Here is a 60,948-nt window from a genome sequence, read left to right as displayed (position 1 = left end):
AGCCATTAAAATAATTACTTCATGCTCTGAAGACACAAGGCTCGTGTCAGTCGTGATATCTCAAACACACCCTTTAATGTTGCTGTGTGTTTGACTGATGGTGAATCACAACACACATACAGGGAGTGGCTTGGAAATCACTTTAAAGGAAACAAAAGGAACCAAAACCATGATTTAATGAACACTGGTGTGGAGTGGATAAACATGGATGCACAAATGTTTACTGATGTCTTACAGTTTCTCAATATATTATATATTATATTAATGTTTAATGATCTGCATTCCACACATTAAATCATTTAGCAAAAAAAAAGTCTGCCCACTATATCAATATTAAATAGGTTTGTATAAAGCGTAAGTTGTCTGCAGATACTTTCTGTTGATAATAGCGATACATACTCAAATCTTTCTTAGTTGTTTGCTTGCAGTCACACAGGAAACACGACAACTGTGTTTCCAACAACAAACAAACAAACTCTGGGGTTTTCTATAGTCTGAGGTGGATTTAAAGGGAAAGTTCAGGAATTTTGAAGAGCAGTTGTATTAAGATATCAACACTAAGCAGAGCTGACTATGTGTGTTGTGTGTTTGAGACGTTTTCACTCTGTCTTGTTAAACAACCTTTTGGTTTTCAGTCAACAAAAGTGCAGGAGAGTGCACTCCTGCACCAAAGTCCATGGAGGAAATTGGTGTTTCTAGCTCATGGGAATAATATTTAGGAATAGTATATGGGACTAAATACATTATATATTATAATTAGAAATAAATGGATACATTCGGGGAAATTATTTGGTAAGTTTGTGTCCCTAAGTTAAATCAGAAAAAAAAGGGAACATGGACATCATAAATGAACACATTTGAATTTACATGATGTAAAATCACTGATTTTCTCTGTGGACTTTGGTGCATTGTTGATGCATCTTCACATGTAATGTTAGTGAGAGTTTGTCTGTTATTTTATTGACTCATTATTATTACTGCCACCTATTGTTTGGGTGTAGAATTGTATTCGTCTTTCGTCTCTGATGTCGTTTAATAAGCAACTACTGACAGACACTAACAGGACAGAGGCAACCTTTATTTTGTTGTGTACAATTTAATGTAGAAATATAGTTTTGTAAACTAAAAAAAAGGACAAGGGCACTTCAGGGGCCAACCAGACTTCAGCTAGGGCCCCCCTGGACCCGACTCTAGATCCGCCAATGGGACTCGACCTTTAAAATAATATGCTGTGCTAACACACTGGAATCGTCCAGTTTCACTTACAGGGACATTGGCCTGACTTTGTTGCACTGTGTGGTTTTTCTGGGACAAAGTGGGGTGCGGGTGGGGTGCGAGTCTGTGTGACGTCCGCCGTGAACATCCGTCTCTCCTCCTGGACCACAGTGCGACCAACCCACCTGCGTGCTTTTGAAGCAAAATGGCGGCACTGAAGCAGACGGAAGCGCACGAGATGAGACGCGAGGCGGAGTGACGACAAAGTTGTGTGGACACGAGTGGACGTGACTCTGAGGTGAGCGTGTTATCGGTCTGCGGTGCCGTTTGATGTGCGCAGGGATAGAGTGTAGCCAGGCGCGGTCCCGCTTTGAAAACACTGCAGTGACCGTGAACGCACCACAGCACCTGCTTTGTGTTTATTCGCCAAGTTAAACTGTCGTCAGAGACATTTGTGGCGCATTTCATGTGACTGTCGCTCAATGTGTCCAATATGAAGTAACAGTGAACAGCTGGAGCTCTGCGGTGTCCTGATAAATGTTTTATATTTGGACTGGGAGACACAAAGACAACTGCAATTCAATTTGAATGTGATGTTTTAATGTAGAGCGACTTGAATGCACATTCTCTTTCTTGTTCTTACACAGTGTTGCAGTGTTGGTAGTGTAGGTTGTGTTAATATGATTTAGTTCACTTTGTGGCTAAAGCAAACCCTGAAAGTCAGCATACATGTTTAGCATAATCAAAACTTGAATGTTTGTAAGTGTTGTGGTTGGTACTGTTTATTTGTTGTTGTTGCTCCTCTTGTATATTACTTGTTAAAGGGAAAGTTTGCCTTCTAAGAAAACATGGCTGACAGTGGAAACAGAGTAGCCACTTCACAAAAGACTCAATGAGTTAAACTTCTGTTCAGCACAAGTCTATAATAGCTTATGAATGCATTGACTGCTTTAGATTGCCATTTGCCTGCCTTTTGTGTCTCGAAACTGAGGTTTGTAAACCACTCACTCTCCCACACCAAAGTCCATAGATAAAATCAGTGGTTTTCGTGCATGTGGACACAGGAGCTGCTGCTGCATCAAGTTTCTGTCACTGACATAATCTGAGTGAAGGATTCAAACACAGAAGTCACAAAATAACACATTGAACTTAGTGATGGCAGGCAGCAGTAGATCAACAGCTCCTGTGTGCTGTCATGTCAAATGTCAGATAGATTTTCTCAACGGACATTGGTGTGGGGAGCAAACAGTTGAGTTTCTGTTTGGAAAAGGCTGTCCAATGACATTATAGATTTTATCAGGTGAACCTTTTGTTAAATGGTCAAATGTGGCAGTGCTTAGTATGTCTCAGTGCCTCATATAACAACAATTCAGCTATTACTTTTATTGTTACGATGTCTTAATTATTACTCTTATTTGAAACAATTAGTATCAAAATAGTTGATAGTCGATTCATTAAGTAATCGATTAATAATAAATAAATCGATTACTAAATGAATCGACTGTCAACTATTTTGATCATCGATTAATCGGTTTGAAGCTTTTTATCATGATTAAAACAAGATTTTCTGATTGTTTAAGCTTCTTAAATGTGAGTATTTTATAACAAAGAAATCATTAAAAGTGAATCATTTTGGTTTGTGGACAAAACAAAACATCATCATTTCCAGGTTTGACGAACACCATCAACAATCAAGGTTTTCTGATATTTTATGGACCAAACGATCGATTAATCTAAAACATAATCGACAGATTAATCTATTATGAAAATAATCGTTAGTTGCAGCTCTACTCTTATTTGAATGTAGAATTGAATGAAGTAATATTATAATTCCTGACAGAAACTGCAGAAAGTGACATTTCTTTACTCAGACATTGTGTCCTTGATGCACGCAGAAATGTATGTATCATTGATTTTTGACAAAAACAATCCAATTGAAATATATACAAAAACAATCCAGCATTATTTTATAGTTGAAAACAAATGTATGTTCAACTGTGTCTTTGCCTCACGACCATTATTCTTTATAAGCCGTATCATCTCGTTCTTTACAAACTGAATCAACTAACAATTATTTTTTTTATCAAATTAAATCAATGTGAATTTCAATAATTTTCTAGAATAATCACTTAGTTGTTTGGTCTATAAAATGTCCAAAAATGCAGCCCCCCCGATCCATTACATGTGGCCGCCACATCATTGATGTTATTATAAAAAACATGGCCCACAATGTCCGTGTGGTGATAGAATATAATACTAAATATTACACTATTAAATGTGTTACATTTAATAAATTAAGTGTTTTACAGTTGTTATTATTTACCAAATTTAAAATTGTTCTGTCTGTTTTTGATATGAATGGATTTATTTTGCTTCATAATTCCATATCAAAACTAAACACTTTTACTTTGAAATTCTCTGATATGTCATTATGAATGTCTTTATTTTATTATCATGATGGAAACTCATGTTGCCCACCGCCTAACTTTTGACCAGACAAGTTTCAGCCCTGCTCTAAATGATGATGTTTTAAATATTAAAAAAAACTAAAAATACTTTGCAATTCATTTAGTTGTTCATTAACAATCGATTAATTGTTGCAGCCCTATAAATTATACTAAACTGAGTCAACTGGCCAGGGGCAGGATGAATATAATATCAACCACTGAAACAAAACAAGGCTGTTCCCTTTTATTATTTTTTAAACATGTTAATTAGAGTAGATAACGGTAGATAACAAGCAAATGTGGAGACGCTGCTGTGTTTCTGCAGCAGAGCAGCAATTGTGTGTGTGCTGTTGTTATTATTATTACTGAGATATTCTAGAATTAAAGTGTGGACCTTCATAATTGAGTCCGTCGGTCCTTGCAGGGCTTTAAGCATGATCTCACACAGCTACAGGGAGGAGTTAGTGACAGATTATCCGCCTCACACCTTCTACTGCATCACTATACCATCCAGCATAAAGGAGTCAACCGCTCGGCTAAATAAATTGCATGTCTGAGCCATGTTATCCACAAATTGATTATATGTCACTTGACAAGGTCAAACATTTTAACCGAGAAGCGCGAAATCCCTGAACACTCAGCATAGCAAACAGTTGTGTGCTGTGTTTTGGCCTGGCCGGCTGCTTACGCAGCTATAACTGGAGACACCTGGGACTCCTTAAACAGGAGGACTGGCCTGAATTAGAAACTCAGCCGCGGAGCATCTGCAGAGTTGAGATATTTTAGTAATCAGGTGGATCTACCCAAGAACACCGAGGTCTGCAGTTATGCTGCAGAGGTGAGGAAATCAGGGCGGCATGTTTTCATACAATCGCATCACACGTCGTTCCTCCTGGTGATACCAAGCTTTTCACGTTTTAACATTTAAAAGCAAATTACGGTTCCCATTAGAGCAACCCAGCCACAGATTCTTTTCATTATTGTGTTAAACTGTCAGAATATTTCCCAGAGGCCAGGAAGAAGATGATTGTGTAAGAATAAACAAAAGGTAACTGTTACCTGAGATGGAGAAAAGCAGCAAATCCCAAAGCAATTTAAATTGTATAACACATTCTATGCACTGAGGCTAATCCAGCGTGCTTTATATAAGAGCAGCGAAAACGCAGCAGGAAACATGGACATGACAAAAGCACATTGCAACTAACACAATTTAGTTTAAACAGTTTTAGGAATTTAATAAATCTAAAAAAACATGATGTGTCTGCTAGGGCTGGGTATCAATCAAAACATTTCGATACCGGTACCAATACCGATACCTTCACTTCGATACCGGTTCCTAAACAATACTTTTTTTCAATGCCAGTTTTATAAGTTATCAGTTCTAAAAAAGAAAATTACAGTTTACATTATTGTACAAATCCTGAGTTTTTATTTTTCAGCTTTGGCATTTTTACACTCAATGCATTTTTACATGTCAATTGTTAACAAGTGACAGGTCATTTTCACTAAGGATCTCACATAAACTTACAGAGATTTTTTAGAAGTTCTTAAGAAAAATCAACATGTCTTATCATCTCCCTAGTTGACATTAGAACACAAAACATAACAATTATTATAACTCAAAACCATAATCTGGGCTGAGATGACTTAGGCTTAACTGATCAGCAACAGTTTACTCACCTCCACTGTAGAAAAGGGCTGCAAACCTTTAATAAAAAAGTTGTGAGTGTTTCTTCTTCTGCCAGTGTGAACAGATTCACACGGAATGGCGTAGTCCTGCTCCTCACATCAGGGTCAGAGCTTAACATAGCTTTTCATTTAGTTAGGTATATAGCCATAACATAAAGATACACACTAATATCTTAAGTTAGCGTGACATGGATCCCAGTTTAAGCACATATTACGTTGCAGTGACGTTAATTTAAGTTAACAAACATACAACACGTAAACTTACCTGTTGAAATCCCCGACATGAAGCGGAGTCTGGTGGTGATTTTAAGTCGGGTCGCTCTGGCTGTGTAACATCCACAGTAGAGCTGTGGTTGAGAGGAGGTGGATGGCTGCGCTCCGCTCTTCTTACATTCAAATACTGAGCAACTTGTTGAAATGGAGCGACACTTTCAACCTCGGTGGCATTTTTAGCCCCTTCATCCCAACACACAACACAGACACATGAACACGGTCTGTGGGCGTTACAGTGTTGTATTCCACGTGTAACGTTACAGCCACTAACCGGCAGCATCATCAGATCTGGATCATGTGATTAACTCTGTAGGAATCGAAACTTGGGATCAAAACAAGACATGTTTCGATACCGCGTAGTATCGAAGCATTTTGGTCGCTACCGTAAAAGAGCCGAAGTTCACGACCCAGCCCCAGTGTCCGCGCAAGAGCATAAAATAGCAATGATAGAATGTGCCCTATAGACTAGAGCTGAAACGATTCATTGATTATTAATCGATTACTAAATTAATCGACAACTATTTTGATAATCGATTAATCGGTTTGAAGCTTTTTTTCATGATTAAAACAAGATTTCCAATTGTTTAAGCTTCTTAAATGTGAACATTTTCTTAATTTCTTTGCTCTTGATAACAAAGAAATCATTAAAAGTGAATCATTTTGGTTTGTGGACAAAACAAGGCATTTGAGAACATCATCATTTCCATCAACACGAGCACCGATCATCATTTTTTAAGGTTTTCTGATATTTTATGGACCAAACGATTAATCGAGAAAATAATCGACAGATTAATTGATTATGAAAATAATCGTTAGTTGCAGCTCTACTATAGACAATACTACAATGTCTCTGCCTTGGTAGAACATGTTCTAGTCTTTTACGATCTAATATCGTCACATATCCCACCACCCCTACTTCTTCTACTATTGACTCGCTAATTGAGTGGATGAGTATTGTTTCAGCTCGACTACTTTGCACTCAGACGGTGCAAACCTCTGCAGACACTGCACAGTTTCCCAATATGCTTCTCAATATGCTCTCCTTAGGTTAACAGTTGTTTTACAGCTACAGTGCAGAACTTCTATCGCCCCCTGTGGATTTCTGAGTAATTACCAAAACAGTCTGCAGTCTCTAAGACCCTGCGGTGTATAACCTAGTTTCTCTACCCCCACTCTCACACATAAATACACACACACACACACACGCAGAATGAGAGGGACAGAAGAGAAAGACGTGATTCTGTCTCATGTGTGTGTTCTATGGTACTTTGGTACTTTTTCTGTTTTGTAAATCGAGTGTTACTTGTCCAGACTGCATCCAATTGGAGCTGCATGTCAAAGGAAACAGCAGCAACAGGTGTGATTGGCACATGACAGCATGTAGTCAGGCAGCTGTTTAGGGATCCCTGGATTAGTCTTGGTGGAGTATACATACATTAGTGATTGTGATTGTGATTGAAATACAAACTTTTCATCGGTTTTTCAGCCATAGTGCTGCTGCACAAATCCGTCTCACTTTACTTGCGCCGAGTGATTTTTCTGCCTCGCCTGCTCAGGTCAAAAGGGCTGGGGTACCCCTGAGCAAGGTACCCAACCCCCATTGCTCCCCGGGCGCTACTCCGTGTGGCAGCCCACTGCTCCTAATCCTAGGATGGGTCAAATGCAGAGAAATAATTTCCCTAAGGGGATTAATAAAGTTTAAGATTTAGATTTAGGAACACAAAGGGAGCAATGTGGAAATGATAGACTTAGGCCCCGCCCACACAGAAATGGAATGCAATGTAAATCTTTTCCCTCGCTGTTTTATTTGTGGCTTTATTCAAAAAGTATACATAACAATGTATACAATCACAGAAGGTGAGACAAAATGAAGAAAGCCAGGGCAACTAAGTGAACAGACCAAACACAAGAGGAGGAAGACGAGGTCAGCAAAGATAAACAACCTTTTCCCAAAGTAGGCTTTTTGAGATTTTGCCACTCTGTTTCCATGTGGAATAATTGCTGATGCCATTAAATAAACCCCACTAAAATCTAATAATTTCTTCTTTGGACCATAATTTACAACCTAAATCAAAATCCATCCTTAACATATGAAGTTCTGCTGTTGACACACACAAATCTAACCTCATTGATTGAGGTAATACAGTTATTTTTCATACATTTTTAAACTTTATTATGTTTATCTTGTTATTTGCTTCGTAGATTTGGGGCTAGGACGATGGATTTGGTTACAGTAATGATCTTGCATTGTTAACCAGATCCAGAAAATGTCCAGAGCAACATTTGCAGACATTTTTCTTTCTGACTTTCAGCTCCTTTTGTATAATTGAGTGATTTTATCCAAAATTCAGTGCACATCTGAAAGCAGCTCCACATAGAATAACATAAAACATTTTTTTGCAAACACTTGCAATGCTCATGCATAGCATATGATGTATAGCTTTAAAAATAATAAGAAAACTAAAGGTAATCATCACTTTATCAACTGGATTTTCATAAACACAGAAAAAAAAACATGTAACACATGTTTTTGCTGTTGTTAACATCATTATTATTGTTGGAGTTATTTTTTACACATGCAGCAGTGGTGAAGGAAGTGACGATACAGTCATTGTCAATCATTCCAACACTTAATTTGATCCCGCTCATCCGACATGTCCTTGAGTCTGTGTTTGGATGTTTTGTGCAAATAATAATGTCAGTGGATCTCAGTGATGACTCAAAAGCACAGAGATTTGCACAGAGAGTTGTTCCTCATGTGATCAGTGATGTTCTGCTCGTCTGCTTTATTAACAGCATTCAATTACAACATGAACTATTTGTTTTTGTTACAGCTGAGTTTTCCTTTAAGATCAATGATGTGGAGTCAGAGCTTCAACGGGTGAGTTCTCACTGAGCGGTGGATTGAGGTGGAACATTTGTCTGTCCAAATTCTGTAAACGTATAAGAATAATGATAATAATACCTTTAATTTAAGGGTGCCCTTCAAAGCACTCAAGGTCACCTTAGAGTACATGGTTAAAGATCAGAAAAAGACAATACAAATAAATAAAATACTGGCAGTAAAAATACAACATTGAAAACTAAAATCTTAAGAATCAGTGAGATAACAGAGAATATGTCCAGTTAAAAAAACGCAAACCAGAAACCAAATTACAACATGAATTACCAATTACTAAACACATAATCCCTGCTGACCTTTTTTTTCCCAGGCTTTACACACAAAGCACACAAGCTTATCAGGTTTAAACTTGAACAACCTTTCCATTCTGTCATCATCCATGCACCAAAACATTTCCAAATTTTGAACAGACAATGTCATTTGGTGTCATCATAATAAGGCCATGTAGAACCTGATACTGTAATTCTCAATAATGTACTGTGATAATAATAATAATCATAATAATAATAATAATAATAATAATCTCCTCATAAATCCATGAAACATGCATGAAAACCTGATGATGTAAGCACTTCCCAATATTGGAACAATCATCAGCACAGTGATGATCACATTATTGGGAAATGATTAGATTATCAGGTTCTACAGGGCAATACAGAAGAAAGTGTCACCAACACTTACAGTCTGAAGGTCTCTAACTTGTTAGGATGATGACGTCTCACCCGCAGACGGTAAATAAAAACAATGGATGTAGTCCTCCAGTTTCCCTCTTGTCGTCAAGCAGAATATAACAATATCTTGAAGAGCCACAAGGGGGCAACACTGCTGGTTGCAAAAAGAGCTTCTCCTTCTCATTTGATTTTTATAATGTCTTAAAAAACGTCACCATGAGGTGTGCGTGTTGGGAAACAGTGGGTGGAGGCTATATTTTACATCCATAAATCATTTGTAAACCATCATAAAAACACAACTTTGGGTCATAAATGTTTGGGACTTAAAACTAAAGTATCTTCCTAGCGACATTAATCAGGTTTCTGAGAACAAAAGACCAATGCACACATATTCAAATATCTATTACTTATCAAATGAGTTGACACAGTGTTGACGGAGTCTATCAGCTCCATGTGACTGTGTGTTTAGATCTCGTGTTTCCCCGAGGATTGACTTTCTTGTCCCCGCCCACCCTGCGTTTAACAGGATGTCTTGGAAAGATGCAGGCTACATGTTGACGAGCTTATCGGCATTTTTGCTCACAATTTCCCACACTTATGATTGTGACAATAATTTTCAGTCAGTGCTTTTTATTGAGATGCATGATTCATTTAGTCACCGTATCATCCCTACCAATAACTATTCTGGATTAATAACATTTTTCAGTCAACAGTTGTAGCTTCACCTTGACATTGAAAATGTGGAAACACACTTTCCTGGTGTTTTATATCCATAATTCCAGTAGACATACAGAGGACTACAAAGCTTAGCAATGTCTAAGTAAATTAAATTATATTGACGTTTCACCGACGCTCAAAGAATGACTGAATGATGAGTCCTTGGTCTTTTAGGATGTCGTTGTAGGATGTAGGATAACTACATTATCAGCTTATGATTCTGAAAATGGTGCCATGCAGCGTCGCGGTGTTTACGCACAGATGAAACTGAGCTCAAACTGAGCATTGGATGTTTTTTAATTGAAAATGAAGCAGACGCGTGTAAAGAATCTGCGAGTATTACCATGATTACAATCATAATGGTGGAGAATCAACCTACAATATGAGCGTCTCTGGTAAGGTGTTACCGCTCGGAGGCACAGTTGTACGTCTTCTTACTGACTTTAACACCTGAAACTGTAGCTCAGATGTGTGAAACGCTCTGACACTCTAGCTGGGTGTGATTACCAGTCAAATTAAATCTGAGATGTCAGTTACATGTGTCAGTGCCTCTGCTCCTACACTTGGCAGGTTGCAGGGAGTGACAGGATGGCTGATGATTATTTTTCACTGTGAAACAGAATCACTGATACGCAACTAGTGTTTGCAGTCTTTGTTTGACTTTCCATTCACATCCAAGAGCTTTTTTTAATGTTGAAACTGGAAATAAATGAGAAGCTCAAGTGATGTCCAGAGGTGTCTTTCCCAAAGACTTTTCCCCATGTTTTTTATTTGTTTTTTTCAATTTGTTTACATTTCAAAATAATAGGTGTTACAGAAATGGCTGTAAATTAGTAGATACATTGTGCACCAAATTTGCTTGTGTCACCATTTATCTTGTGATTTGTGTAACAATAAGTTGCAATAAAAAAGCATGTCCTTATACAGTATAGAAAGTGTGGTGAACACTGCTGTGAAATATCTTAGAAACAGTCATTCTGCTGAATAATCTGTAAATATTTGCTGGTGTCTGTGCTTTCCCTCTTAAAGCTCAATCATTTAATGGATTATTGTTGTAACCTCAAAATCACATCATTTTCACCAGATTTGTTCTGCAGTTTAGTTTGATAAAAGAATGAGATAGCAACAGAGATCTTCATTTAAGGGCATATATACAGTCTATTGTGTATGTAAAGACCATCAGGTTATACATTATAAAGCAGGGACAGGTGGGATTACAAGAAATACTGTTGCTTTTTGAGTCTCCTATTGTCTGTTTGCACACCTCACTTCACTAACCAGAAACTGAATAAAGAAGAGAGTCGGACAATAATTGTAATAAAACTTTACTCACAGATGGAACCTAATGTAACATGCAATTTACAGAGCTGTTTAATGCAATGGTATGTTGTGTCCACGTCAAATAACCCAACATATGAACAGAATACATAAATAAAGCTTATGTTGCATCTGTCCGCGTTCATTCAGCGAGGTGTTTCGAGCATTGACTCAAACCTCTACTGTTTTTCACCGCCTACTCCTGCTTTAATTAACTTTAACAGCATTTACGTGCGTAAGAGGCTGTAAACTCAATGTTGCTGCCGCTAGTCACTGCCTTTGTTTTGATAATCATCAAATTTTCATCAAACTTGTTTGCACAGCATCTATTAAAAAATAGTACTATTTTAAGGTAACACAAACTTGTTAAATGATTAATAAAATGTTAGATCCATTTATTTAACCAGAAAAAGTCCCATTGAGATCTCATTTCCAGGTGAGCAACACGCGTCATAATAAATATAAGTTCAAAAGCCAGATTACAGACACTACATTGAAATAGACAATCATTTAATGGCAATTACAAAGTGCATTCCTTGAGATCACAGTAACAATTAAAAACACAGGATTCAATGGATTCTTCAATCGGATCCGATCCAATCCAACTTTATTTATAAAGCATTTTAAAAACAACAACAAAGTGCTGTACATCAGCGATAAATAACTGAATGCTCATTTCCCCAATTCAATCCAAACTCTGTCAACAATCAAGTGAAGATCGTAATGTTTAACGGCTGCTAGTTCTTTGTAGCAGAGAGCATAAATAAGATGGAACCAACCCAGTGTCATCCAGTGAGAATACATCGTCGTACTCAAAGAAGGACACTCAGGTTTGGCATACAAATCACAGTGATGAGTGAGGTGACTGCAACCTGAAGAAAACCTTAACCTTTAACACCTAAGCCTCAAAATGTCCGTCTGGACTTTCCTTTGCTTATTTTAACCATAAAAGGGCCAGAACATGTCCTAAGAGTGAGTGCTTTTGCCCATTTTTCAAGAATAACTTTCAATATCTGTTATTAACAATTTGCTGCATGTTAAAATAGTGTATTAACAATTTAAAATGAAGAAAAAGTTATATTTTAAACAAAACCAAACACTGCAGTTGTACATAAACACCAGATTTTGTGAGTTAAATTTGAGATATTAACAGTATAATAATAGTATATGTTTGTCTCAATGTCCAGAAACGGGCCAAAAAATGGAAACTATTCTAAAACAGGTGTTTTTCCAACTCTTTCCTCTCTGGTGACAAAGACACTGATTTACCGGCTTCCTGCAACAGTGTGAGTATAATTACCGTAATCACCACAGGTTGGTTTTGACGTTCAACTTCTCAGCTCTCAGAAACCAAATTTGGAATTTTTCCATCAGCACAAACCGTTGCATATTTACGGTAATGCAAAGTGCCCTTGCACATAAGTGTCGTCTGTGATGCGCTGCTTGTTAAAGGGTTAAAGAACAGCGATAAACAGTATTTAGAGACTGAAGACATTCACATACAGAATGTCAGTGTAGAGTACCGTGTCATCGGCCTAAAAATGGTACATGGTGTTTGACAGGTTGTCACAAAGATTATTAATATAAATAGAGAATAAAATGGGTGCTCAGACTGAGCCCTGCGGCACTCCTTTTATGGCATGTTTCCACCGACTCGGCTTGGCACGGCACGGCACAGTTAAGTTGTGTTTCCACTACAATAGTACCTGCTACGGCGAGGTTCCAAGCGAGCTGAGTATGTTCTATGCATGACGTCACCAGACTGCCGGCCACTGATTGGTCAGAGTGCCGTCAAAGGAAGAGACGTCCGACACAAGAATCAAGCCGAACAATGCCGAGCTATAGATCAGTTAAAAAGACTTAACAATCATAAAAATGTGGGTTAATCTGTACTGTACTGTACTGGGTTAACTGTACTTCAGTCCAGTGACTGTGTCAGACGGAGTCTGTGCTCCAGTCATGGAGGAAGTACTGAACAAACATTTTAAGTCACTGATTCTAATGATTCAGTTACACGGAAAACAACTTCTTTACAAGTCACTGGTCACTCGTTTGTATCACGTGTAAAACAAAGTCACGGCAGTTTCATGCAGCCGTGCAGCGATGACTCCGCCCACTTTGAGTAGGTACTATTTTCTAGTGGAAAACCAACCTTAACCGTGCTGTGCCGAGGTGAGCTGGGATCATAAGTAGAAAAGGGGCTTTAGAGACCTTAAGAAAAGAGGAGGTGGACAGACTGAGATGATGACAATCTGGAGTAGTGTTTTAATCATGTATGTGTATAATTGACAGTAACAGCACTGTGTTGCTTTTCAAAAACCAGAAATCTGTTAAAATACCGTTTGAATTTAAAAACAGCTTCAGTTGGTCACTGACTATCAAAATTAAATAAACAAAACTTGTTGCCAGGACACATAGTTGAAATTAAATATGCCTATAGTTGTTAACTTCCAAAGGTTCACCTCCATTTAGCAGAGGAAGTACAAAAGCCGACTTTTATTTTATTTTATTTTATTACAATTAAGGCTTAGGTTAAAGGACAGCGGCTTGGCTATCTAGTCTGCAGCCAATTTCACAAAGAAGGGGTCCAGTGATCGCAGTGATTCAATAATCAATATTAAAAGACAAGTTTCATATCATAAAAATGATAGGAAACAATATCTAGAGGATATAAATGATGATGTAATGATAACATAACTTGTTACCTTGCTTTCACGATTATCTCCATGTCGGCTAACTTTGTGTTTACCCTCATTCATGTGATGAGTGCCACCATGAGAATTCATAAAGTGAGTGAAATGAATCTGTTTAAATATATTTGGCACCACCTTATTGATGATTGACACTATGTAGCTGTATCAACAATTGTCCGCCATTCATTTCTTTAAAAAGAAATAAACAATCCCTTTTTGTATTTCTGTAAATGATCTGATTCTTTATCAGTTTAGAATTTAACGGTCATTATTGCATTAGTCACATAAGTTAAGGCGTTTAGACAAAACTGACACAGTTCTCACTTCCATGCCAATGACCAGTAACCGCTGATACACTCAGTTTCACAGGGACTCAGTCATTGAATAAATCTTTCAAAAAGATTTCAATCGTTTTCAGAAAATTCTTACATTTCGTCATTGTTAAGGGGCAATAAAGTTCGGGACCCAGTGTACAGAAACACAGACAAGACCGACCAAGTTTAGAGTGTTTATCTGACAAAAACAACAAAGAGTAACTCCCCAGCCAGCATGTCAGTGTCAGACACCTTAAGTGTTATATTGGGGCTGACAATATGGGTCTCAAGCGGGTTTGTCCGTGGTTTCCATGGTGGCCCCTCCCGTGTTTGTCCACATGGGCTTCCCATCTGGGGACGATATTACTGAAACCACATGGGACCTGCATAATTTGCTCACTTCGAGCTCATGCCCACTCAGTACACTCACTTAGTATCCACGTAGCCTCAAAAGGGCACGAAGTGGGCGCAAGCTTAAAGTGAGCAAACACAGGTCGGGCCACCATGGAAACCAGGGACAAACACACTTGGGACCCACACTGTCAGATCGAATCTAACCCTCATGGGACCCACAGTGACACATAAACGGAGGAGAACCCTAACCATGACAGTCATCCATCCACACGAGGGTTGTGGGGAGCGCTGTGCCAATCTCAGCTGACATAGGGCGATAGGCGGGGTACCATCGCAGGGCCACATATAGAGACAAACAACCATTCACACCTATGGTCAATTAAGAGTGTCCAGTTGACCTAATCCCCATATTGCATGTTTTTGGATGGGAGGAAGCCAGAGAACATGCAAACTCCATGCAGAAAGGCCCTTGTTCCAACCCTGGCTCAAACCTGGGTCTTCTTGCTGCAAAGGCAAGATTGATAAACACTACACCACCGTGTGACCCTATGACAGTCATATCACAATAAATATCACAACTACATTGTAGAAATGCATATCATGGTCATGTCAGGTTTTCCCAATATTTGACGCCCTTAAGGCCTTTGTGCGTCAACAGTGATGAAATGAAATAGCACAAAATTGCTAATTACTTTTCATGTATCCTCACTGTTCTCACCAAGCACGATGCAGTTAAGCCAATTGACATCACCTATAATCTTGACTGCTGACTGATGCTGTATCAAGTAAACTGTAGAAGCAAAATTTCCCATAGAATTCAACAAAAGTTTCTCTTGCAACCAGTGGGGTTGCCACCTAGAGGCTATTCATTATATTTTTACTTCCTTTTTGGCATCAATAAGAACCCAGAAGACTCTGTTAATTTTTGTATGGTCTCTGGATTGTTTGAAATCAGCGTGCATCTATGCTTTCTGATTGGTTAGATACTGTATGTACCTGTCAGGTGCAGAACTTTGTAAAAATCAACCTTCTAAAAGCAAAAGTCGAGTATCGAAGATTAACGTGCAAATAAAACGTGAGAAAATGTGTGGTGAGCAAAGGCCATTACAGCTTGGTAACACGGACCACTTGGATGTACTGTATATAATAATGTTATGTGTACAATAATAATAATAATAACAATAACAATAATAATAATAATAATAATAATAATAATAATAATAAAAATAATGAAGGAAAAAAAACCGGGCAAAATGTAAGTAAAACAATGAAACACAAGATTAAAGGACATTAAGTCTATGAAGGTGGATCATGAGTAGTGATTTCAGAGAATCTGTAAGCATATAGATGTGAATTTCGTGTGGTGAAGGGATTACACGTGAATTAAATGACAGCTTGGTTAATCCCTGTTGAGGAAACTGTTTCAGTGCTGGACTGAAACAGGCTTTGGTCCATCAAAGGCTGGATAAAGACAGAAGCTGCAGATGTTCTTCACACTCCTGCTCCTGCTGCTCCTCCCTCTGTGAACATGCAGCCTCGTGCTCTCCCTGTTTCTCTCAGGCTATGGATCACTTCCTCCACTAAGGGGCAGAATATCATCACTGATGTAGCAGCTCCTCACTCTGAGAGGCAGCTTCACTTTACGCGGCCGTGTAATCACATCACATCACACTGAAGAGGTGATAAAAGAAGAGATGAATCAGAGACACAAAGAACAGCTCTGCATTTATTGTTCATGCGAAACCTAGAGCTTATAAAGTGTGACACGTGATATCTGCTGCCCATTTTGGAGTTGAATTAATATAATTCTAATAATTAAAAGAGATTAAAATGTAACCCAGTATAGCACAACTTAACTTCTAAATACTTATAACAAATAATAATAATAATGATAATAATAACAATAATGTATGTAATTTATACAAAAAAATGATATGTATGTTAACAGATGCAGGTATCTGTAAACCTAATTATTTAAATCATTTTTGTGTTATTTATTATTATTTTATTGATTATGGATTATACAGTAGTTTTGTATGTGTGTGTATGCAGGTTTATGACTGAATATAGGTGTGCCGGTGTATGTTGAATGTCAAATATGAATGTTGTGGCTGAGTATGTGTAATATGTCTGTGTGTGTGTGTGGATAATGGAGCAACGTCTAAAACAAAAAATGATGTACTGTCAAACAGTAAAGTGGCTAAAAATGTCTTTATTTATATCATTCAGGTTTGATCCTCCCGAACATTCCAGCAGTCACATTTGAGGTTTTTTTACGAACCCGGGGAAATCAGCGAAACCTGCCTAATGTCGAGCTCAGCACTTTCCTCATCAAGTTCCTGTTTTATGTGATATTTTACAGATTTAAGCATGGCGGGGCACAGGTTAGGCACAATTATGCTGACAGAGGGTGTTTTTTTACAGATGCTCAGTGAGATCTGGAGTACGGGATTATTCATGTAAAAAGCTCTGTGGTGATTAACCTTCATTTCAGTCTCCTTGGTGATCTCCAGGAGGCAAATTCTCCTGCAGTCAGCCACTGTCTGTCAAGTATATTTCTAATTATTGACCTTTTTCTTCTGCTTTTTTTTTTACTTTTGAAACAAATGAAGGAGAAACGTTTGAACTAAGTTGCCAGGAAGTTAAAATGCTTAACTAAATGATACGTACGGATTTCAAGGTAACTTAGTGGACGCTGTGGAGATTTGGACCAGTAGTGGTGCTGTGGAGCATCTTTTGTTTGTAGCAAAACTCAACAAGACACACTTTAAAGTACAGTTGTGTAATGTTTTACCACATTTAAAAGCTCATCGTTGTCACCACATGGCGCTATCATAAAAAATGTTGTTGCATGTTCAAATTTATTAAAGTTAAGTTTTTTAGTTGGTTTCATGTATGTAAATGCCACAGATTAGTTTCTATTTGTATTTTCAAAACATGCAATATGGGTATTAGTTAAATTGGACACTCATTTTTACCTAAATCATTTTTAGGTAATTATGCAAATACGAGTTTGAAATGACATCATTTCATGACATGATGTAAAGGTCCAAGATGGCGGCGCGCACGGACGCAGCGGCTCACGGCTCTCCCTTTTTGTGCTATTTTCTGTGTTTTTCGTTCGTGTTTTTCGTAAGTACGTGTTCAAATCGCTGCTATAGCCGTCAGGACTTACTCGACGTTGGTTTTAGGCATAAGTTACCCACCACAAGTGACTTTCAACGAACTCACAATATACCCGACGACGTCGCGAGGCAACCGGGCTCTCCGTGGATTGTTATCGGGTCCGGCAGGCGTCGGAGACGGCGGAGGGAGAGAAAGCAGAAGCGAGGACGCCGGTCAGGCCTGTTGGTGAAACTCAGGACACAGCCACACAAGCCTCCCCTACCCAGCTTGTTCCTCACAAACGCGAGATCTATGGTTCACAAGATGGACGAGCTGGAACTACAGTTGGCTGGGAATCGCTATGTTAAGAACTGCTGTGTTATGATTATAACCGAAACCTGGCTTCACCCGCGGATCCCCGACGCCGCAGTAGAGCTAGCTAGCCGCTCTCTCCACCGCTGGGACAGAAACCAAGACTCCGGTAAGAGCAGAGGAGGAGGTCTTTGCATTTACGTACATAATGACTGGTCAAACAATAGCAAAATCATAGATAAACACTGTTCCCCGGACATAGAATACATGTCAGTTAAATGCAGACCACATTATTTACCCAGAGAGCTAACAGTAGTGATAGTTACAGCTGTATACATACCTCCGGATGCTAACGTTAGCATAGCTCTCGCTAGCCTGCTAAAAACAATAAACACACAGCTGCGCGCGCACCCACACGGAGTTCACATTATAGCTGGGGATTTTAATCAGGCGAACCTTAAGACGGTTCTTCCGAAATTTTTTCAGCACGTTAAGTGTCCAACCAGGGGTGCAACACACTGGATCATGTCTATTCTAACATCAAGCATGCATACAGAGCCATACCACAACCTCATCTAGGCCAGTCAGATCACCTCTCTCTGCTCCTTACCCCGGCATACACCCCTCTCAGGAGGAGAACTACACCTCTCAAAAAGACTGTTACAACCTGGCCGGACGATGCACTCTCTCAGCTACAGGACTGTTATGCGAACACTCAGTGGGAGGTATTTGAACACCAGGACCTGGCAGAGCACACAGAAGCAGTACTGTCATACATCAGGTACTGCATTGGGAACGTCACTGTGGAAAAGAGCATCAGGGTTTTTCCCAACCAGAAACCCTGGATGACCAGCCAGGTCCGAATGCTGCTCAGGAAGCGTGACGCTGCCTTCAAGTCAGGTGACAGGGAACTGTACAGTGCCTCCAGAGCAGACCTGAAGAGAGGAATCAAGGATGCTAAGTCGGCCTACAAGAAGAGGATAGAGGACCACCTCTCTGATAACAACCCGCGACAGGTGTGGCAAGGCATACAGCATATCACAAACTTCAGGGGCTGTAACATCACACCTGGGAACCCAGACGCCTCGCTGGCAGAGGAGCTGAACTGCTTCTTCGCAAGATTTGAGAAAACTGAGCCCCATACAGCCCCACCGGCTCCGCAGCCACCAGCACCCAGCACCGTCACACTGACTGTACAGGATTCTGAAGTGAGACGGGTGCTAAGAGCAGTAAACCCAAGGAAGGCAGCTGGCCCGGACGGGATACCAGGGAAGGTGCTCAAAGCCTGTGCAGACCAGCTCTCACAAGTTTTCACCTGCATCTTCAACCGTTCCCTGTCTCAAGCCACCATCCCATCCTGCCTGAAGACAGCTACAATCATCCCCGTGCCCAAGAAATCATCCACAGACAGCCTCAACGACTACCGCCCAGTCGCCCTAACACCGGTCATCATGAAGTGCTTTGAGAGGCTGGTTCTTCACCACATCAAAGACAGCCTTCCTCAGACCTTCGATCCACATCAGTTTGCTTATAGAGCAAACAGATCCACGGAGGATGCCATAGCCATAGCTCTCCACACTGCGCTGAGCCACCTGGAACACCAGGGGAGCTATGTGAGGCTACTCTTCATCGATTACAGCTCAGCCTTCAACACAATCATCCCGGACATTCTGGTCAGTAAACTTGTGGATTTAGGCCTCCACCCACACACCTGTTCATGGATAAAAGACTTCCTCACGAACCGTCCACAGACTGTTAAACTTGGTAACCACATCTCCTCCACCCGCACACTCAGCACCGGCTCTCCACAGGGGTGTGTGCTGAGCCCACTACTGTACTCCCTCTACACCCATGACTGTAGCCCAACCCACCTTGGTAACACCATCGTCAAGTTTGCAGACGACACCACTGTGGTTGGACTAATCTCAGGGGGAGATGAGTCTGCTTACAGGGATGAGATCCTAAAGTTGACAACGTGGTGTTCAGCGAACAACCTGGCACTGAATGCCACAAAGACAAAGGAAATCGTCATCGACTTCAGGAGGCACCGCGCAGACCCAGCTCCCCTCTACATCAACGGTGTCTGTGTAGAGAGGGTCCAGACCTTCAAGTTCCTGGGCACTGTCATCTCGGCTGACCTCTCCTGGACCCCGAACATCACGGAGATCACCAAGAAGGCCCAACAACGCCTGCACTTCCTGAGAGTGCTCAGGAAAAACAACCTGGATGAGAAGCTGCTGGTGAACTTCTACCGCTCTTCCATAGAGAGCCTGCTGCTGTACTGCATCACAGTGTGGTACGCCAGCTGCACTGAAGCAGACAGGAAGGGTCTTCAGAGAGTCATCAACGCAGCACAGAGGATCATCGGCTGCACTCTCCCCTCCCTAAAGGACATTTACCACTCTCGCTGCCTGAACAGAGCGAGGAACATTGTTAAGGACAGTTCCCACCCCGGCTTTCATCTGTTCGACATGCTGCCCTCTGGCAGACGCTACAGGTGTGTCCGAGCTCGGACAAATAGACTTAAGGACAGCTTCTTCCCCAGAGCCATAACCACACTGAACATGGACATGCACTGACCATACTACCTCTACCACATACTCTCACACATTCTGGCATGTGCAATACTCTACATTTCATGCTGAAATGCTTATTTATTTAATAATTTACTCCACACTATGCAATACTTATATACTGTGCACTACTTATATTGTATATACAGATTTTTATCCTGCTTAAATTACATTCCAACTGTGCAATATCTGTATTTTTAAATGGTACCCTGCTAAAATCACTTTCATATTGTGTAAATGTTTATATTTCTATTTTTATATACTGCAAAATTACATTTCACTCTGTGATATTTATATTCTATATGCTGCTAAAATCATATCTCACACTGTGATATTTATATTTCTATATTTCATATACTGTTAAAAAAAAAAAAAAAAAATACACTTCATACTGTGGAAATAGTCTTATTTATTATTTTTTATACCCTGCTATGGGTCACGTCTCATAGAAATGCACTTTTTATATTTAAACCCTGCTACAGACCTGCTATTTCATATTGTGCAATAAGAATTTGATGGCTGTATATCCTTTTAATGTAGTACGCTGCAACTGAAAACCCACCTCACGTTAACTAGGGTCACTTTTTCTTTTTAATGTCCTTGACCCATACACTGGTTGTTGTTGTTGTTGTTGTTATTGTTCTTCGTTGTTAGCTGTATGCACTTTCAAGGTGAAGTCAAGTAAATCTCGTTGTACAACTTGTATAATGACAATAAAGGCATTCTATTCTCTATTCTATTCTATTGTGGAGCATCTTTTGTTTGTAGCAAAACTCAACAAGACACACTTTAAAGTACAGTTGTGTAATGTTTTACCACATTTAAAAGCTCATCGTTGTCACCACATGGCGCTATCATAAAAAATGTTGTTGCATGTTCAAATTTATTAAAGTTAAGTTTTTTAGTTGGTTTCATGTATGTAAATGCCACAGATTAGTTTCTATTTGTATTTTCAAAACATGCAATATGGGTATTAGTTAAATTGGACACTCATTTTTACCTAAATCATTTTTAGGTAATTATGCAAATACGAGTTTGAAATGACATCATTTCATGACACAGCAGTAGAATCTTCACTAATCCTCTTTCCACAAATGCATCTCGATGTCATGACTGAGCCACTTCTATCCACTCCTGCCTTTTCTTCTCCGTGTCTCTGCACGCTGCTGCTGCCGCTGTGCTGAGGCTCTTGCACCACTGGCAGTTTCCTCCGTCGTCCCCTTTAAAGAAAAGGACACGTTTGAGCCCCTTTGATTTGGCCCAATTTGTTTTGATGTGTGGAGTGAGTGGTTTTTAAAATCTCCTTAACTCCGGGGCCTGGCTCAGCCTCCCACAGGCCTAATGACCGCAGCCTGGCCCTCGTTGAATAATACAGATGCTTTGGGAGGATGAAACAGGGGGAGGAGGGCAAAAGGGCTTAGACGCGGGGCCCTCCTTCTCCAGATACACCTCCATTGATAAGATTGTATTAATTGGTATGAATAGAGAGGCTTTTCCTCCCTCTCCTTGTATACATTTACCATTATACTCATTAGCTTCCAGTTGCCTCCCAGCGAGTTTCTACTTCACGTTCCCTGGGCTCTCCTGGGAGGCAATTTGCATCTCTCCATGGTGTCTCTCTGGGGTTATTGAGGAAATATTAGCCCCTTTTCTTCTGTGGCCGACCCTTTGATTTATTTGGAGCTGGAGCTGATAGAGTGGCACTCACATGTTAATGACGGGCACTGATACAGGCTCCTGGTGCAACATGACGCATTGATCCAGGTTGAAAAGGCACAATTGACAAGCAGTCCTGAATAATCATCTTACATGTGTGTGTGCGTGTGTGTGTGTAGACCTCGGGGAGGGACAAGAGATTCCCACTGCTGTCAAGGCTTCTGTCCTTTTTTTCACCCATATACCAGGGATTTGAACTCCACTATGACGTCACAGGCACATTGTAAACAATAAGAATCATAGGACGAAGGAAACAACAACAACACCATGACTGTTGGACAATCAGAAATAGTACAAATTTCAACATTAACGTACCCAGATAATGTGGTTGGGAGTCTGACCCAATCTGGCCTAGAAGCTCTGTTCATGCTCCCCCAGTTTGCTGCCCCCAGGCTTTGCCTCAGAAATAGTTTTTCTTTTTTTTTAAATGGTGAAATCCAGACCTGTGCATTTGTGGAATGATGAGAAGTCTGAATTTAGGAAGACATGGGATAACCCTAAAATACTACAAACTAGCCATGCAACTAATGATGTTTTGGTCACTGACATCATCGGCTCACTGGAAAATGCTAAGAAGCTGAAAGAGAACATATCGCCACCTCGTGTACTGCAGCAGAGTCAGACACACTTAAATCAAGTCATGCTTGTGTACTGGCACAAGGAGAGGATTTAATGACGGAGCTAAGATCATAGCTACAACTCGACTCAGCTCAACTAATCCACTCTTTTAGTCCCTCTTTTAATCAATCATTGATGAAATTAAAACATACTGAGCTGTGCTATGCTAACTTGGAAATGATGCAGGAATCTACACTGCTGCCACAAATTTAACAGGCAAAGAAGAAATTAGGTCTTGCCTTCACACCAATGCTGATATTTGAGCCAGAAGTGAATTTATTTTCGACCACTTTTCTTTAGCAGTTAGCTGTAGGCGACTGGACCTGCTTGAATAGCAGACTCTGTCTCTCAGGTGACCCGAGCGGCCCTCTTTCACACCTCGGCTCAGGTGAAACTAACAACCTGAAACTGGGTCAGAGGGGTGAACCATCTGCATTGTTCAACTTAACAACTCTCGAGACAGGTTTCCAGCCTTCAAAGGCTAAATACCTGAATTTTTCCTCCAGTTAGTCAGAAGTGAAGGAGCCTCTTGGATGAGAGGTGAAGCAACTTCAAACAAGTCCAGTCGCCTACAGCTAACCACTGAAGATGACTATGACCTGGATGACTGAGAACCTTCACAGACTTTTGGACCAGTGGGAATGGAGTACAAGATAAATCCCCTTTTTTTGGCCTTACAATTCCACGTGACTTTTTCACCACCATGGCTTTTGCATTTTTCTTCTCCTTGTTTGCTACAGACTCTGTAATTTATGCCATCTCTTTAAAATGCAGGATTTGGAGGAGTTACACCAAAGTCTGCCATTACCACCACGAGGAGTTGATTCAAAATTCAAAAAGATAGTCTTGATTGTCTTTTGTTGACCTTTCACCACAGTTGAGGGTCATGAGGTGTCCCTGACCCCGTGGGCGATCACAATTTTAGCCACACCCCCGTCTCCTAAACCAATCAGAGAGAGGCAGAGGCCAACAAACTAGATCCACTTTCTGCACAGGCTTTTCTGTCCCGCTCTAATAATAGAATTCAAGGTGAGTACTGAGGACCCACTTTGGTTGCCATTAGTGACTGAGAGGGCCCCTCTACACCCCCCCCCCCCCCCCATGCTCCTGTCGTATCGCACTGGCGTTACGTTCTAAAGAAAGATAATGAGAGATTTCATCCTAATATCTGCGATGCTTGACATGCCTCTGTATCTGCGCTCACTGATGTCTTCTCAGCAGTGTTTGAGCCCGTCCTCAATTTGGAGAGCAGTTTGACACCGACTCCTTTCATCTGAATGGTCACATGTCTGCGGCAAAGACGCAGCAACAAAGTTTCTTACACATATTTTAATATATTTCATCCCCCCCCCCCCCCCCCACGTCTCAGCTGCAGTAGAAAGTCTAGGCACAGCAACAACTTCTGTCTTGCTTCATATTTTTATATACCTTTGCTTATATGGTAATTATAACATTTAATAAAAAGTCAACATCCTAACTGCCGGAACACAAAAATACCCACCGCCGCAATCACTGCATCTCCTCTGCATACTTATAACAGATTAGAGGTTATGTATATCAATTGCGCTGCTCATGCATATTGTTATGAAGGGGGGTGAAATGCAGGAAATGGAAATGTGCCATTTCGACGTGTCAAAACGCAGCTTGCCAAAAGCGAGCAAGTGGGTACTGCTTGTGGTTTGTTTTCCTCTCCGTGTTTGGGGGGATATGAGCGGAGAAGATGTGTGTCTAAACAGAGGAGATATGATGTTTATGAGAGCCATCTGCTTTGGCAGCCCTCTTGTGTCGACTGCCCTCTGCCTCATTAAAATGGTCACAAGCCTGAGAAATTTCTGCCCCCCCCCCATCTCCTCTCCTCTTCGCCTCTTTAAAAGGAGTAGAGTTTAAAACTAACAAAGCCTCGGGAAATCCCCATCAGACATCCCTCCCTTAATCCGTTTAATTTTGAAAGGTATTGTTTAAAGCTTTAAAGTTTATATCGTTTAATCCCCCTCCAACAGTATGGGCAGCAAATGAGGCCGTGTCAGCAGCCCCAACAGATATAATCTACTCCACACAACAGAAAATCCTCCTTGAAGACAAGGTTGCGTGGGTTTCCTGTGAACTGGCTGTTTGATGTTTCTACCTGCTATTGAACATGACTTCTGTCTTAACCCGACTGTCACGCGCTCCCTGTCCCCTTTTATCACCCCGAATGTTCTCGCTTCACCCTTTTTCATCAGTAAATCTACCTTCACACACATTTCACTCAATCTCCCCTTTTCCAGCACAGGAGGTGCGGCGAAGTTTGTTGTGGGCAGATTGTGTTGCACTTTGACTGAAGAACAAGATTTCCTGGTGCATTATTTGACGAGTTAAAGCAACGGCTTGACATTTTTGAAAATACTGTATGCTAATTGATACCACTGCATATAAACTACCTAAAACCGTCTTTGGAAACATTTGTTTGACATGCACGTCGACTTTTACTATTCTCATCTCACCTGCTAACTTTGACCTATACTGCAGCCAACCACCAGGGGGTGATGGTGAGGATTTATTTTCTATCTAGTTGTGTTTTTGCACTGATTTTGTCTGAATTTGCATCACGTGCGGTGTCAACACACCAGTGCTTACTTTACAATATGAAACCATTCACATAAACAGTCAATATTCCCATTTGTGCAATTTTATTTATAATTCAGGTCTTTACAATTCCATTGTAAAAAAACAAAAAAAAACAAACAACAAAACAAATTCCGGGGCAGAGCATGTACAGGGTAAAATCCCATAACCTTTTGGTACAGAGTAAATGTGCAGATCCAGGTCTTTATTTATTAATTATTATTATTTTTTAGCTTTCCTGCAAGGTCTGGCTCAGATCTTACAGACAAGTGCATTATGGGTCTTTTTAACCTTAATTTAAAAAAACAAACAAAAAAAACAGATTGAATCTAAATCTCTGTTCTTTTCTGTTCCACACTGTATATATAATGTCTATTAAAGGCGACTAATATCAAATAAAAAAGCAAAAATCATATTGTGAATCACAACATACAAGTTGAATGGAGTCACAAATCTCCTTAACCTTAAATCCTGTCCCATTGTTTTTATGTGTGTGACTTTTCCAACACTTCCTAATTAGTTCTGTAATAAGTCAACACTTTGATGGGGAGTTTTATTGATCTTCACATCTGAGTTTAAATGTCAAACCAATGCTTTAAGTGAACACTTCAAAGAGTTCCCTGCCTGTGAATCTTGTCTTTATATCACTTGAACGCATCACTGATATAAACATGCATTAGCGTTTCATTTGCTCTGTGCAGGACACCAATGATTGCACTCGTATATGTTTCCTTTTGTGAATAATTTGAGTCGCCTTAACTCCCAGTGTATATTTCCACTCAAGCATAAAATGACATTGTTTAGTTATCAAAGGCTTTGTGTAATTACATTTGTGTGATTCAGGATGACAAGGCTGATAGTGTCTGCACAATACGCCTGCATATATAATCACAGACAAAATCCCATTTGGGAGAATGGAGACCATTATTATGGAAATGACCTTTGGGTGACAGGAATTCAGAGGGATACAAGCGTGTGTAATACAGAGAGAGGCCATGTGTGAGTGGCTGAATCCATTTTATATAAAATCAAAACAAATTTTTATATATTTTTTTAAAGTTTTGTTTATTTATATTATTCAAATTAAAATTAAGATGTTTCTCCATTTTATATTTAAAGATTGAAAGAAATTAGTAGTTAATTGGAATGCTGAGTCAGCATTTACTAACAACAGTGTTCTTTCTCTTTCATTTGAAAATGTTATATAATTTGGCTGGATACCAGTTATATCAGTACACTGTTTCAAAAACATAAAGCTGGAACAAATATTCTACTCGCAGCATGACTCAGTTAAAATGTCAGCTGCTGCTTTTTGTTTCCATCTTTGCAGTTTGTGCTTAGTGAAGCATTTTTGTCATATTCAGGGTTTTTGGAGTTTACTTTTTCTTTACCCTATATCCGAACCCGTGATCTGGCTGATACTGATTCTGAGCACAGCGCTAATGTATAGTGCAATACAATGGGATACTATGAGCAAGGCAGTATAATGTGATTTTCTTCCCCCCTCCAAATACTATAAATTCTTAATTTTGTATGCATAAACAATATAGAGTTTTTCTAGTGAATATCAGGGCTGCACAATGGCAAACATTGGGTAAGATGTTACATATTGCAATACTGGGTTGACAATAAGTTACATTATATTACAATATATTTGGATTCTTGGGATTTTTACCACTAGAAAAAAATTGTGTCTTTAAAAACTGTAGTCTATTTACATTTAGCTAAGCAAGACCTTTCTTCAGTTTTTTTTTAAATTAAATAAATGAGTGATATTTTCTCTAGCTTTGTGACTGGGGTCAACCGAGTAGCTAAGTTAGCACGAGAAGAAGAAGTAAAGAGAAAAATGAGAATTCCATTGTAAAGATTTAAATAAATGTGTAATGTTTTCTTTTTTCCATCTCTCGCTCTTTTTGATTCTGGCAACCCTCTGGTTACAAACCCAATTACTTTCCTCTGTCCAACAAAGCAATATCATTTATTCTAGCAGAACCAGGAATTGAACCCACAACCTTCCATTTGAAAGAGATGACTCACCCCTACCACTGAGCCACCGTCACTGGAAGACATTAGCTGTATGTTTACTTCAGCTGAAACTTCATTTCTTTTTTCCTTTTCTAAGTAAAAATTGTAATAAAAAGTGTTAGTGTTTTGATTCTGCGTGTAACTGCGGGGTTAAGACAGCTCCGGGGTAACCTGAGAGTATGTGGGGCTTTTATTTTGCTGTGGCACCTTTGCTAAGAAAACACACTCACCCTGGGATTACTGGAGTGTCAAACTGGATCTGTTTGTTTTGAGCCAAGCTTTGATTCCCTGACACTAAAGCGGCAGCTTCATAAATTCACATTGTGTCAAATGAATCAATAGATCCCATTAACTGGGGAAGTTGTGTAGCGCTGTACTTGAGGGAATGGCACTCCAGCCCCCCACCCCCACCAACACCACCACCACCACCACCACCATTTTTAGACATTTCTCTAGTAAAGGCGATGGCAGAGGAATATGAGTCTGGCTGTTGATCTGTACCGACAGATCCAGCAGTTGAAATGGTTTGGCTGACTGGTCCCAGTTGGACTTCAACAGCGCTTCCGCTGTGCTGCCAGCTTGGGTCTCCAGTCCAACAGGAGGAAGGAACTCGCTGAGACGTTCACAAGCCTACAGCACCAAAGCTCCTCCTGCTCCTGCTGCTAAATCAGTTTAATCTTCTGCCAAACTTAAAAGTTTGTGTTTGCAGTTTGTGACATTAAATAACAAAAAAAAAAAATATCTGCAGTCAAAAATAATTTCCCAAATGTTCTTTGAATCGTTATATTTGGGGTCCAGGAAACTGTTATATGACTGTTTATGTGTTACAGGAGTGTTTTCCCATTTATTTTGTATGGCTCTAACTTTTGATGGTGAAGTTAGGAGTTGGTAGAAGAAACAAAATCATTTCATTTGTACTTAATGCGGGAGATGTCATGAGGTCTAGAGCCAATAAGCCAATATTTATGAAAGATGCCAAACTATCGTGACACAAATCATGATGAATAATAAGTCATGACAACAGCAAATATTCCCATGATGTAACAACTAATTCTCAGGCGGCGATGTTTGGACAATTGATCACAGCTTCATTTTATGCATGTTCATTAAAACATATACACATCATTTCTAACTGCAAGGTTGGGGAAATTCTGCAAATTTGGAACCAAAAAAAACATGTCCCGCGACCCATCTGTGGGTACCGACCCAGGCTTTGGAAATCACTGGTCTAATTAATGTTGTCTCCTAAAAATGACATAACCATGCAAGTAAAGTGTCTTGCACTTACGTCAGGACTTTGCCTCAATACTAACAATCACTAAAAAAACAAGATCTTTCCCAACAAAATGAAATGAAAGGGCAGCGCTGACACAAATACATGGCACAGAATTATTGATGCACCCTCACATCAGGTTGGATCAAGTAAAGAACTCATTAGAACCAGAAATAATCTCTTGTGAATATGAGCTGCTGGTTCATTCATTTTAATTGGGGGTCAACCAGTTAAAACAAAAATTTGTTTTATATATATATATATATATATATATATATATATATATATTGTGTATATAACCAATTTTTGTTGTATCAGTGATTGTATTTATAGAAACATCTTTTTACTCTATTATCACATTTAGTCAGTGGACCGCATGTGTGTTTGCAGAAGTGATGAAATTTGAGAGGTTTCTTGAATGCATCTTGAAGCTGCTCCTCTTTGCTCAACCGACTGTCGATGCTGCAGAAGTGATTATCTTTACCAGTTAGCTCAATTAGCTGTGAAACCTGCTTTACCTTCACTAGCTCTCATGCACTGGAGAGTAGATCGCTGACATTTTTAAGTAATTACAAGTAATTATGTTATTACGCAGGTTGGCCTGTGGTTAAGCTTTAATTTCATCTTTCTTGTGGGACTGCCCCTCTTCTTTTTCCTTTGTGGAAATGATTAAAACAATTGGAGAGTGGTTAGCGGCAACATTGCCAGATTCTCCCCAGTTGTGTCTGCTTGGAGATAAGTCCCTGCTACCACCAGAGGTGTCTAAATCAGAGGCTGCCCTGGCATTAGCTGGGATCATCACTGCTGTGAGAACAATCCTCAAACACTGGAAAAGTCAAGTTTAGCCTGATTTCACAGACTGGCTGAAATTATTCACAGGCTGTATCCTTTGAGGATCTTATTGTAAGATTCAGTGATCGTTGGGGTAGATTTTCTGACTGACTAATCGCCCGGAGTATTGTCAGGCATGATTCAATACCACCCAGCAAAACCACCAAATTAATCAACTATCAACTACTTTGATAATCGATTATTCGGTCTGAGTGTTTTCTGTGACTTTTCAGCGTCTTCAATGTGAATATTGTCTGGTTTCTGTGCTCCATATAACAAAGTAATCATTCAAACTGAATCATTGTGGTTTGTGGACAAAACCAAGACATTTGAGAACATGACATTTTATGGACCAAACGATAACTCGATTAATCGATAAAATGATCGACATATTAGTCGATTATGAAAATAATGGTTAGCTGCAGCCTTAAAGCTCACACTGACCAGATACAGGTTTGAAAAACATTACTGATGTGCAAAGAAATCACACGAGAAAAAGTGTGTCACACTTGATGGTGCAATTTTGTTTCTGTTAGTTTATTGTGTTTAGTTTCAAGTTACAATAAAATCTCAAGTTATTATGGATCATTAATTAGATTATTAGTTAATAGGTTGTGGTCAACAGCAGTGTTTCTCAAAGATTGGTTTAGGACCCATAGATTGGTTGTGGTGTGGTGTGAGTTTTTTTTGGGGTCCCCAAAAATTTGTTTTCAACATTTGATTTCAGATGTGTGTGTATTTGTTTTAAGAAACATACATAATTAAGTTTTAATTAATTTAGCACTCATCTCTTGGTAATTATGCATTGACGAATTCAAAATGATTACAACAGGAAAATAGTTTTTACAGATATGGCTGATTTATCTAGCGATTTGTGTCATGGTAATAATGGTAACAAACTATACAAAATGTAAACTCCTAAGAATTTAAAATTGACATAGAAAATAAATCCCATAAATCCCCCCCACGCTTGACCGGCGATAAAAACATGAGCGCTGGTTGTTTTAGTTTGTTTTCTATTGTGTAACAGAACAAATCAATGCTCCACCAAATTAAAAATTTACTCAGCATCTCGGGGTAAAATGCGAAACATGGTTGAGAAAATGATCAAACACATTGATCTGTGTATGAAGCTGAACTGTGTTTAAGCCTGTAATCCCTGTAAATATCTTCAGGTGAGGTAAAGTCAGCCTTTTAGCTTTGACTCGTAAACAGCAGCAAATACACCTTTAAAAAAATAGCATTTCTGTCAAGCCTCTGTTAGTTTAATATATATTTATAGAAGCCAGTTGTGTGAGTCGGCTGTTAATGAGGCTTGCACATTTTACACCAAGATATTTTGATGGTTTCGCCACCCCGCCGTTTTGGGCTAACAGTGAGGTTTGCTTTAAATATAGAACGTCTGTTCCACTGTCGAAACCTCTAACACCACAACAGATGGGGAGAATATGGAGCTGGGAAGGTTTTTACCTCAGAGGTGGTAACAGTGAAGCCACTCATTAACGCTGAATTTAACACTTCGTTAGCAACGCAACTTCCTGTAGAGAGCGACCAGCTCTGGAAGTCAAATCCACTGAGCTTAGAATTTGAGTTTAAAGCAGCTTTGGACAGAGAAGTGCACGTGTTGACCTGATTGTGCGTCGTAAAAACCCTCACTGTTTGTTCACCTGAATATGACACAAAAAAGAGAGAGTTATTGCACCTGTTTATGTGTATTTTGTCTTTGTGTGCAGGTCTGTGTTTGCGTCTTTAGACAGACTGTGTGGCTGCCAATTTGTCAGGATCCGAGTAACAACAGTCTCATGCTGAGATCTGTGTTGGCACCATCACAGAGTGATAAGACGCGTTGTGATCTCATTGGAGGTGTACTTTGTTCCCATGGAAATTGGTCAATTTTAGCAGACGGCTGAGAACTTTAGGTGGCGAAGGCAGGGGAGGTTGTGTCCCAGAGGAACGCTCACATAATTAAGCATCGTCGCCAGGGCGTTCAGGGCTAACAGCAGGATTTGTTGTGAACAATGGTGGCGAAAGAGGGTGTTGGGAAATCATAATGCACCACAGAAGCTCTCCTTTTGCAGAGGAGTAAGAATAGCCCCAAAACATTTTCTTTTTTTATTACTAATACAGTATCGGGAGTGTAAATGAGAGGGGCAAAAAAACATGTACATGTTATCAGACCTGCTGGGCATCACTGTGTGGATGATATTTGATGATATTTAATCATATACTTGTTTAAAAAAAATGTTGTGTTACTGTTAGTTTGACTGTTCATAGTATATGTAAATATAATATATATATTTATATATATATATACACACAGTATATATAATTTATATAGATGTATATATAGAATTAAGTATTTTGTATTTATTTTTGTAAGTTATTAGACGCAATATATGTATATATATATATATATATATATATATATATATATATATATATATATATATATACATATATATATATATACATATATGTATGTTACTTCAACAAGAGACGGTTATTGTGTCACAGAGGTGAAAGACAAGAAAACGTCCAGCTACATCCAGAACTACAGAGGTCCAGTGTTTCTGTGATGACGACCAAAGACACTTGTGTCCACACACTTGTGTGCACAAGTTAGTATAATAATTAATAATAGTTTAAGGCTCGTTTTCTCAGATATCACATATATCTTAATTCTGCTTTATTGCAACAGGCCCCTGGTCGCAGACATAATTGTAATTTATTACTTTCTTCCCATCCGGTTTGCAAAGACGCTTAGAACGATACATGCTTTCCCGTCACAGTCTCCAAACGTTTCTAATAACACCAGGAAAAGTCGCTAGATTCAACCACGAGTTGCTTTTTTGAAATAAAAGGAGTCATTAGAGTGATCAAAGTTAGCAAAACTGTTTGCTGGATGACAAGTGGGACCGGAAGTCAGACACCATTACAACTTTAAAAGTGTTCTTTTCAGAATAAAAGCCCTCATTTTGTAAAGTCAAGTAATAGGTCCAATTTAGTTGCAAATCAGATTATTTTTTTTTTTTTGGGATTTTTGGGATTTTTTTTTTCAGGGATGCTATGGCTCAGTTGATGGAGTGTATTGTCCTCTAACCATTGGGTCAGTTGCTTGATCCTTGGCTCTCTGCATGCCAAAGTTTCCTTGGGCAAAACACCGAACACCTACACTGCTTCTCTGCCAGCAGTGTGTGAATGAGTGTGAATGATGTGTGATAGAAAAAGCACTGCATATAGATGCAGTATATGAATGTGTGTGTGAATGGGTGAAAATTGCAGTGTTAAGTGTTTCAACTAGTCGTCAAGTCTGACATGACATGAGACGAGATGTATTGTTAGATTTTGGATATCGACACAGTGACATGATATCTGTGACATTGTGGTGTTAAAGGATGTTGCAGAACTGATGTAGTCATTTAGTTTAATAATATCAATTAATATATTAATCATGAAATTGACATGCAATGACATGAGAAAGCACTCTTCTTAACTCTTCTCCTAGTGTTACAAAATAATGTAATGATGATTTATATGCATTCAGTGTTTCTCACAAATGTAAATATATTTTATCAAACATTAAAAAGACAAAAAAATCCTCTTAATTTGAAGTTATAAGCTGTACTTTAGTTTGTACAGTTCATTGACAGTTAGATTACTGACATTACTAGATTTTGGAGGGTGGATACTTCCTTTTAGTTTGTTGTACCTGTGACAATGACAATAAAGATCTATTCTATTTTATGCTTTATATATCATATAACTGACTAGAATTTATTCTCATTGTCTTGTAAGAAGCACACATGTGTCATGAGCTCAGAGAAACATTCTGGGTCCAGCTTTATAGTAAGATACAGTATAATATCTATATATCAGGACATTTTTATTGCCCAGCTGAATAAAGACCATTAAAGAATTGAGTATTTTGTATTTCTTTTTGTAAGTTATTAGACGCAATTAAATGCAATTTGCTAATTTTAATGTTTTAAACTGCAACTTTGATTTGAAAATGATTTAGTCTTCTTTTAAGGTGCCCTCTCACTTCTGCATTATTTCCATCTACACGTGCACCTGCTTTGAATTATTAGAACAGCGTTAATGTTCTTTGTATTTTCTTTACATTTCAGAAATCACCGTTACTATGTCTGATGTGAAGCCACAGAATGCACGAGAGGACAAAGACGTGGCGTCAATGTCTGACAGGCCGGGTCACACTCAGGAGCCATTACAGAGTCACACTTTTTGTCTGAAAAACAATGCTGCAGGCCCGTCCTCCGAGGAGCACGAAAACCCTTTAAATGGAACCCAGCTGATTCCATTTGTATACAGCAGTGTCCCTGCTGTTCCCCAAGCAGGCAATTCATTGCCTTCAGGAGCACTTGTTAATGGACCTGCTTCACACCCCACCTCAGAGGTGCACCATGTCCTGAACAAAGGTGCCGCTTCATCCAACAATGTCCCGGGCGCCGCGTGGCAAGAGGGGAAGAACATGAGCCCTGAGGTGTTGCCACCACCTAGTGAGCTTCAATCAGACGCTTGGAAAAACACAGTGGGGCCCACTGTAAAAACACCGGCCACACAGCCATGTGTCAACACGCCGCCATCTCACTCAAAGAAGAATGAGTCTAAACTGGCCTGTTCTGCTCCATCAGGTGACAGCGTGGAGCAAACGCATGTTAGCATACCTCACACAAAAGAAACAATAGAAATGAGATCTCAACGCAGCGTTTGTTGTCCGGAAATCTCCTCGGATGATTACGGTGATGCTGAAGTAATCAGGTGGGATTCAACAAGAGACTGGGTCTTACATAGTGGTGAAAAGCAGGGGAGTGGAGTGAAGCAGCACAGTAGTCATGTAAAAAGCATGTGGGGCTCTGAAGAAAAGGTCAACAACAGCTTAAATCACACATGCAGCCGTAATGATGCTCCAAACGTTGACAATGCTCACAAAGATGATTCTGTAGTTGCACAGTGTGGTATTAAATATTCTGCGTTGCCATTCAGAAATCATTCATGGAACATGGTGTTAGAGAGAGAACATTGTGTTTGTAGTGAAGCACAGCGAGGCTGTAATGATGAAAATGACCCTGAACATAAAGAAGGTGTTAGTCAAGAAGTAGAACAGCTGAAAACAGAGCAACTCCATCCATCGTTCTTTTCGTGCACAATGTGCGACATTAACTTCAAGGAAAAAACACATTTCCATAGACATATGATGTATCATTTAGGCAAGCATAATCAGGTGAAGAGCGAGGCCTTTATATGCAGGGAGTGTGGGCGTTTGTTCTGTGATAGGAACTCCCTCATGAGGCACATCATTATTCACCGAGACAAGCTGCAACTTATGAAACTGATGGAGGAAATCAAAGGTCTCAGGAACGTGGAATCTGAAGGCGGGGGCACCACAGCGCTGTGCCCTCACCCTGCCTCTGTTTGCAGTCGTCCAAAAATCTTGGTCCAGCATGCGGCGACGCGCAACAATGTGAAGCACTACTACTTCTGTGAGGAGTGTGACTATGTCACGCTCACACAGCAGGCACTCAAACTACACTTACATGTCACACACCGGACTCAGGACACCACAACAGTTCATGCTAGCGACGCCGAGAAAGCTGCACATGTCCAGTTTCAGTGTAAAATGGGGATTCTGCAGAGTCAGCAATCACACCAGCCTGGAGCTGAAGCCTTTTTCTCCAAGCGTTTCAGTGGAAAGGAGGAGACGTCCACTGTCCACTCCCCTCAGGTCAAGCTCCAAATCAGCTGCAACAAACGGGCACCATCGCCATATTTGTGGAGGATCAGCAGGCACGGGAATTTATGCCTGCGGCCGGGAGACAATCTCGACGTGCCAACTGATCTCACCTGTGCGGTGGAAAAAGACGACGCTGAAAGAAATGGCTGTGAGATTTTTGGCAGCTCGGCGCAAAGGAACCGTGCTGAAACTGGAGTGGTCTTACCATCATCTCCAAGTCTTGAATTAGACCAGGTGTCTTGTGAGGGAAGCACAGAAGGCCGAGTTAACCAAAAATCTCTATCAATGAGGAACATGTCAACACTTCTCCAAAGCAGTATTGACAAAGTGAAAGGTTGTGTTTTTCCAGGTTTTAGCCAGAGGCAGAGGAAACACTCTACTGTCAGGGAGCTGGAGAAAGGCTGTGAGGGTGGCCGTAACTTCAGTGACGAGAGTGAAGGGAACCCGTATGATCAGAGGTGTTCCAGAAAGAGGCAGAGGTTTTCCCCCGAAGACCAAAGAACCCATTTTCTCAGCAGTCAAGATGATGAGGCTGAAGACTGCAGTGACATAGAGCAGCTCGTCATCAAGGAGGAGTTTCTCGAAACGTCAGTGTGTGAAAATCCACAAGAATCGCCGTACGTGTCCAAAAGGGACAGCTTTGGTGTCTCATCCTCGCAAGTGCTCAAACACAAGCGCTGTCCGTACTGCCCGGCCATGTTTGAGTCCGGAGTAGGTCTGTCCAATCACATGCGAGGGCACCTTCATCGAGCTGGATTGAACTATAACGCTCGACACATGGTGTCGCCAGAGCAAGTGGTGTTGCAGGACCATCGCCTGCGAACCAGAAGGAGGACCCGCACAGCAATGAGGAAAACCAGAAAAGGTTTGAGATTTAAGTCAAATATAGACAATCAAAACCTTAAGAGTGTTTAGTGATGAATTATAATATATATGGGAGACTGTGCACAGAGGAATTCAGCAGTGCTCCACATCTGTCCCCTCATGATGGTGCTTTTTCCATTGTAGCCCATGTTGAATCTCTACTAAAACTAAAGGGGCTGACTTATATTTCAGTTGTAAGCGATTCTTTGTGCATATAGTCCATTGACTTGGTTGATGAAATAAATGATAAATCAGCATTTTCCCAAGTTGTAAAAAGTCAGATTCACTATAAACATTCATGGCTAATGGTTATGCTAATGGTTGGATTTACCCAGATCTTGCATTCTCACCAATGATTATTCTTATTGCATGAATATTGTTATTGCATATCATGACGGAACATTTCAGAGAATTTCAGAAGTCTTTGTTTTTAATATGTAACGGCTTCTATGACTTTATCTTCCAATTCAGCAATGAAGCCAGAAACCAGGGGGAAACATATGTGTCCACTATACTGCGGTCAGTTTGATACAAAGACCGGCCTCTCCAACCATGTGAGGGGACACCTGAAGAAAATAGGTAGAAGTGTCAGCAGCACCACTAAGTCCCCGCTTTGCATCTTGAACGGACTGCTGCTGGACAAAAAGGAGCATGAGAACATCCTGCGGGTTCTCAAGAAGGACCGAGCTCCAGCCTCTCAGAAGATCAGCAGCAGCACCAGCAGTCTGGACGTGATGCATGCTGTTCTACCAGTGACAATCCAGTGTGAGATGAAGAGGCCACAAGCCACAGGAGGTGGATTTGTACCAAACCATGAGGTGCAGACCTTCACAGAGAAGATGCAGTGCCAGACAGAAGCACACAGAGGTATCAAGGCCTCCTCTAGCACTTTAGCTAAACTGCTCAAGACCAGACGAGAACTTATGGAGCTACCAACAAGAAGCAGCCAGAAAGAGTGTGCTGCCAGAAAGCTCTGCAGTGTAACACAAGATTACAAGGAGGAGACGACAAGTGTGGAGCAAAACGACATTCAAGGTAGAAAGTCTGTTTCCTGGGCTTTGAGCATATTCACTTGAGGGCATCACAATATTCTAATTCAAACTTCTCGCTGTTGCCTTACAGCAAAAAGACCCATGTCTTGGCCTCTCTGTGTGGAGTTGGCATGTTCTCTCCGTGCACATGTGGGTTTTCTCTTGATTCTCCAGTTTCCTCCCCCACTCCAAAAACATGCAGATTGGACCCTCTAAATTGACCATAGGTGTGAATGTGTGAGTGAATGTTTTTTGTCTCTCTGGCCCTGCGATGGACAGGTGAGCTGTCTACGGTGTATCTCACCTTTCACCCTATGTCAGCTGGGATTGGCCCCAATGGCCCTCGTGACCCTCATGTGGGGGGTATATAAGTAGACAATGAATTAAATCAAGTCAATTGATAATTATGAGGAAAACAATTCACATTATTGACTTATGTCCAAGTTCCATCATCAAACACAGACGGGCCAATCACAGCAAGTATCAGCCTCACAAATCAGTCATACATTCTGAGGTGAGACCTCCACAGATAACCCTTGGTGATAGTTTTTTGTGGGTTTCTGGTTGGAAGTCCCAGCTGACACAGGGCGAATGACGCGGTGCACCGTGGACAAGTCGCCAGTTCACTGCAGGGCTAACATACAGAGATGAACAAGAAAACCGGACCGGGTCATAAACCCTAGGTGTTGTTGGTTCAACAGTGCTAACCACTACTCTGACATGTGGTTCCACCCATAAAACATATTTTTTAGCTTAAATAGAACACAGCTCCATCACCATGCTGCTCCACAGATTCTCTGTATGCTGTTCATGTACCCAAAACAGTGAGGCATTTAAGCAGCAATTTACCGTATCACAGTTTAAATGCCACATAAACTGTAGGCAGAAGCCAGATAATAATTCAGAATAATGATTTGATATGTGGGGGGAAAATAACATATATTGGGACTTGGATGTTTTTGAAGTTCATATTAAATAATCATGAGGTGCCTCTTGATGTTGAGTCAAAAATTCCATCCGTGTTTGCACAGGTTTGATTAATGTTTGTCCAAATCAAACTTTTCAGGCAGGGACCAAGAGGGAAAATGATTTTTATTATTTATACAACAGGCTAAAAACATAAGAAGCCAACAAAAACAAAACAACATACACATTCAATTGTGATTGTCTAGATTAGTTAATAATACTTATCTTGCCAAGATCACAACAACTCAGTAAGGAGGAGGAGTTGTAATTCATCAACAGTAATTCATCTATTCTTGCAATATTAATATTGTGCGTTCACATGCTCCTGTGAGGGTCACGAGATAAGTTGTTGTTTTCACCGTGTGGGAAATAAATATGGACACTCTTAAAGCTTGGCTCTGTAAGTTGTTTCTGAACCTTAGAATCTTAATTAAACTGCAAAGCCTTGCAAGGTTTCCCTCACCAGCTGTAACCAGCTCAGATACAGTAGCTGACATCACACCAACAAGGTTATGCCCTCTGGCAGGATTCTATGCTGTTCACCTCTAGGCTGTAGAAGATTCAGGCAATCTTTCAGGCAACTCATCTCTTTACCGGCCGTTTTCATACTATAAGTGAAGATGGGCGATAGCTATTGTGCTACAGGATGCCAAAACAGTTGAAGACAGGCCAATGGGACACTTGTTGTTTCTTGTTAGCTCTTGGTAAATCATGGACTAACTGAAAAACTATTTGTACTATTTGTACAGTACTACTTCCATGACCGGAGTACAGCTCGCTCGGAACCTCGCCAGAGCAGGTACTAAAAAATGCTAGTGGAAACGCAACTTAACCGTGCCGTGCTGAGGCGAGTCGGTGGAAACGCACCATTTGTGTAGATTCTCATTCATTGAGGTCATCGTTGTCCAAAACACAAATGCCTCTCCAGAACTGAAGAAGCCTCTTTGTGAAACTGTCAGTCCAGATGTGTTTTATATGAAGATGGATTTACAGTTTGTGAGTGGAAAAAAAACCCAAACACAAAATATGTAAAACTGCACAAACAATCATAATCTAAATAATTATAAACTGAAATGAAAAGTACAATTAAGAAAAGTTATTTCTTTATTTTGTAGAATCTTGTTTGATTTACCTTACGTCATTCAGACGTACCTGTGATTTCTCACTCTCCCTCTCATTCTCCCTCTCTCACTCTCTCTCTCTCTCTCCCTCTGTGTAAGTGTGTGTATTCTACCCGAACCCTCTTGAGGTGCTGTATGTGAAAATTGTTCCCCCTGAAGACACACAATTGTGTTTTACTTTTCCTGTGACACAGGGAAGTGCAAATCACATGTTGGGAATGAAAGCAGGTGAAAGAGGAGTTAGAGTTTGTCTCAATAATGAAATTACTGCGTGAACTCAAACACCGTCCCACGGTGCATTTCCCTTTAAAATGATGATCCTAAAGTAATTAGACAAATCTAAACCATGATAACACAACATGTTTTCGCTGCATTAGCCTGATTGTTTTTCTGACTTTGAGTTTCTTCGTCTTTCAGGTGAGCCCAGACAGATTTGCTTGCAGTGTAAGAGCAGCTTCCCTGCTGCTGTCGGTCTGTCTGCTCGTCTCCATGGCGATTCAAGCAGGAAGAGGTTTGCTCTTTTTGAAGATTCAGGTATTTTTCTGACGAAATGTACACACCTGTGTTTCCTGTGCTCTGTATTCTTAAATCTATTAAATCTACCATCAACGTTAGATCAAGTGGCTCCAACTGAATAGAATATTTATGATGAATGCAGCGTCTAGAAATGTGTCACCATGAAATGTTCAATGCATTGTATTTTATTATTAATATTGTTATTAATAATAATCATAATAATAATAATAATAATAGTAATAAATCAATAAAAGGACGACTACATTCACTACTACAGAAGAACATATGAAAGGATTAAAAAAAAAACTTGGAACATTTCACTGAAAATATACTTATAAATGCTTGTTTTGATACCTATAGCTTTTATTCTTTGTAGTTGAAAGTTGGATTTCCAACCTCATCAACCCTGGCATGGGTTTCCAGGCTGCCACCATACAAACAAGTCTACTTTTACCGTTAATAGCACTTGTGTTGCATTTGTTTCACAGTAAATCAAGCATACACAAACATGTTGGTACACTGTTTGCTGTGACAAATACCATATAGAGCGTTGTTGTCGAACAATAGCGAACAATGGCTATATGGATTGGACGCAAACATAGTGGAATTAGTGCTGTCAAGAGATTAAAAAGATTGAGCGATTAATTTACTATGATCTGTAATTAATTGACCTAATTAATCTCTTTTTTAATCCCACCTAAAAATTACTTAGAAAAGCCCTCAATTTGAGGTGTTTTCATTTAAATTCTTTATTACATTATTGTGGCAGATCAAAAGATTGATATATAACAAAACAAGTGGCTTTATAAAGTCATTTATTGTTTCTACAAACCTGAACAGATGCAGCCATTTACATTCCGCTGTGTTCTTTTGTCAAACTCCAAATAATTAGAAAATACAAATTAAAAATAAAACGTCAGGTCCATATAAAGTAGCCTTGTTCATACGCGGGGTGTTCTCCTCCAGTTTAGTTTGGCGAAGAGCTTTGCTATGGCTCGCTAAATTGCTAACGTCTTCGCTGCTAACGTTAGCTGTGGCTGCACTCGCGACTGGGTGCTTGAGCTGAACTTGAGCTGCTTCAGTGGGAAGCTAACGTCTTCTTACACAGAAGGCATATCACTTTACCTTTATTAACGGTGCCGTGGGGTCGTGTCCCGTTCATTGGGCCGAGAACCCTCACATGCTCCTCCATTTTCACGTCTCCTCTCTGTAATCACCGCTCCTCACCAAGCACAAGAAGCCCAACACATACAAATGGATTTTATAACAAAGCAACTCGCATACAGAAACAGTAAAGTTAGAGATTAAAAATGATATTAACGCGATTAAAAACATAACACGCTAAAGTAAATTGAACGTAGCATAAAAGCGGCTAATGAGCTAAGCTAACATAGCACCGGTCCTACATTAGCCTAGCTTTTTTTGTCTTTTATCTTTACCTCAAACATGTAATGCATACATAAGACAAGGTAGTGGAAAAAAAGGACCATATTTCATGTTTGGAATGTACTGCACATGAGTGTGGCATATTACTACAAACTTGTGTTTGAATTGAAGATTGAAGATTGAATGACTTTATTCCTCCCCCAGGGGGGAAACACACATTTACAACAGCTCAGTTAAAGAAATGAGAATAGAATAAAATAAAATACAATATAGTAAAAAAATTACAAAAAAATTAAGATTACACTCTAGTAAGTTTGTGATAATACGAGTCACTTGGTCTGTTTACCGGGCCAGGACGAGCGCAAACAATACATACAGATGACTAACTGTGGGATAAGTGACTTGAAGCACACATGCACTTACTTTTCTAACTACCAAACTAATTCTTAGTTGTAGCCCCAGTTATTTCATTCATTTAATGGGAAAATAACATATTGAGGAGATTTTTTGCTTTGGGGTTACCCTGTCTGTAAGAAGTGAACACTATATTGCAGGTTATGACCGCAAACAGGAGAGACTGAGGCCCGAACAGAAGCAGAGTTCACCCTCCTTCAATGCTCAGATGTACACGCTCACCTGCAGGTAAGGTTACATGTGTAAACATGGTTCACTCAGGCTTGATCTCTCTCACCAAGTCCTATTATCCTAATCTGATTCAACTAAACAAACTATAATACACTAAACCTGTGGTTCTCAGACTGTGGTATATGGTACGCGAGTGGTACTTGGACGAAATACTGTTATAAATATTGTATATACCAGGATATGTGATCGGAGCTGAGGAATTTTGACTGTGTAGAAAATGAAACAAATAACAAAAAAATTATAATTAATTAGTCACCTTATCTCTCACTCCATCTTAATATAATTTTGCTATATTACTGGGCCCTCGGCAGTAAAAATTGTTAAAAATAGGCCTATAGTGGAAGAAAATATGTAATATTTGAGTTAGATGAAACCTTTTTATTGTTTTTCTTCCTAATTGTCCTTGAATTAGTGGTCAAGAAAATGATTTGTCCACTGACACAACTTTTGACTTTTGCAGTTCACTGAGTAAAATGTAAAAATGTCCGCTCAGCATAAGTCTGGTGCAAATAACAGAACATAGAAGAAGAGGAAGTAGAGGCTTGAGGGATTTTATCACAAAATGTTTAAAAAAAAGGTGAGGATGAGGTTGGAACTAGAGCAGTAACGTCAATCTAGAGCACACCGCTATATATTGTATCGTTGTTACGTTGAAAGCTCAATGTTTTCTCAGGTGGTACTTGGTGTCTTATAACATTTCAGAACCACTGCACTAAACAATCCATCCACCACCACCAAGTCTTTAAGTCGTGACTCCTCCTTTTCCTGTCCTTCTGCAGATTCTGTGATCTAGTCTTCGAGGGCCCTCTTTCTATTCAGGAGGACTGGATCAGGCATTTACAGAGGCACCTTCTGCACAACAGTGTGCCTCACTCAGGAACCAGCATGGTGGAGGTTTTAGAGTCTTGGTCAAAAAACACATGTAAGCATGTTTAATAGGCACACAAAGTTATGCAACTTGTTATTTTAGATTAATCTGCAACTGCTTGTATACGCATATAATAGTTAAGATAGTAAAAGTAATAATAATGGTCAATGGTTAAATGCTTATCCAATTAGCTAATACAACTTGTGATCTGTATTCCCTGTTGTTTACATTGGACATGACAGCAGCAGAAAACACAGTGACAGAGCTAAATATAGGAAAAAGTATATTTTGCATGCATTTCACATGATTAAGAAGTGCCTTATATTATTATTATTGTTATTATCGTGATGAAAGTGATATTTTTAAAAACATTATCATAGAAAATAATTATACTTGTAACTTAGAGACACCTCTGATTATATATGTATTTTAATAAATCTCTTGCCAAAGTTTAAATTAAGCATTGCCACTGCTGTATTTGCTAAATTAATTCATTATTATGTTCTGCTGAATCTTCTGTTTCTGTTTAAATTATATGAAGAAAACTTTTGTAAAAAAAACTTCAGTTAAAGCCACTTATTGTTATTCTCTCTTATAGTGGCACCTCTGTATTTCCGAAGGATTTCATTCTCACGTAAATAGTAATGTGTTGTCATTATGACTTTTAATATTCATACTGTATAAACTCCTTTAAAAGCCAATATAATTTAGATAAAGTAGCTGTACCTAAATTTATCTTAATTAAATACACATTTAAGCTCTATAATAAACATTTGGTTTATCATTTTATTCATGTATATACATATATATATTATGTCTTGAAACATTCAATTACAGTTGAGTAGATAACATAACGGTAACATTCCTATTTTGATCTCTTCATTCAACATGTTAAATTATAATATTAAATTGTCTTTCTTACTGTTCTCACATTTCCATTCAGTTGTGATTCTTGTTTTTGATATAACAGGAAATGTATCATGTTTTTTTCCAAAAGTGTTCACAATGTAACACAATGTAAAAAAAATCAAATTTTTACATTAAACATTTCACATTGTAATGTAATTCATGTTATTTATTTATTTTTTTTTTTACCATAAACTTACATTCACGTTTTAACGTGATTATTGATCTGTCAATCTCAGATGACAGCACATTTATTTAGTCTACCACTTCATCCTCCACATGGTGGGAGTCAATCCCAGCTAACATAGGGCAAAAGGCAGGGTCACACCCTGGACAGGTCACCAGTCCATCGCAGGGCAAACACACAAACAACCATTCACACTCACAACCACAGTCAATTTAGAGGTATCCCCTTCATGTATTTGGATTGTGGAAGGAAACAGGAATACCTGTAGAAATCCAATATACACATGAGGAGAACATATAGAAAGGCCCTCAGTCAGACCGGATCACAAACCTGGGTCTTTTTGCCACGAGGCAAGAGTGCTAGGCACTACTACTCCCCCTTTATTTGCCATATTTTTACAACCCTTATTGGATGTAAGATACAGATTTTTACCCTATTGTTCCACTCTGTGTAATTTCAGGCCTATGAGTTATTTTAAACTTCAGTTTGTAGCATCACATGGCTCAGCGTTTGATGTATCCACTGCTTGATCCCCATGTCTGGGTTTTCAACTTACCAGTGGCAGAGGGGGCCAACCCCGCAGTTTATCTTGGGCAGTATTTAAAGCAGCGATCAAAGCTGTACAAACCAATTGTCATCATGCTTCTCCGGAGGGAATTGTGAAGTACATTAATGCTCCTTCTTTGGGAAATAATTGTGCCACTCTGTGACTTCATTAGGTCTCCTGGCTGTTTCAGAAGATGTTCTCTCTGGAGGTTGAAAGCCACATTGCTGGCAGACAGCATCCCAAGGGGCTGAATGAATAAAAAAGGAGAAATTATAATGAGATTGGGTTAGCCATGACCAGAATCAGGCTTTTCATTATTCCACTGGCTGGAGAAGGAGAGAGAGAGGGAGGGAGAGGGAAGGGGGTGTGTGAGTGAGTGAGTGGGTGGGTGGGTGGATGGTAGGGGACAATGCTGACATAAAGATGTGTTGTTGCAGGACCTACACTCACCATCTGCCACTGGGGTCCAATGGTAGGCAGCCAATGCATGCTTATCATTGCCATGGGTATCAAAGGGGGCCTCCTCTCTGGAGATTGCCCCATTAAAACTGCAAATGTCAACTGTATACGCCCAAAACACAAGGGCCACATTTAATCCTGAGCTAACACTTTGACTATGGATGTAGCAAATTAAAACTTGAGGACACATGAGGAAAACCTTTGAGCACCAGCAGGCAGTTTCCTATTGTGTATGTTACATTTGTAACATGTAGAGATGTTGGTTGGACTTATATTGAATTTCTCAAAGTCAGACTAAGGTTGTGGTTTCATTACAGATCAGATTTGATGATTCACATTCCTAAAATGTCTCACATCAGAACACAACTGCCCTCTCAACTAGAATACATGTACACAGATACAAATACCACTAAGATACATTGTGATTTTATTAATCCTTCATCATTGAAATCAGAAGCTAGGTAATTTGTGAGTAAGATTTATCCCTAGAGGATACCACTGTCCATTGTTGTTTGATTTAAATAAAAAAAAATATATATATATATATTATTTAGATATATGGCATATCTCAAAATGGCACTTGACATGGTATATATATATATATATATATGTATATGTATATTACCATCTATTAAATGTATAAACATATACAAAGCTTTGCATTTAAATGTAGTTTGCACACCTTTCATGTGATGGTGAAAAACAGGGTTGACATTCTGTCTGTTAATATACCGTTTTACAGTGAGATGCGTGAAGAGGCAGCTAGCACGCTTTAGGCTAACCTCTTTTAAGACTCACAAAACTGAACTTGAAATGATGCTTTGAGAGGAACACATTTTCTCCCACATTGCATTAGTTTCTGATAAATATAACATAGTATGCTTGTATTTAAGGTGGATTTTTTTACTCGTGTGACAAAGTGAGCAAGAGCGAGCAGCCAAGTAGACTACAGTTAGCCAAGCAGCAGACTACAGTTAGCCAAGCAGCAGCCTACAGTTAGCCAAGTAACAGACTACAGTTAGCCCATCAGCAGACTACTGTTAGCCAAGTAACAGACTACAGTTAGCCAAGCAGCAGACTACAGTTAGCCCATCAGCAGACTACAGTTAGCCAAGTAACAGACTACAGTTAGCCAAGTAACAGACTACAGTTAGCCAAGCAGCAGACTACAGTTAGCCCATCAGCAGACTACAGTTAGCCAAGCAGACTACAGTTAGCCAAGCAGACTACAGTTAGCCAAGCAGCAGACTACAGTTAGCCAAGCAGACTACAGTTAGCCAAGTAACAGACTACAATTAGCCAAGCAGCAGGCTACAGTTAGCCAAGTAACAGACTACAGTTAGCCAAGCAGCAGGCTACAGTTAGCCAAGCAGCAGACTACAGTTATCCAAGCAGCAGACTACAGTTAGCCAAGCAGCAGACTACAGTTAAACTGTCCCCCTTGAGGCACAAATGTTATATAACCCATGACGGTGTGAGCAGGAAAAAAAACATATGGATTCAGATTTCATCAGATTAGATTCAGGCCTCATTCATATGTGGAAAGGCATCAGATACCAAGCATTATTCTACGATCTAAGTGGACACATTGGATATTACACTATCAATGTGACTTGTGCGTCCTTAAAAATAACACAGTGGCGAATGAGGTAAAACATGTGTACACTAGCTACAAGACTCTGCGATGGAGGACGAGATCTCAAAGTGGACTCAGTGGAGGTTTCAAGACTTTTAAGACTTTCAAGGGAGGATTTCTAAATTTCATAATAACACCACTTTCACTTCTGTTTCGGCCATTTTCAAGTTAGTAGCCAAGCCCATCCTCTGGTTTGTGTTAACCAGTGTAAATGCAGATTTCAGATATGGGTTTTGAGAGAACATTGTACCCATTGAAGTGTGTGTTTGATATCACTATGAGCATATTTAGTGTTCCAATCTTCAGTGATGCAACATGGTGTAGATGAGTAGATTTAGACATGCCTGGTTCCATCCACGTCCTTTATGGTCCAACCACAACTGCCACAAGCAGATAAAATACAATTTTGCTTGTAAGCTTATTTTAGAAAAGAGTTTCATTACATAAGATATGTTGTTGCTATCTGCATGGTCAATATGCCATGGACTATTGACTTGTAGGCAACCAATTACAGCCAATTTAGCCAATATTCAAATAATCAATTTAACAACTAAATTGTATTCATTTATAATTGCTTTAGTATATTTTAAACTTCTACTACACGGACGGACGGTTGCAAAAAATTGCAACCATTTAGTGTCAGTGACATAAGTCACCCATCGATCATGACCTGTGCTCTGACTAGTTATTCATAAGTCCTACAGATGGCCTGTGTGAAAAAAAGAGAAAGAGAGAGCGAGAGGGGAAAAAGAGGAGGAAGAAGAAAAATCAATAGGTTTCCATTATCTGTTTGGGCAGTGTCACTGGCCTGTCAATGATCCTGTTACAGCAGTGGAACAAGGGTGACACACAGCCACACTGCACCACCGCTGACAAGAGGGAAACATGCTGACAGGCACCACGAACAAGTTGGAACATAGATTTGCACTTCAAGCACTCGTCCGAGGAGGAATCTCACAAGGCCACCACACGGCATGGGGGCGAGTTCGGGTGGGGTGGAAAGGAGTCGAGTGTGTTTCAGTGTGTGTGTGTGTGTGTGTTGGGGGGGATTCCCAGCCAGCCAGCCAGCCAGCCTTCCTCCTTCTACTGTCTGACTGTCTCGCTCTCCATCACAAATGCTTTTATCCTCCTATAAATTATTCACCTCTGGATACACCAAAGGAAACTCAGCTGCACTGATTGTGGCTGAAGGGAAATTCATAAAACCTTTGGCCCCGACAGCTCGGTTTCGGCCACTCCCTCAGACCTCGGCTGTATAACAAGCATTGGAAAAAAGAGATTTGTTTATACAGGAGTGCACACTAACACACTCTCACTCAATGCATATATGGGATGATTCAGGCAAGAGATGGAACAATTCTATACAATTTGCAGCAGTTCTTTATTTGACGAAGGTTTTCATTATTAATTATAAATTAGAGTGAGTGCAACCCTTCAAACAAAAGATTTACAGTTAAGAACATGGAGGACATAGTACAGCAGTCATTCTATTACAGGCAGGCAACATTATGGTAATCCCAACTCATTTCTATAGTTATCACCAAGTAATATCTTTCTACTTTTTCATATGAAGGTATTACAATATTGGTAGCCTGTAGTAACGCAGTGATTTAATCTTATTACCATTATTACCATTGTAATTACTAAGCTGAAAATTGTATTACATGTAAGATAACATCTCCGTAATATTACTATTACCCCACTGCTCCCATGGTGTTACTGTACTGTAATACATGCATACTTTCACAAATACCTTCCTTATTATTATGCTACTGTGTTTACTTAGTCATTTTTGACATTATAAATATACAGTGAAGTCTGTCTGACACGCCCATGACCACAATAGCATTATAACGGTTCTGAGAAAATCTATTTTCACATTCATCTTCAAGCTGCAGCGACAGTACAGCAGCTTCGTTAATTCCCTACATTAAAAGACGAGACAGTGATTGGTTCATAGATCACTATCACTAAGACTCTCAGTCTCAGATGATCATTTGTCGTATGTTGACTTTATTGGCAATGTCACATTCCCGTCATTAAGAGTGCAGCGTGTAAACGTTAGGACCATCTAATGGTGAGACTGCAGATTTCTCCTCTGCTGCTCATTCCCCTCTTTGCCAAGCATGTCAGGGAACTACAGTGGCCTGTGGTGGACTACTGTAGCAACAAGTCAGTGCAAAGCCAGGCCCTTGCCTTAAATTCATTTAAAAGGTTATGGAAAAACGATTATCCTCATTTACGAACATACTTTTGTGCAGCATAAAGACTACTAGTGCAGTTCAGTTTGCCATGGTACGGTTTGGAACAGTGAATCCTTATATGGCTTGTGTTTCCACCTCAGGGAGTGCAGGCTGGATGGCAACAGCTGCATCAGCTGTACCTACAAATAGTGTAACATTCATTGTACCAGTGTGACACAGTGTAGCCCAACCAAAAGTCAGTGAAGAGGAGGGAAAGCGATGCAGTAAATGAAGAGCAACAATGGTGGACATCCAGCACTTTAGTGGTCCTTGTTCTTGGCGTGTGCATTTTATTGTCTTTGCCCCTTCAATTCTCATTGTGATGATTCTTTGTTGAGTTATTTTGGTACCTGTGACAACTTTTGACAATTGACTTCATGCACCATGTCTTCCTGGTTTTCAATAAGCTAACCCACCTATTTCCTGTAAGATGTTCTCCAGTCTTTGTCTACAGAAAGAGTATTTAGCGAATTATTGAATTTTCTAGATTTCCCGAGCAAAGATTCAGTTTAAACACCTACCTTGAAGATTTTTTTATAGCTACAGTTACCTTTAAAGGTCCAAGTTTCCCCATGTAACAACTGACTGGAAGTTAAGAAGCTGCTTTATATTTTAGCAGAAGTGACGCTCCGTGCATTGAAAAGCATACAGTTGTTTAACATAACAAATTAAACCAAACTTTAGTGCTCAGTGGAAATGTGGATGTAGTCTGGATACCACTTTTTTGTGCCCAATACCAAAATGATGGTGATACTAATACAGCTACAGTATAACCAGCCATCAGTGTCGCAGAAATGCTGCTCCTGTGAAGACACGTATGTGCTTTATTTAAATGAATTTAAGTATTTAGCTTTGTATTTATTCTATATTATATTTGAGTGATGATCTAGTACCAAAACGTCCATTCATCCGTTAGAGTCATGGTTCCTTCTTGTTTGAATTTCTTTATGTTAAACTGAATGTAAACAGCTGACATGATTACTCCAGGGTGGCAACTGTGCAGCTCTCGCTCGTGTTCTGGTCACACAACAGTGGTGGCAAACGTGCTTAATGAAGCATTTATGTGATAATTGGGGATCATATTGGATTTTGACATCTGTCTTTTTATCCAATCCAGTGATTGTGACCGGTATCCAACCACTGACGAGTATCGTACCAGCTCCTCGCTGCGTATGAGCTCTCTGACATGTGCACATTACACAGAAGACAAAGAGTCTGACCTCTTCAGTCAGTGCAGATGGCTGGCCAGAAATGAAGGAAGACATCAACTGTCTCAGGAAAGAACAGCGGATCAATATATTTTGACAAGGATCAAATGCGCTTCATATGAACCTTTTGGCAAAACAATCTTCCTCCTCTTCCTTGTCAAATCTGTTTATTTGTGATTGTCTCTGCATAATATCCCTTTAAAAATATAGATTTATTTATTTAGCTTTTTATTTTGACATTTCAGTTTTAAAAAAAACAACAACAACAACTGTAACTGCAGCTTTAATTGGTTCCATTCCAGCTTTTATTATGTGGGACATTTTGATGTCATGGTTCAGAGCAACTACCCTCCTTTTTTTCCTCTTTTAAATCAATTACAGATACATATGTGTAGTTTTTTTGTTGCTGCTCATGGAGGCAGTCAAGTCCATAATGACTGGGGAATTCAGGTTAATATGTTGACAAGGTCTAACAACAGTGGGTCATGTTGCACAACACGCATGGCTGGCTCCGTTCACTGCTGCAGCTGACGGGTCCTAATCAGCCGCTGCCCTAAAGGCAGCACAGGGGCAGAAGAGAGGGCTTTAATCACCGCACCGTGGATGATCTGCTGTGCCAGCCGGGGCCTTCAAATGGAGGTGTAATTAAAGTCAAATTTGCAATAATTGTTTTGGCTAATTGGGCAGACAAGTATGATTGGATTATCTGCTGTAAATGGATGATACACCTGACACTGCTGCAGTGAGCGAGGAGTTTTCTATATGTTCAACATCCACGCACACAATACACAGCACATTTCATGCGACACAACAGGAAGCAGACACTTTTAAAGTGTGCTTTGATAATTCCAAGAGAAGTCTCAAAACTGTTGATTTCAGAAAAGTTACACACTGACGCACCTATAGGTCCACTGAAGATATCAAATACATGTCTGGTGGACTCTGTGTGGCTCTCGACTCGGTCTGTGGGAATGACTGAAAAAAAAACAAACACACAAAAACCACACACAAGGCCACATTATCAGCATCATCGTTTACAGTTACAGTAACAACATGTCTTTATTGGAAATGTCATTATCCCCCATGAAACTTCTTCTTTCATGAATGATGCCATGTCACTAAGTAACATCCAGTTATTTGGTGCACTGTACAATAAAGCACATACAGGTAAATGTTGCTTTGCAAAAAAAATAAAAAATAAAATAACATAACAGCCTTTGCATAATTACCACCATTGTTTACAGTTGTGACTTTAATAATGCAGCCAACAATATATTTATTGGCCATCATTATCACACTTTATAATAAGGGTACATTAACTAACATTATATAAGCATTTACTAACAGTTAATGTTTTAATTAACCATTTATGAACATTTTTTTAGCATCATTTAACATCATTTATTAATATTTATATTATTCAAGGTTCTTTTAATGTCAGTCATAATTGTTACCTGACAGTTAATGTATAAGTGACAGTTCCTTTATGAGTAAACGCATTAAATAATCCTTAGTTAAGTGTGCTAAGCATTACTTAAGCAATACTTTACCTTTACTAATGCTCCTTGTGACCCTTATTGTAAAGTGTAAAATGCATCCCTTAACTATGTCTGGAAGTACAGATTAAGTGTTACTTAACTATAATTAAGCAATTATTAACCATTATTGCCCTTGATTAATGCTCCTTGTGACACTTATGAAGATCAACAACGGTGAATTGTGCTCACGTGAGACTTGTTTAACATGCTTATGTATTTGTAAAGTCTTTGTTAATCATACCCTTAATTTTAGTTTGCTAACTTTTTCAGTTACTCCTATAAACAGTTTGCAGTACCTTAATTAACCTAAATATTATTAAATGCTGTAGTTAAAACATGGATTCACAGTTAGTGAATGCTTATTACAGCATTTCCAATGTTAATTAGTCCTCCCTTATTGTAAAGTGTTAGCAGAAACGTCAGTAATGGCTCAAAGCCTTTGGAGAAATACTGTATGAAAATCATGAATAGCAGCATAATCACATATTTGGTTCACAGACCTTCACGGAGTCAGTTACAAAAGAATAAATGGCTTCATGTAAACAACAAACTAATACATATTAGTACATTCAACACAAATCTGTATGTTCTACCACAAAACATTATCTTTACCTCAATGTTCCATAAAATAACAGTGTGTGCGTCATCATTTACAGTTAGGGCTTTAATAAAGAAGCCCGTTATAATAAATAATTAGGACTATAATGGAAAACAGTTATTTGTCATTATTTAATGAAACACCACATGAAATGCTTTGCAAACACAGGGGCCCTGCATGTGGTGCAAGTGTGATGGGGGGGACTGGTCAGGGAGCAGTTGCCCTGCATCCCGCCGGGCTCAAGCTGACCTCCTTTTTTTCTTTAAACATCACTAAACTGGAGGCTTGACAGGCTGCACACACACACACACACACACACAAGGGGTTTGATTTGAATGAGAGGAGAAATGTAGAATATGAGCCAGAAATGACGAGACAGACAGGATTTAGACCGAGGATCGCTGTAAAAATAAATTGTGGTAAAAAAAAAGAAGAAGAAGTCTTTGAGTGTCTCTTTTGGGGCAAACGATCATATCTGCTGTGCTCCCCTCCAGTCATCTTCTGTCCATATCTGTGCTTCATTCAAGAGAAGATGAAGATGAAGGCGGGATCTGAAATTATTCACACAGAAAGAGAACATGTGTGTGATTGTGTACCTGTGGTCACTTGGTGTGTGTGTGTGTGAACTGAACACTGCTGTGTTCACTCTCCACTAAGCCCAGGGTGAGCCTTATGTCTGCAGTTTCAACAATGGACACTAGGGGCCGCTGTTCGTTTCATTCTGAGAGCAAATGCACGTGAAGTGACTGAAACACAAACACTGCAGACAGACAGTAAAAAAAAAAAAAACCCCAGGAAATAAATTAACACAATTTAGGGTAATTATCAGTAAAATAAAATAAATTACATTTGCAAAAACACTGCAGGATGCATTTAAAAAAAAACAAAAAAACTATTATAACCACAAGTGCATATCAGTTGATTTGTTTATTCCTTATTCGTGTCTATCCGTGGAGTTCTGTCTTGTATTTCATAGATCATCCTTTCTATTTTGAACTTTTATAATTTTGTGTATCATATATATATATATATATATATATATATATATATGTATATATATATATATATATATATATATATATATATATATATATATATTTACATATATATATACATATATATATATATATTTTTTTTTTTATTTCATTATGTGTCTGATACTGTGCTACTGTAACAAATAATCCGAGTTTTGGGATTACCAACCCATACGGACATGTATGTCCTTATAGCGAGAGAGATACTGCCCTATATGTCACTTACATGGTGATAGTCAATTTTGGATCAGTATATGCATATTTACTGATATACTGATATATTTAATATTTAAATATAGCTGAGGTGTATTCTAGCATATGTTACACTTGCTATGCTAAATAATGTGCAGCTGCAACAATTAAACACAAAAACAGGCTAGAATTGAGTATAACAGGCTACGCTAAATAACATTTACTAACTACTGCCATGCTTCAGCTGTAACCTGCAAATGTAAATGATGAAAAAGTCAAAACATTGGAATAAAACATTAGAATCAATCAGTCATTCTGAGCAACATGGTGGTTTACGGGCGAGCTAGCACTGCTATCATTAGCAGGCTAACACAACAATGATCTATCTGTTCCTCTTATTTTAGTTTAGTTGTTAAATATCTATAACCTGAATGTTCTACCTTTTTTTTTGTCATTTCTATTCCACTTATCACTTCTTTTTCAGGGACAGGGGGTTTCTCTCCTTCAAGGCCATTTTAACACGTGACTCTTCTTCTTTTTTTAATGCTGTTGCTCACATCCATCCATCTTCCTCCTGTGCAGAGGTCTGCAGGAGCTGCACACACACACACACGCACACACACAGACATCCCCTCAATGCCACAACATCACATCTGCAGTAATCAAACACACCTCACAACAGAACAAAAAGAAACCTTCTTTGCCTTTGTCGCATTTGAGGAAGACATTTAATTACAACCGCGAGTGTGTAGGCTATGAAGGCACTGGGAGAAAAAGAAGAAAAAAAGAAGAAAAAAAGAATACGAGGTGACAAATGAATATACAGAGCAAATGACAAAATATGAGGGGGAATAACTGACAGATGAAAAGACACAGGATGTGCAGCTAACAGGCAAAACGCGCCTGTACAAAGCCGTGCACACCTTTGAGAGCAAGAGTTTGTTTTATTGCACTTCTCCTGGGTTGCATCTGCTGTCGATTTGCAGAAAAGGAAAAGGAGTTGGGGGGGGGGGGGGGAGTTTGGGGGGGGGGTAAGCGAACATGCCCTGTTTAAGAAACAAACATGCAGATTAGATGGGATCCTGACAACACATGGCTCCACACTTCATGTCCCACCGCTGCTCATATCTTGACAATGAAGGAAAACAGAGGGTGAAGAAATCCAACAACACTTATGCAGTCACTCTGTCTGCGGAAAGTAAATGCAAATAATGAGGTGGCATCTGGAAAAATAAATAAACAGAGGGGGTCTTAGAAGAGACAGACGGAGAGCAAGCCTGGTCCTCCTCAGAGCCGCGCGTCTTTATTTCAACAGTTCAAGGGTAAAAGAGGCAACACACACACACACACACACACACACATAAATAACTAACTCTAATATTAATATGAAAATACATTCAAATGATATTAAATATTACAATTAAAGAAAAAAATCACACTTATTTGTTTGTAACTCACACATTTTTATAAGCAGATGTTGCACTCATAGGATTGCAATCCAATTGTGTCATACAGTGTGAATGTGCAATGACAACGACAATTTTGTTCCGTCCTCACTCACTCACTCACTCACTCACTCACTCACTCACTGGTCTAGGCTAAATGAAAAAATAAATGTGAAAGGACAGCCATATGTAACCATATTTTCTGCATGATATTGAATGCATCACATTTTTAAATTTAAAAATAACTTTAAAGTTCCATCAGGTCAAATTTCGGTCATAGAGACGATGAACGTTTGAATGTCACATAATGCATAATGTTGAGTGTCATGGAACTACGGTGGCCTGCACACAGGCAGCAGGCCTGTAGTACATATGAAAGTGTTATTATAAGACGGTGAAAAGTGACTTTTCACTCTAATATTACACTGTTACAATATTGTAACATAGAAAACACACTGCAGCTTTAAAGTGTCAGGTTGTGACATCAAAGCTCATCAGCATCAAATCTTATTTTCAGTCATTTTAAAAAAGGGACATGATATTTCTTAAATGATGTTATTATTTAGATATTACAGTTGGCACAGTGAGCATTAAGCTTCATTAAGATTCCTTCTGTGGTGTTTTAGAGTTTGTTTTTGTCCTGCTTGAATCTGCACTTTGCTGGCAAGAATTCATATTTACACGTCAGTGGGGACCTTTTCAGGGACGGCGAGGCCAGTTGTGTTGTGTGACAACAAGCAGCAGCAGCAGCAGCAGCAGCACATAATTATATATAAATAACAAGCACATAATTGTTGACTTTGTAAAAAAAAAAAAAAATAAAAAAGTCTGAATGTGAGCGTGTTTTTCCCGCCTACGCCACAGTGACCCACTAATGAAGCCGATTGAATATTCTGGATAATTCCATCTCAACCTGTGAAGCCGGTGTGAAATAATCATCTTTATGCTGCACTTTAAATGTTTGACATTATTTTGTGGGGGCCTAATTTCCTGCTCTGTGAACTGTGATGTCTCACTGCGACACCGCGGGCCACTGTGCATCAATTCTCACATGTGCATCCGTCTCCTCCTCGCTCGCCAGCCAAGGTCGATGATCATCGCCAGATCAACAACCGCGATGTGATGGAGAAATGATTAGTATGCTGTGAAAAGAACAATACGTTGCTTATTTAGCATTTAGATAACTATCCATCCTGAGGAGCAAGCTTCAAAGTTGAACTCAGTTTAGGCGCGGGGGGATTAATTCTCTCTCCCGCATGCTTCATTGAATCTCTCATTACCAAACTTTGTCCGTATTGATGTTAGATTTGATTGAAGATTAGAGCATTTAGCAAATCTGGCTTTTCTCTGTGTGTATCGGGCCTTTTTTTTTTTTTTTTCTTCACCGCTCGCTGGTCAATACCCTCACTTTTATCCAGTGTCTGCTTCATTTAAACTTAATCAACTCCATCAATGAACTGGAAACAGCGAAACATCCCCTGGAACAATTGCTTTTGTTGGATAATGCTTTGGTTTCATTCCCAACCGGGTGGCGATGAAGCTAAAATTACACTATGATGAACTATTTCAATCAATATGATAATGGAAATTGGCTTGGTGACTCTTTGCGGGGCTTAAGGAGGCGCAGGCTAAAGCCTGTATGACATTAATACATCTCCATGCTCTCTCTCTCTCTCTCTCTCTCTCTCCCTGCTGCTGCTGCTGCTGCTGCTGCTTGCTGTTGTAACCCCCTGCCTCACTTTATTGTCCCATCTTTTCAGTGACATTGACTACACCATATTGCAAAGCGCCTGCTACTTTAATGATCTATCTGCACCGGGGAATGCTTGTGCCGAAATGGATGCACAAGCTGACGGTCTCCTGCATTGTTTCCCCAGCTAAATTATTGGCTCTATAGTTTGTTTCCTGTAGTGGCTCAGCGGGATGTAGATCAATCACGAGTGGCACTGCTGTAAAGCAGCCGCAGCATGACTTTTTGCTGCTCATTTGGACGTTTTTGTCCGTGCGTGGGCTGCGGCGCCTGTTATAGGCTCCAGTTCATCATATTTATACTGCTACCAAAAGACCAATTTCGCAAGCCTTGGCGAAGAAAACGCATGCTCCCCCATCTGTTGCATACTAATAAATATGCCACCTTCTGGGACAATCCACGAGTGATCATGATGATCAACTGCCAAGTGATATGACTCACCATAAACCTGCTTATTTGAAAAGTTTCCCCTCAGCCAATAATTGTCAACTTATTTCAGCATCCATTATTATTATTAGTATTTGTTCTTCTTCTTCTCAGAGTGATTTATAAAATGCACAGAGAGTTGTTTTTGCTTCAGTCACTTCATTATCATTTCTGAGGCCGGTGTTGGCACACGCTATGAGACGAAATGTCTCTCTGAGTTGTTTCATGCAGAACTGAGCATTTGTTACTGGAGCTTAAAGTCACAGCTGTCATTTAGAAAAGAGAGGAAAAAAAGAATCCACGTTTCCGTATTGCAAATGAGCAATTTTTCACCATGATATGTTGCTTTTGTGTGTTTTTGCACACAAAGCTTTGTTCAGGTAGGTATAGAGAAAATAAGAAAGTGGCATGTAATGATAATCCTGACCCAAATAATGCTGACTCATGATATTATTGCAATAATTGTAAAAACAACTCTAAACTAAAATGATTCCTTGCGAGACTATTGTGTTGCCTCTTTTTATTCATTCCACAGTATTTTTATTATAATAACAATCACCTTTACATTGGTAACAAATACTTTAGTAACGTTTTATACTAATCTAAATCATGTTTTATTCCATTTTTGGTGATGCAATATATTTTTCACGTTTTAAACACAAACAAAATATTTATAATTTTTCTGATAATGTAAGTAATGTTTTTGTAACATTACAATTAAGATGAACCGATACAATACTTAATACCAGTATCCGTCAAAATCACGAGATCAGAAAAATGTACAGTCCGGTATGATCCAAAAATCTTATATTTAGATGGTAAACATGTAAATAAAAATCACATTTGTTACACAGTTGGAGAATTGTGTCTTTGAAATTGCATCAGCACAAATGTGTTGTTAAAATCTTTGTAGTTTACAATGTGTCAGATGACTCTCGGACCAATATTACAAAAGTGATAACGAGTCCCTTATTCCAATGTTTTTGGAATCATTTTTCAGATCAGATATAACAGAAGATTGTGGACGGTAACGATTAAAAACAATAGTAAAGTTTATCTTTGTAATTATCATTATTATGTGACAGGAAGTTTTTATATCATCCCGTGCCCAGTCGAGATCCGAGATGAGATTACACAATAAATGTATATATTTTTTTGTAACCCTGCCTACTGCAGCTTTACATAATTAGATGTTTAATTTATATACTTAATACCCCCCAAAAAACAACAATATAATAAGACATTAAAGAAACGCAGTGTTTTTGCTACAAAATCATATCAATTTCCTGTTTAAATCTGAAAAAGAGAGTTGAAAATGCACAGTAACTACTGTATGTGTCTATCACCTTATATTCTGGCTGTCTTGTCAGTCTGTGATAATGCAGCGTGCACTTTGCCTACGTTTATGATTTGTAACTCATTTGCACAGACATTAAAAAAGGCACCAGCGCAGCCCTTCATCAGGATGGAGATGAACGCTCTTTATGTCATTATCTGCAGATTAAGTGCTAATTGATAATGTCATCGCCGCCCTGTGGCTGTGCAGATGTATGAGAGGATGCTCACTGTGGCCTTGTTGTGGGATTACATGTCTTCAGCATGTTTGTGTCGCTGATTGAAACCAGTAGCTTCAGCCACAAGTTCCTGAAAATCAATGTGATATAAAATAATGTCATTTTAGTGTCTTTTGATAGAGAGCAGGGGTCAGACTCTCAAACTCACGGGACCTTTGGGGGCACATGAGCTTCAAGTGTGGTCAGGGGGGGGGGGGGGGACCAACCGTTCAGGAGGGGAGGGCAATATGAGCTCAAAATGATATCACAGTATTCTATCATGATATAGCTATAATGGTATTTGTGGTCTTTAATTTCAAAATAAAAGGTTTTGCTACAATATAGTTGCCAATAAAACAAATTATGTTGGAAATGAATCTATAAATCTCAAAAACACACATGGTGGAACAGATAGAGGGCCGCAGGCCAGGAGTTTGAAACCTCTGTCTAACAGGAGGCTGTTACTGATATTGTCACAATCATATTATGAGCTTTTTTTCTAATGCAGTTTGTAATGTAACTTCATTACATCATATCAGCGTTTCGCTGTGGTCCGAAAACAATTGTTCATCAGAATTTCTGCCTTTTGTCAGAAATATGTTTATGGATTTGCTGATTTTGTCAGAAATTAGAGAAATGTTTTGTGTAGTTTGTAATTTCTTTATGTGTCCAGATATTAGCAGGCTGAAAACCAACCTGGAACATGGAATTACAGCATGTTAAGATAAATGATATAAAATAAATGATTGATATAATGAGCTTTGTGTAAATCCAGGCTGCGTTTGAATGGTTGATGACTAGTTGGTGGCATTTTTATTGCCTATTTTAAAACAAAACTACCAACAAATGTGTTTTATTTTTCTCTGATCAGAGCTTCTAACATGTGAATACTTTCTTGTGTTTTTGCTCCTCTATGATAGTCAACTAAAGCACTAACCAGTTAATAAAGAAAATAATGGACAGATTAGTCAATCATTGTTACTTGCAGCCCTAATTAAAAAGTATCTGTGTCTGTAATAAACTAACTCACAAAGGTTTTTCATGCAATTAACAACAATCTAAATGTGCATTCATGTTTTTTATGTTCCTTCATATTAAGAGTGAGTGAAATCATATTGTGTTTTACTGTATTTTCATTTGTTTACAGATTTATCTTTGCATCATAAATATATTTGTATCGTGAGCTAATGTCGATCAATTTCCAAATAAATGTAATTAGAAATTTTGTGAAATATCATCACAAATATTGTTAGCATAAGGTAATAGTGTGATATCATGTCACGCTCATATTGCTCACCTTCAACTGAATAACTGGTCCCAACTGACCAGACCAAACACTCAGTGGACGCCAGGTCGGTGGGTTTGGGACCCCTGGGTCATAACTTTAATTTAACTTTTATTTACAGACATGTAAAAATATACTATCCATAAGCATGTTTGTATAAGTGTACAATTGCTTTAAAATACAAATGGTTGGGTTTTCATAGCCTTTTATTACTATTTCATTACTATTTTATTTAACTGAAGTTCCCCCAATCGGGGGACCCAGATAAACACTTAAACATGAAAGACTACAGTGATGTTGCACATCAAATGAAACAGCAGAATATGAGCTACACGACTGTATAAACCTAAACATGACAAACACAGCTCGAATAACAACTCAATGCATTACTACACATCAAACTCTGTACGGCACCATGCACCGCTACGTCAACCCACTCGCCATTTCTGGATCTAACACGACAAAACTTTTTCCAGAACACACTCCATACAGCTCGTATGAAAGCAGAGACTCCACAGATTCTGTGGAGATATGAGTCAAAGCTTGATTGAAGTTTAGAGCTTCAGCTGCATCATCCTGAAAATGTCTTTTCAGCCTTCATTTTTAATTTACTCTTCACCACTAACACATGTATTGATTTTTACACATCCTAACAAGTGTTCCCTTTACTATGACACCCAAAGTGTTCAAATAGACCTTGTGGTTGCAGATATATACTCTTTTCAGGGCTTAAAGTGGACTGAGTGGACTATCTGCAATCTGTCGTCTCACCATTAGATGCCGCTAATTCTTACCCATTGGACCATCAACTTCCTTCTTCATCAGTTTTGCTGCAGGAGGCCAGACTCTCCTGCAGCAGCCAGCGTCAGGAAGCCACTTCCATGACGCCATCGTCCCGCGAACATGAAACACTACATGTGTCGTTTGATACTTTTGAATATGTTGTTTGCCTTTGTTTCCATGTTTTTTACACTCAGTGCTCGGGATGATTTGAGAGGACAGACACGATACAGATACAGATACAGATACAGCACCTTGAACATCAAAGACTTGCACTGCAGTGTTTGTAACGGCGTGTGTTTCAAGTCTGCACACGCTCACACACATCCATGTAGATGCGCGTACATCAGCGGGGAAGGAAGC

At 39.3% G+C, this 60,948-nt stretch overlaps 1 protein-coding gene across 2 annotated transcripts; it reads left to right on the top strand.

Moving 5' to 3' along the window:
- Positions 1–1,408: 1,408 nt before the first annotated feature.
- Positions 1,409–43,111, top strand: znf644b (zinc finger protein 644b). Of its 2 annotated transcripts, XM_058637408.1 has the most exons (7): positions 1,409–1,513; positions 8,459–8,505; positions 33,777–36,266; positions 36,737–37,300; positions 39,801–39,917; positions 41,840–41,927; positions 42,710–43,111. In XM_058637408.1, the coding sequence occupies exons 3-7, from the start codon at positions 33,791–33,793 to the stop codon at positions 42,864–42,866; spliced, it is 3,402 nt and encodes a 1,133-aa protein (XP_058493391.1). In that variant the 5' UTR covers positions 1,409–1,513; positions 8,459–8,505; positions 33,777–33,790; the 3' UTR covers positions 42,867–43,111. The 2 variants fall into 2 exon arrangements, with proteins under 2 accessions (XP_058493391.1, XP_058493392.1); XM_058637409.1 differs by lacking the exon at positions 8,459–8,505.
- Positions 43,112–60,948: the final 17,837 nt, after the last annotated feature.

This window comes from Solea solea, chromosome 9, assembly GCF_958295425.1.
Source record: "Solea solea chromosome 9, fSolSol10.1, whole genome shotgun sequence".
Classification (NCBI taxonomy): Eukaryota; Metazoa; Chordata; class Actinopteri; order Pleuronectiformes; family Soleidae; genus Solea; species Solea solea.
The sequence above is the reverse complement of the archived record's forward strand: the minus strand, read 5'-3'. Positions and strand labels throughout refer to the sequence as shown.

What these genes read in the sequence shown, in the direction of transcription:
- znf644b (XM_058637409.1), top strand. Translation starts at nt 33,791, where the DNA reads ATGTCTGATGTGAAGCCACAGAATGCACGAGAGGACAAAGACGTGGCG. An exon ending in GGAGCAAAACGACATTCAAG is followed by an intron (nt 37,301 to 39,800) that starts GTAGAAAGTCTG and finishes TTCGTCTTTCAG; the next exon opens with GTGAGCCCAGACAGATTTGC. An exon ending in TGCTCTTTTTGAAGATTCAG is followed by an intron (nt 39,918 to 41,839) that starts GTATTTTTCTGA and finishes ACTATATTGCAG; the next exon opens with GTTATGACCGCAAACAGGAG.